Source organism: Rhipicephalus microplus, chromosome 2 (genome assembly GCF_043290135.1).
Source record: "Rhipicephalus microplus isolate Deutch F79 chromosome 2, USDA_Rmic, whole genome shotgun sequence".
NCBI lineage: Eukaryota > Metazoa > Arthropoda > Arachnida > Ixodida > Ixodidae > Rhipicephalus > Rhipicephalus microplus.
In genome coordinates, this window is record NC_134701.1 from 267,700,576 (window position 1) to 267,757,511 (window position 56,936).

The 56,936-nt window shown below is 45.7% G+C and overlaps 1 protein-coding gene across 2 annotated transcripts; it reads right to left on the reverse strand.

The window, feature by feature from the left end:
* Positions 1-1,066: 1,066 nt before the first annotated feature.
* LOC119170005 (PTB_TBC1D1_like and TBC domain-containing protein plx) lies at positions 1,067-54,284 on the reverse strand. 2 transcript variants are annotated; one of them, XM_037421016.2, is made up of 19 exons: positions 53,499-54,284; positions 50,831-51,097; positions 48,102-48,342; positions 46,617-46,993; positions 42,111-42,255; positions 39,898-39,989; positions 25,079-25,186; positions 22,799-22,894; positions 20,643-20,702; positions 17,922-18,073; positions 16,554-16,693; positions 12,193-12,330; positions 11,451-11,612; positions 10,494-10,649; positions 9,771-9,922; positions 8,852-8,944; positions 3,580-3,739; positions 3,126-3,463; positions 1,067-1,770 (listed from the first exon to the last, which is right to left on the reverse strand). In XM_037421016.2, the coding sequence occupies exons 1-19, from the start codon at positions 53,949-53,951 to the stop codon at positions 1,456-1,458; spliced, it is 3,645 nt and encodes a 1,214-aa protein (XP_037276913.2). In that variant the 5' UTR covers positions 53,952-54,284; the 3' UTR covers positions 1,067-1,455. The 2 variants fall into 2 exon arrangements, with proteins under 2 accessions (XP_037276913.2, XP_037276914.2); XM_037421017.2 differs by lacking the exon at positions 20,643-20,702.
* Positions 54,285-56,936: the final 2,652 nt, after the last annotated feature.

The following is a 56,936-nucleotide window of genomic DNA, read 5'->3' on the forward strand; positions in this document are numbered from 1 at the left end:
TTTAGTGCCCTGCAAAACCAACCAAACTAGAGCGAAGCATACTTCTCCCTTCATTCTTTCCTTAAAAGCAAAAACACATTCTAGACCTTATTACAAACACACTTAACATAAGCCTTCAATGAACTGCCACTTAGACTGATAAATTAGAACTTACACTAGTATATGCCTCCCCAATTGACTGCTGCACCAGTGTTGTACTAAAGCAATTCTGCAGATTAAACTTGGGCCCTGTAGTCACTCAACAACCAAACTACGTTATTTTGGCATGTCACATTTGTTGCCTCTACTGTGGTACAGCAACTGAATGTTTCTGATTTACATGCTCGTATCGACAGCACCTACACGGTCTTTGGCAGTCAACCAGACACAGCCACGGCTGTCCCGCTCCGCCAATAGCTTTCAAGAAGACATAGTGAGGTACAGCATACCTTACCCGGCTCAATCTGCACACAATGAAGTACAGTGGTTAAGCAGGCAGTTCCTAAGGGTGATCTGAAAATAAATGTACCTTAAGCTTGTATACCTCTAGGTATAACAGTGGTCAGCTTCCATGTCACTGATACCACTCACAAATTATATTGTGGCTTCCCTTTTGCGAAAAGCCAGCCGCAAGTAACTGTCCATTTAGCACAAACAGCTTGTACCACTTTTCTAAAATTCTCACAAAATTTCTGCTTGATAATAGTCAATGTACCGCCACAAGAAATATTGAGATATCTTACCATAACAATGATTGAGCCTTATTCGCTATCTTTCACAGCTTGTGGGAGCCTAGGAAAAAAATCAGGCTGTAATGCAGCAACTGTAACTGCACTATAACTTCGATAACAACGGTAAAAAGATTCTGTCATGTAAAAATATAAAATTTGATAACACAATCTAAGTTGTATTTCCAGTCATAATCAATATACACGACCATATGACTGCCTATCAGAAGTCAACATTACTGTGACCTAAAACACAACCAAAATATGCAGGCAAACAGCACATTATTTTGAACCCTTCTGCCTTAATGCCTGGTTTATGTTTACAAGTGAGATCGTGCAGTGGCCATTTTGCATACCAATCACTGAGAAGTTTTGCACTAATGATGACGACTACAAAAAACAACACAAATGGGCTAAAAATAAAAAAAGAAAGTATGCGATGCAAGCTTTTTCAATTCTTAGCCTGGTCGTGATAATTTAGTACAAGTTACTTCCCTACTCACCCAAACTATCATGCTAATAATGCTTTGCAACATTTCATGCATCAACGTTGCAGCTAAAGCTAATGCGAAACAACTGCAAGAGTAGTCTTTTGCACAGAGGAAGATGATGAAAAGCTTGCCTCTCCGGGTCCTTTGTCATATTTTAGATCGTAAAGCAACAAGCTACATACATTAGTACCCCACGAATGGTCGAACCTCTTCACATGCAGTTCGAACCATTGGTAGTCTCTGAATAACTGGGCCACTCAGAGGCCGTCACAGCCGTCAGCGCGCGGTGGACACCACTCTTCATCTTCTGGCAAAGGGCCCTGGTCACCCAGCCGTCGCACAAGCTGCGCGATGCCGTCGTGCGCTTCCCCCGACGCTCCAAAGCTGAGAGACCGCACGTTTCGCTCGTCCGCAGCCTCCAGTCGGTCTAGGCGGTGGCGCAGTGCTGCGTTGCTGTGATGCAACGCATCCCGCTCATCTTCCAGCTGTCGAATGCGCTTCTCCAAGTGTTGCACTGTGCCTTGGTACGAGCTCACTGAAGCCTCGAGGCGGCTCACATTGTTGTTCGCCACCTGCAAGTGAAGTGATGCACAGTGCAGTAACTATAAATATTTGCCTTAGGGAGGCAAGTTTTTTGTTTAACTTATAGGTAAACAGACTTGTTGGTTTGCATTGTGAGTGTAGTATGGGTGCTGCAAAACTTATGCTGTTCATAAATGAGGGAAATGTTCGGGCTTGTCTGTGGTTAATTTCCAAGGTGCACTAGCAAGAACAGGCAGAAAAATGAAGTATGGGAGCTAAGGATTTGCAGAATGTTGTGCATACGCTTGTGTCCTTCTAGTTTAGAGTGACCATCTGTTGGTAACTCCACCACAGTCCCAGTTAGGTAGTTTAACCTGGTAATGTCGTTGATATGTTGCATCACAGACCTCTATCATGTGGGGAGTCCTACACCGGGCGAACTAGGCCAATGCACTAACAAACGAGCAAGAGAACATTCAGTAGCAGAAAGAAATAAAATATGCAAGTACTTCCTGCCCAATACGGTGCCTGCATACGTGAGCCATAGCAATGACGATAAAGATACTTCAAGGCAGGGCATTGTACGCCGCCAGTAACATAATAAAATGAATCAGAGCCTGTGTTCAAACAACATTGTAGTAGTTTTAAAAGGCCCCTACAACACTTTTCTAAGTAATCATTTAACAGATATATTTGAAAAGTTTGTTGACCCACAAATCGACTGCTGCAAAAATTTTTAGGATCAGTCAAAAAATACTAGCAAGTTTCAGAGGTTTGCTGCATGCTTTCAGTTTTTTCTCTCTCTTTTCATATGAACGAGCAAGTTGCAAGCTATGCAAGGGTGTCGGGTGAGAGACGATGACACAGAGGCAAAAAGCTACATTACATCAGTTAATTTACGTTCGTTTGTTATGGCACATTATGACCACGAGCACCTTCTTCCCTTTTCTTTCTTTTTTTCTTAGAATGTGCCTTTTACTTTTAGTGTGATTGTGAGTGTGCACGTGGGCTTGTAGCAGCATCCCACAGCAGCCTCAGTAGCTATGCAGCTCATGATTCTCAAATCAGCACCCCCCCCCCCCCCCCTCCTTCCCACACGCCTCTGAAGAGCCATGCTTCTCACGCAGATAAATAATGGAGATAAGTTTTAAAAGCCTACTTCATCAAGAAAAAAGTAGATGTATTAGTAATATATTTATCTCTATTTACACCTGTAGCCTTGTTGGAATGCAACTAGAAATCCATTACCTGGAGTGTCTTGTAAAGTGTATAGGCCAATTTCTAAGGTATAATAAAACAGTCAACAGCGAAGCTCATCCAGTCTGCTTCGTTTTTGCATGTGTAAGTATAAACCTAACATTTAATGCTCATGTTTCAACAGCCGGCCAGACAAGAAGTAGCGTACCTGGAGCTGTTCTAGAAGCTCCATGTTCTGGCGTCGCAAAGTACGGTTCTCCTCGAGATCGGCCGATGAGACTCCAGGTCTCTTGGGTGTGTACACCATCTCCTCTTGCAAGAGGTGGTACTCGACCTGGTACGCCACCAGCTCCTGACCCAGGTCCAAGGAGAACATACCAGAAACTATGCCCTCCATCGTAGGAGCATCCAGTGCAGGCAGGGTATTCTTGAAGCACTCCATGATGGACTCAAAGCTGTTGCAGCTCAGCAGTGTGTCCGAAAAGTAAGACAACAGAGACAGGGCTGCCTTGAACACGGCCTCCATTCCCTGAAGAAAGATGGCATCTGCACGACCCCCAAAGAGCCGGTGTTTACGGGCACATTTCAGTGTCTCACCATCATTTCAGCCACAAGGCGCAAAGTAGTGAGCTCAAAGGCCAGCTAAATGCTGAAACACGTACCAAAAAGCCTGGAGACGAATCCCAGAGGGAATTGCGAAGCAAACAGGGTGAGGAACCAGGGTGCGGCATACAGAGCTGGGGCAATGTCAAAGTGGTCCAGGTGCTGGTACAGCTCTCGGTGTCGGCTGTACAGCAGACGGCACAGCTGATACAGTTGCACCTGCATATGCCACACGCACATGCAACTAGGTAACCCTCCATCCTATCACACTACAGAGCAATCCACAAGTAAACAAAATACTGCCACACTAATGGTAGCACGCAGGCAAACAGGCGAGCTAACTAACTCAAAATGTGCAAGCAGAACATTCAGCAAACGCCCACCCACGTAATAATAGAATAGCCCAGAGGCCTCATAATAAAATCATGTTGCGGTCTACAGCAGCCACTATATATTGGGTCCACGAGGCATTCAAGAGGGCAGTTACAGATTTGGAATGAAGAAGCAGTGCTAGAATAGAACAATGACGGGGAAAAAAAAGCACAGCATTCCTCTCGTCATCATCCTGTTCTAGCACTGCTTCTTCATTCAAAATCAGCGTGTACCAACCAGATAGCAATGAAATGAAATGAAAAAACTATATTTAAGTTTTCCGAGATGTGAACTAGTGCACAGTAAGCCACTCCCAGGTTGGGGCGGATAGGCCTTAACTTTATGCCATGTCGCAGGCTCATTGGACTGCCCATCATTGTGCTTCTAAATCCGCACTGTGCAAGGCAGCATCCCACTTGGACGTTGTAACATCTTCGTTACCACGTAACATGGGGCACCGAATTGATTTACATCAAGCATTCATACATTTCTATCAACCTGCTTAACATTGTATTTATCAGCACCCCCTGTTCTGGCACAGGAGGTGAATATAGGCACAATACTAAGTTTGCTTTCTAGCACATTCTATGTGTCATGAAAGTGGCACCCTTCATTTTTATATATGCATCACTGCAGCACACTGCATACGTTCAGCGGCTTAACACTTCCGCATTGAAATGAAGCAAAGTGAACTATTGAAAATGGTTACAGCTGAAGGCAAGTCTGTGCACCAGAGCAATGGTGGCTTCAATTAATGCGGTTTCACACTTGTGATCACAGCAAAAAGGTTGGCCAAATCGGGCGATAGAATGCACCAGCATCTGAACAGACACTTTCATACATTGTCTCTATGGAGTTTATTGCAAAAATGCCCAAGTTATCAAGAATGTCCTAAAACTTTGTAGTTTATGGTATTCTCATGAAGAGAGCACTGCAAACATCAAAGATGTTATCTCGTCAAAGTTGTGTTGAAAGTAGAGGCCACCATTTTGGCTGGACAAACACTACTATAACAATATGAGAAATGTATTATTACTGCACACTAAAGGGCAGTCACATGCATTAGTGTTCACTCAGCTTGCAACCTCAAACATTTTACATGGGTCAAGTGAATTGTCTGTGGCAACCAAAGTATGCCATGACATATCTGCGTTTTTGACTGTGCGTGCGTCAACCATGCCATGAAGGTGGTTAAAAATAGTTGTATAGCTGTACGATGTGGGAATCGAGGCTAGCCCACTGCCTTTGCGCGGGCTTTGCCGCCTCTTTCTGCGTTCTCATGTCCTGACATGACTCTCCTCTCCTCCGCGGTCTTCCGCACTGGGGGAGCGGGGAGTGATGTATTAACCACTCTCACCCGGTAGCGGATGTCGACTGTGGCGCCGCACGCAGGGTCTCCTGCGGAACGTTTGAGCGCGTGCGTCGGTAGTGAGGGGACCTCTCTGGGGACAACATGGGGGTAAGCAAGCTTTTCTTTTCCGTCCGTCGGCTCCCTTTGGGGTTCGTTCGGACGTTGACAACAGCGCCTTGCACCCGAGGCGAATGCTTACCTTAAGTCGCCCCCCCCCCCCCCTCCGAACGCTAGGCCGAAGAGTGGTGTGGTGTCCTAGTGCGTGGCCAGGCTGCGCCGACCCGTATCTCTCCGAAGCCAACGCAAGCGCCTTTGCCCTCACTGGAGCAACCGGGCATTTGTCCCGGTGCCTCCGTGAGTCACTTGTGCTCGTGGCACCCTGTTGTCACAGGTCCCGTTAATTAGGGAGGCGATCGCCGGGCTAATTCCAAGGGCCAAAGTATCGGCCCCCCGAACCGCACCACGAAAGCGTGGACAATTTAGAAGTGGCCCTTTTTGGCGTGCCTGCGGACGCCGGCTGTGGCCCAAAGAACAAGTCAGAGCCGAGAGTTGATAAACAAACAAAATTATATTCTCAATAATGGCAGATCGAAAACAATACACAAGTATGCACACTCCACAATAGTTGCATACAATATCTCACCAATCAAACAACGTACTACACAGTACAATCAGCCACACTCGAAACAACAGACACAGACAACAATACACACTACAATGCAGTCGCATGCATTGAACAACCAAGACACTTAAAGACTAAAGAGATAGAAAATCTATTTAGCCCAAAGTTCTTGGAACAAACGTCTGGATGATACTCTTCTGAGAGTCACTCACTCAAAGTCCAGCGTTGTTGTCGTTTCGTTGCCCCCAAAGTTTCTCTTCCAGGAAACCTCGCGTCTTCAATTGGCCACTCTCCAAGCTTCAACTTCTTCACCGGAAACACGTCGGCTTCACACACGCAGCTGTTGCCATGCGTCTTCGCTCGATAGCGGTAAACACACACTCTTGCCTGTAGCTCGAGTCGTCACCCCTCAGGTGGAAATCATCTTCGTCTCCTGCTTTGTCTTTACGGACAAAACCTTCGCCGACTACACGGCGGAATCCCTACGCCCTCTGGCGCTAACTTCCGTCTTCTCCTGATCTCTCATCTCGGCTGCTCAATTAAATACCCTCCGTGCGAGATTCCAGAAAGTTCTCATCATTTCGTCGGCGCGATGTGCAGCGAAGGCTGGGGGAAAGCGCGAGACTGTACGAGGGCCGTCCGCGTCGAATGACTCAACCCGGCATTACCACGCCCCTTTTCATCGAGAAATTTCGAGTGCTTGCTTGGCCGCCGATGTGGGGTGAGAAGGTTCGGCGGCAAAGCCACGCTTCCGAGGGGAGAGGGAGCGTGCCCGGGGAGCTTGTTTTCTTTTTTCTTTTTCTTTTATCGTTGACCTCGCGGCGTCACTCCGGCGTTTCTTTGCGAGAATTTGGCGGGGCGCCCTTTTTTGAGCGCTCGTTCTGTGACACCTGTGTAGTACTTCTCGCTCATGGCGTGGATAAGCCCGTTTGCTTTCCTGCTGCACCTTTGCAACAGGCTCTGTACTGCATTTTTGGTGTTGCCGCAGGCAATAAAGTGTTGCGACCTTGAGCGGTATCGTGTTCTCGCCACGGCGGCGGTTAACACGTGCCCTGCGACTCGCTAAGACCGAACTCACGCTAGTAGCCGCAATCCTTCGGGGTTGAACACTACAACCACAAGAATAACTCAGTATGGAAGTGATAACCCTGCCTCTTTAGCATCAATGGACTCGGCTAATTCTAACAGTTACACTAGATTCATTTTTTTACATTACCTTGTAAAGCTGCCACTCTTCTCTAATGACTGCATAGAGTAGATAAGCCATTAGTTACACCAATACTAAAAGAAGAAAAATAATGTACAGTCTGGCCAACAACAAGAAAACAGAACAAAGACCGTATTTACCTGCTTGATTTGCACACTTTATTTTTGCGATTTCAGAGCTCCGAAAAGGGGTTGCGCAAATTAAAAGGAGATTTCGCAATGCATCCAAAATAATGAGCAATAACATTTAGTTCTAACGTATGTGGCATACACATTTAAAAAAAGAAAAAATAAATTGGAGCCAAAACAAACTGTACTTGTTTATTTAACATAATAAGCGCGTAGTTTAACCACCCGGATCTGGTCATGTGTGACCTAGTCGGAATCACTGGCCGACAGGTCCAATTGGGAATCATCATCGCAGCCACCGTCACCGTCCTCCCAAATCGCGTCGTGCCGCCTTCGGTTCCATCGAGCGCACTTGAATGCCCCATTCTCTTGAAGCTATTCTTAACAATTCTGAGAGAAAAAAGGTCCTGTGACATGAATATACTGGAAGACCTAAGCTTTCGCACATAACTGAAAAGGTCTTCTCCAATGGCAAAAAGTAGTATTAGCATAAGTTCACTACTTTCTGCTTTCTGCCATACCAAACGTCACATATTGAAGAACTTCAAATTGAAGTGCTTGGCAGTGTCACGGTTCCCATTTTCTTCTACAAACTTTATAACAGTGAACCTGAATTTTTTCGTATATACAATTACAGTAGACTCTCACTAAACGGAACTTGAAGGGACCAGAAAAATGTGTTTCATTTTTTTTTTTTTTTTTGAGTTGCGTTTACTGAGCAGGGGTGAAGAATTCAGGTACCAAAGCAATTGTGCTAAAGGAAGCTGTTCTGTTTACGCAGCAGTTTCATTTAGCAGATTTACATTTACTGAGAGTGCACTGTATTGTAGCCCATTGCGAGGGAACTGTCAAACGCTAAAGACGGATGGCGAAACCTAAAGTTGAGAAATTAACCGAGCATGCATTACAGCACAGATGCAGAGAACAAGGGGAACAATTGGCACGACAGACCAATGGAGGTGTTTTCTAGACAGGCCTTCGCACGACTCCTATGCAGAAAATAGTTGGTGTCACGAACGGGCATTCTCACGGTGGAAGAGATGGGGAGGTAGAGGGAGGCAAATGCATGAGCAGTTCCGATGATTCATCAGCAGGTCTGGGTATTTCGGTACGGTATTCTAGGAAGAAGGAACTTCCCACCTGCAGACCATTTTATGTGTGACTGCGCTCGCCAGCTCAGCGAGAGGTGCACGCGTTCAATAATGCATCCTAAGGTCCAGTCTCTTCGTGTGGGTGCCAGTAAGCTAGCTTGGGTAGATTGGTGAGCTCAAGATATGTGAGTAAATAGATTTTTTATTTTTTTCATTTAGTAAAGCTCCCAAATATTAGGGTGTGCAAATTATGCAAGTAAATACGGTTTTATAGAGTGAATTCTACAAAACATTAAGTACTTTATTAGTTTGAATTTGTATAATACTAACTTCCCGATCTGTCGAATTTAGTACTTGTATATTCATGATTCCAAGGTTCAAAGTTCAGTTGCTTTTGTTTACATAGGGAATATTCTTTGCACTGTCGTATAACATTAGGATCAGTGATTCCTCAGGTATGACAAGATACCGTGAGACTGCAAGATTTACGCTGCAATGCACTTGTCGCACACACACACAGGAAGAAAAAAAAAATCCTCAGTCGTAAGATAAAAGGCTACCTGCAACGCGCCCATGTCTTGCTTGTATTGCCGTCGCAACCCCAAGTGAAAGAGCAGGTGCTTCATCATGCTAAAAGCTTGCTCCTCAGTCATCTGAAATGTAAAGCATTCCCATATTGAAGAGCTTGTATATCACGGGAGAAACTTCAGCATATAATGTTTGCGAGCAAATCAATCAGATAATTTTTGGGGGGCAAGTAACTATCCAGAGCAGTTAACCCTATTAACCCAACCAATCAAACACGTCCTGGTAATAAAAGCAAGCTGTGTGGCAGGCAATGCCAGCTAAAGATCTCATAAGGGTGACTCGTTGGGAGAGTGCTTTGTATGGGTATGCCACCAATAAAAAGGAATTGATATAACTGAAATGTGGGGTTTAACGTCCCAAAACCACCATATCATTATGAGAGACGCTGTAGTGAAGGGCTCCAGAAATTTCGACCACATGGGGTTCTTTAACGTGCACACAAATCTGAGCACATGGGCCTAGAGCATTTTCGCCTCCATCGAAAATGCAGCCGCCGCAGCCGGGATTCGATCCCGTGACATGTGGGTCAGCAGCTGAGTACCTTAGCCACTGAACCATCGTGGCGGGCAATGGAAAGGAAGTAGAAAATATGTGAAAATATCTTGAAGCACGAAACAGGGGTAGAAGTTTCTTTCTCTTTCTTCTTGCTTGAAGATTTTTTTTTCTATTTCCTTTCCATTGATGGCATTTCCTTTCATAGACAGTGACGTGAGCGTGTTTTGAAAATATTTTTTAGTAGAATTTCCACAGGTTCAAAGCTAGCATTTGGCACATTCATCAAAGCTACATGGCAAGGCAAAGTTAACTACTACAATCAACACATTTTGAGTAGAAGCAAGAGGCAAGCGGCTCGCATGAAGAAACAAAAAAGGCGAAATTCAAGTGACTCACATGCAGCAGAAGCACACCCGAAACAAAGCTGAGCCCCTGGCAGTACCCAACTTGTGGGTCAAGCAGTGAATATGCTTTGAGCAGGTTGTACAGTGAGAGCTGGCCGGCTCCTAGGCTGTCACGGTAGAATGGATGGCTGGGGAATGTCCGTCCTGCAAGGTGTGTGAACAATCGACTGCTTCACTGCCATTCTCGTCAGTTTCAGCATTTGCACATTATTATACCGGTGACACTCTCCTTCTTGCACATTATTATACAGTGATTTTCTGCTACCAGGCCCGCGCTTCGGGCACTGGGCCTCGCGTTCTCCGTGCAACAGGAACTCTCTCCAACTTTTTATTTTTTCTGCAATTTCACTCAGAAGAATTCGAAAGATATTCTAGAAATAGTCTAGAGCACTTTATAAATATTTCTATTCAATTCACACACTTCAACATTCAAATCCGTTTCACACCCAAAATTTTCCTATTCACATAGCTTTATTTGTAAGTTTATTAAAAGGATGTTCGAGGTGAATATAGTGCATTCACAGTGCTAAGGTACTTAAAGTGAACTGGTACAGCTTAGGTTCAAGGTTATCACATTTGCAGGATTCATCCTCCAACTCTCGACAGACGTACACATCGCACTTGAGGTGGAGCATGCATAGTACACATATAATCAATTGTAATAAAAGATACTGAAGTCCCTAGCGAAAGCATGCAAAATACGTGTGATTGGTACCAAGGTCGATGAGGATGGCATGCTGGTGAGTTGTCAGTTGGTTCAGCAGCTGCTCATAAGTTGTTGAGGAATCAATCTCATTGATAGGTGATGATCGCAGCTGGTACTGTTCTGCCAAAAGCAGCCATATCTCACCCCGTCGGTGTCTCGGTACACCTGCGAGGAAAGACGGGAAGGATGGAGCGCAACGACCCCACTCAACGTGCTGCGTCTTCCCAAATGCAGTACACCCGATGCCGAGCTGCGGAATATCACTGCAAAACTATCAGCTAGCATATGGACCCATGCACCCAAATGTGGTATAGTATTTCACGCAGGCACACCGCTGTATGCTGCGATAAGACACAGCTTCCCAATGGGCATACCAGGCAATAATCACTTTAGCAAAATGGGAAATTTTGCATGTCAGTAAAAGGTGAGCCTGTTTAGAGGTATACATAGAAACCCCACAAACTAGCATGACTTTGGCCTGTTATAAAGTTGTGTGCTGTAGCAGACTTGGGTGTCTAACAGTTATTAAAAAAAAGGTCACAGTTTCGGTGCAAGGGCAAAGCAATGAATGCAAAAGAAACAAATTGGAGTGTTATATGACGTAAGACTAGCAGCTTACTCTTTTGGACTCAATCTCGCACAACTCTACAAAAAAAACGGTTTAAGTGAAATGTGGATACTCCACGGATCGAAGAGGTACAACTGCTTTTCATTATGTCTGTTGTCTCAACGTGAAGTAAACAATGGGAGCAAAGCATGTATACGAACCGTCTACTCATGTCTGCGAAAACAGCATGTGCAATAACTCTCACTATCGTGCCCTTATTATCAAGGTTTGCAGTTGCTGCTTGAGCAATGCAAACACTTCGGACCTTATACAGAACATGACTGCGATGGGAAAAACCCTGTAAGAGTGCGCCTATAATTGTTATCGCAATAAAAAAAAAAAGAAACATTGGCATGCACCTGCTTGGACTAGTTCCCGAAGGGTGTCTGGGTTGATGCGGCCTCCCGGTGGCCGTGCCAGGAGCTCGTCCCAGCGTTCGGCCGTCTCAGCATCACAAGGCCCACCTCCGACCTCCTCGTAGTCAAGTCGCAAACGCTTGCTGCTCACTTCATCCTGGCTCGCTGTAAGTCAAAACATTTCTCAAAACACTGCAGTGAGCACATGCACATATCTTTTGCCGGCATCTACCAAGGTGCGCTTGAAAATTATCGTGAAGAATACGCAACCACAGAACAATAGGTGTGCAGGAAAAGCGTACACTATGGTGCATTCTTAAACAGAACCACCTGGATTGGATTTGAGCAACAGTAGTGTCATTTAGCAGTGACACTTAGAAAGCAAACACTGCTAAGAGTGGGAGTTAAAAATTTAACTACAGTGAACTTTGTTAAACATTTTCTGTTTAAAAGGAGCTCCATTTGCTGAGAGGTGAACAGGAATGCAGAACATAAGCACAAAAACAACCATATGAACTAGTGCCCAGAAATACAATGAGCACCTCGATATAGTACAGCTGTCGGCGATTGAATATTATCTCGCTGCTCATATCGATCTGGTTTTGACAAACATGTCACCACACATTCCAGAGCAATTGTTAATGCTTCCAGAAATTACAAAACTCATTACAAAGCCTTGTTAAATCGAACATTGTGCAGTTTTTCTCATCAGTAATTATTTGAGCAGACAAAAAAAATTGCGCACCTTGAAGCTGCCTGTTCTCCTTCTCCATGCGGATAAGCAGCACCTGCTCCTGTATGGCCTTGCGCCACAGAGAGCGAAGCTCCTCCCGCGTCCGGCGAACAATAATGCCAGGGGTGGATGGCGGCTCCCCTGAATATTCTGAACATTCAATACCCCCAAATTATGTATAGTCAAACCCGACTGCATATCAAAAACTATTTTCACACACGACAATGCTTTAATATAATTTCATAGAAAATTTTATGGCTACACTCAAACCTCATTATAACAAAGTTGCATACTACACAAAAGTAAGTTTGTTATATCTGAAATTCACTATAAACATACATTTCTGACACTTTATATATTACAGGACTGTTTTTCATTTACTTCGTTATAACAAATATTTCATTATATCCACGTCTGAGAAGACATCACACAAAAATAACTGGAACACAAGATATACCGAACATGGGGCAGTGTGATACGCCCTAAGATGTTGGCTTTCCCACCGAGAAAGTTCACTTTTCCTCACAAAAAAGAGAATTTCCCACGTGCATTTCAGAGACTGAGCAGTGTGATTATAAGGGTGTACACAGAGAAATCAGAAACCATCGCTAGCCACTGTACCACTGCATGTTTTCTCCCATAATTCCTTGTCGCAGTTATTGTACATGGTCGCCGTTCGCTCCTCTACTCCCCTTGTTAACCCAATGGCTGCCATAAAACGTAAGGACCTGCCTGTAGGCAAAGCTGGCACTGATCAAAACAGTTGAGCATAGAGGAAAGAAGTCTGGTGTCACCATGGCGTACAGCATCAAAAGAAGCAGTAGCGGGAAGCCAACAGGCACACCCAAACTTTGCACTAAAAATTCTGCTTTTCTTCATAGGCTTTTATGCAACTATATGGTATATTGAACCGATTTTCGTTTTTTAGCAAGTTAATCATGTTGAACTGCACTGCATAATTTTAAACGAGTAGAGATTCTTTACAAGCTACATATAGGTGTTGAAAAGGTGATCTGTGATTACGTCTAACACAAAAGTTACGAAGGATGCTGGCTTACTCTAATATAGAATCATATATAAACATGCTTTTTATACTGTCGCTGTGAAAAGAAAAGAGAACCAGAAAAAATAACAATAGCAAATGTAGTAAAACTAAAGAAATATCTGATTCAATTCGTATGATGTCCTACAATAAAATCTCGAGCAAGCACACCCGCATGGTCGCAGACTAAAATTCAAGATTGCTGAGGAAGAGCCTCAGTGTGTAATGAACATCTGTGAGGATAATGAAACGCTTTATTGAATATGCATGCATTTGCTGTTTTTACTGAACCAGGTGGAATCTTCGTGTGAAATTACATATGTTATCACAAGGGGGAAAAGATGGTATTCAAATGTTACGACTATCTGTAACAACTGAGAACACAACCCTGAGGCACCACAGTAAAAGTACTGAGAAATTGTGTACATATCTAAAGGCTCTCAGAACTTGTGTTCCTAGGAATTGCCGCTGCAGAGTTCCACAGTGAAGAGCACATACTACCACATAGTGTACTCACAGAAAATTAACTCAAATGCTACAATGTTAACTAGTGCTATCCACCTAGGCTGGCCAAACTAGCTTCTAATGCAAGGCTTTTATTACAGCGAAAGATGTCATGACATCACAACAAGGGTGGCGTGTGCTATAGTTGTCCGCTGCCATTGCCGACGACTATCACATAAAATAAGAAAAAAACTAGGTAAATGAAAAACGCCAAGGACACAATGCGATTCCAAACCAGGTTCCCTGTGTGCCAGCCCAGAATTCTGATACTGAGTTACGCAGGTACTTGAAACTCTGTTTAAAACTGACCTTAGGCAGGCTTCATGTCAGGAAAGGAGTCGCATTATTGTGTGTAATGAATTGCTTTAGAACAGCAAAGGGACAGCCAGACGTCACACAATGTGAATTGCATAACGAGTGGGCTGTTGAATGGTACAACCCCACTACAATAGCACTAGGCATTATTCTTCATCCTCATCAGCCACAGCATAAAAAAATTACATAAAATTTCTTACAAGTGTGTAGCGGGTAGTGCGCTTCTCGGAAGAATGAGGAAGGATGGCATAGTGAATGTCTCCCTACTACACAAAAATTATGATTTATAGCGTAGTGGGTATCCTGCAGGTCTGCTTAAAGCAGTTACCCAGAGAGTGTATTAAAAAGGCTCTGAAAGGTTGCTCTTCCAGCTTTCGCTGTGACTGTGCTGCATGTTCTGCGCAGGCCTGGCTTTTTTCTTTGTCCACCCTTTAGAAAAATAGACACTGAAAAGTTGCATGCTTTGCACTCGCTTTTCCAGAATTTAATTATTCACATTAAAAAAGCACTGACAGAAAAATTTTGTTTTTTTTTGTTGCAATGGGTAGCTTGCAACCCACTTATCACGGCTGGAAAGCTCATTTACACAAGTGCACGACGGTTGTAGACAAGCTTTTAGAGCGCCCGGTCTCGGTTTCAGTTTCAAAGAACTAGGCAGGAGCAGTTATGGGGGTAAGGTAAACACAGCTGGCCACGTGACACTGCAAAACCGTGACGACGACACTGTGACACTGCATGCGAGAGCGTGCGCCACACTGACAGCCAGCCCAGCCAGTGCACACGAAGCTGCAGGCATGGAGGAGGAAACCACAGGTAGCGCAAGCACATGCCGTGAGCCAGTAACGAGCCAACACAAACTCGTGACGTAGGTTTGTTTACATTGCCCCACCATAGATGTCAGCGTCGAAAGGGGCTCCGCATCTCGCTCAGTCACACAGCGTGCACTTCAAAATTGATTTTAAATATGTTCTAGGCTATATTTGCCCTTGATATCTCTTAGATGTTGTGTATGTCTCCACATAAATATGTCTCGCTCATTATATCGCCTTCGAAATTTTGTGTCCGCGGCCCTTTAAAGGGTTTACAGACAAAATTTAGGTTGCTGAGATTTACAGTAAAAGTGAAAGATTGGGTGCTGAAATCAATTGACACAACCTTCACTTCAGGCAGAAACTAGAGGAAAATAACAAAATCAATTTGTTTTTTACAAACTGCCGAATCTAGCTGCCCTGCTGTGAACCAGAGGAAATGACGTTTGGTGACGTTTTAAGAATTGAACACTAGCATACCAACAATGCCAACCGTCACCCACAAGAAAGTCAAGAAGAGAAAGGTGGACGAGAAATGCACAAACAGAGGGTGTGCACTAAAGCCGACGTTTCAAGAAGTGAACTTGCCTTTCTCAAGGCTGCAACAGTTGCAGCCTTGAAAAAGACAAGTGCACTTGCCAAAACATTGGCTACAGCACACATCCTCTGTTTGCGAATTTCTCTACTATCACCCACGTCTCTCAACCTGCTCAGTTCCCACTATGGTTCCAAGAACCACCGCGAACAGCACTGGCAGCAAATGTTACTCCCAACTGGTGTAAACTAGCAGCAAATGTCACTCCTGACTGGTGGTGGCCCATAATGATGGGACGCGCTTCAGTACCTTTGTGGAAGGGGAAGAACGAGATGTAAAGGGGAGGTGGAAAAAAGGAAAGAAGAAGACAGGAACTTGTGCACCCTACATGAGTCACGGTGAACGTGACATGCCGCTCCTACTGGAATGCAGCCGCCGCGTGCTGTCAATCCTCTAAAATTACAGCTAACTATTCAAAAATACATGAAATAAGCTCTGTTTATTGGAACAGTTGGGTCGTCTGAGTAAAATTTCGATGTCTTCATTAGTTTTTTCAATTTTTGTTCAGTATCACTGTACAAAAGCTGCACTTTACATAGGCTTATGTCTAATCTGCAGAATTTTTCTCCACACCAACTTTCTCTAGTAGTTTTCAAATGAGACATAATTCTTCCAAAAATGTTCATTGCATTTCTGTCTCTTAAACTGAGCATGCCAAACCTTTGCTGTAAAGAGCTGCTGCCATTCTGCCTTCTTACATACATAAAAAAAAGACACTTGTACGAAACTCCGCTGGTAGCGCATAATTGTAAATCTTCGCATCCTGCGCTCTCGAGCGAGCAGTGGGTGCACTCTAGCGACACGGAGCGTGTGGACACTCAGTGATAATAGCAACATCATCATCACTATTTTTGGCCTTTTTTAATCCACTGCAGGACGAAGGCCTCCCATAATGCTTTTCAGTTTAGCATGTCCTGTGTGAGCTGATTCAAGTTTATTCCTGTAAATTTCTTAATTTTGTCGTCATTCCATCTAACTCCTTGTCGATGTAAGCTTTTGAAAGTGCACATATCTCTACTGAGCCCAATGCCTTTTCATAGAATAGCAACAGCTATTGGACAGAATGACGACTGGCTAGCAGTGACTTCATTCAATAGCAAAAGCTTACCCCCGTTGTGGTTGCTGCCTCGAACGGGCGTGTTCACACGCTGAAAGATAGACTGCCTGCATGAGGTTTCTTCAGTAGCTGCCTCAGTCGTCTCCTCATCACTCGAAGAATGGCGCCGTGTGTGTCCCACCTTCATGAATCTGTAGAGAAACAAAAGTTGTTCGTATTGAAAACAGTACAACAGCACGAGAACAAAGAAGGAAAAAACGACGAGACAGGCACTGACCCGCAACTAAAAACTTTATCACAAAGAACTCACAGTTTTATACAAGTCCTTTGGTGCTCAAGTTTTTCACACACATATGGTGTTGACATACATGTGGCAGATTTATGCACATGTTTTGTTTCACCCTTGTTTATTTTAATGGCATTGTTGTGCACATGACATCTTCTTGTATAAAAGTATGAGTTCTTTCTAATTACCTTTTTAGTAGCGAGTCAGTGCCTGTGCTACTGCGTCTTCTTTCTTCGTCCTCATGTTGTGCTGTTTTTAAGATGAATACCAACCAACTTGCCCAAATTTCTATTCTCCTACAAAAAATCTAGCCAGCTACACTTCGCGAACACTGTCGAAACAGCGAAGCTTATGTCCATCCTTTATCAGGCTCGACCCTCACGTCTTACAGCTTCTCCATCAGGAGGATGAAAAATGTGCACTATCATCAAAGCGCCAACTCCTGAACACTGACATTGACACTATATTTTACACTCCACTGCGCTTCACCGTTGCCCCATCTTTGTACATTTCTCGAATGTTTACCCCTCGAGATCCTCCGCCTTCACCCTCACTTCTGGCCAGCATGCCCTCACCTCTCGCAGCATACTCACCCCTCCCCTAACTACAGAGTCTCACTCTCCCTACAATACGAGGTCACGTGATCAGTCTTATCACAACCCCAGACATGAAAACCTTGACGAACAGCATTGCTGTTAAAAAGTTGTGTTTCCATGCCTCAAACTGGCAAGAACAAGAACAATGACAAGAAGTAAGTTGACGATGACTGTTTGCTAGGCATTAACGTCCCCAAAAAAGTAAGCCTGTAAGAGACATTTTAGCGGAGAGCCCAGAAAATTTCAATCGCGTGCGGTTCTTCAGCATGCACCGAAATCGTGCAGCACATAGGCCTCTACCACTTTGCCTCCATCTAACTGCGTATGCCACAGCTGGGATCTATCTTTGGGTCAGCAGCCAAGCACTGCAACCAATTTTCCATCTTTGGAAAACAGTAGCTTGCCCGTAGATTTAAGTACAGACAAATACAGCTACCGAATTTTACGCTCACATCAGCAGGGTTGTAGTAACTCCTGAACTCTTTTTTTTTTCATGTCTTCGCAAGCATTTTAGAACTAGTAGTAAACATTGCTTACATGTTCACCAGTGGGCTTCGCTTGGGCGTCTCTGGTGTGCTGACAGTAGAGCTGCGTGGTCGCAGCTGCTGCGGTGACGAGCACCGCACTGGAGTGGTCGGGTCACAGCTGCCTTCTCGGGATCCCGTAGGCGATGCGTCGCTGAGGGTAAGCTGTGCAGTTCACCAAACAATACAGCATCCATGTGAGCGACACTTCTTTGACAGGACTGTGGTGGTCGTCTCTTCTCTCACATTTCATCAAAGCCGACTATGGCAAAAAAAGAAAAAAAAATGTGCAGGCTAACCAGAATCACAGCCAGTTTGCTACCACCGCCTGTGTTGTAATAACAAGAAACAATCAAGGAAGAGATGATGTGTGCGACTGTGCCCATTTTAATGTCTGGCATACCACACTGCACTTTTTCTTTTCTCACAGTCACATTTGCCAAAAGATGGCAAATGACCGTGCTTTCTTAGAATGCATGACAGGTTGGTTGCCATAAGTGAAAGGAACAGAATAAGTGCAGCATTGAGACAGTTAAATAGAAGAAACATCAATCAAGACAGTATAAGAGCAAAAAGTAAAACGAAAGCACACATGACAACGAACGTAGCATTACTTGGAGATATAAAGACAATACAGAAACATGGAGAAGACAACACTGTGATGGCCAAGAATCTCGCATTAAAGAATAAGAGGGATATCATGACATGAGTGGTCTCATGACAATGAATGAAATGTACGTTTACTAATATGGTCATGTTTCTTTTTTTTTCTGTCATTACTAATCATATCTGTAAACCATGTGACCGATGTCAGCAATGAAACCTGGTGCTCCAAGAAGTAAGGTCTGCTTAAAATCAGTGCAAACGTTTCCCACACCCTTTCCATGTGTGTTAATTAATTTATTGGTTCATTATTGTCACTCAACCACCATTACCGGAAGGGTGGGACAGAATGCACTGTAAATAGCTCATAAATGTTCATTTCTTTCAACCGCAATACAAGCTACAACACTAATGAGTGCACATCAGGGTATGCTGATATCTGTACGCAAAACTATCCTGAGGCAGTTACGTAAACAGCAGTAGCATCACATGAGACAGCGACATTGTACGGCCCTTCACTTCAAGATTGGTTAACATTTAGTACAGCACATTACAGCATGGTCATTACTCATTTGTATGCTGATTATGTCTAGTGTTACATTTAAAGAGAGATGCTACTGGAAAAAAAAGTTTCACTAGTCTGTAGCATAGGGCAAAAAAATTTTGCTGCTTACCAAAGTGGCTGACTGGGCTAATCGGTTGTGCATACTTGAGGTTAACAGTGCAAAAAAAAAAAAAAACGCACGGCAGACAGGAAAAAAGACGAGACTTCATATTATATATAATACAAAGATAAAGCAAGCACTATTATGAGATAAGCATTCCAATACCTCTTACATTACAATCTTTATTGTTCCTTAAAATGTGTTATAAACATGTTCTTTTTTGTTATTTATCTTCTACAGTAAATGTGGAGCAATATGAGCCATTAATGGCTCATAACCATAAAAGTTTAGTGGTAGAAAAATTGTGTACAAGAAGAGCCACATTTTAAAGATTGTCATGATATGAAACCGGAACTGTGCAACTTACTGTAAAACTGATTACATATCTGAAATCAGCATAAAAACATATGTAAACAACAAGAATTTCACTGCCCCAGGCTAGGGATCAAGGAAACTTGTAACATCTCCCCTTAACTCGCGCCAGATCAGGCAGAGGTCAGAGCTGAACTTCTCGTGCAAACACTGGCAGAAAGACTCGTGCAAACACCACAGAAAACTAAACTTTGAGCACACACAACATGATACGGCACACACAAGCCACGGCACAGGACAGCATAAGTTGCTGTGAAGAGAAAGAACTGAAGCACAATGCGCCTCACATTGTATGCATACAAAGTGGCCTGATTAGCCATTCTGGTGGCTTGGAGTAGACAAGAAACTGTGTATCGAAATAAGGTCAGTACGTCATCGCAGTTCTTTGCATTATTTACCTTATGTGAAAGTGCCGATTCCACCGGCAATGAACAGGAAAGCTGTGAACAAGTTAATATCGCGCATGCCCTGCCTACTTACGGGCCTCGCGGTGCCCTTCTCGTTTTGTCCTGCATGGGTGGAAGAAAAAGGGCAGGCTCCGTTGGCAATAAAAAAAAAAGTGTATGAGTAGCAGTGCTCAATTTGCAACTGGCCACCACGACACACGAGATTAACAAAAAGTGTCGTTTGCACCATTTATTAAGAGAAATAAAACACAAGCACTGAATATTATCAGTGGTATACTTATTTTTAACAATACACCTTAGACCACTTGTTACATGAAAACCCTTCAGGTGACACTGACCCTCAAGATGAAATTCTGATGTGCCTAAAAACTGATTAAATTATGAGGCCCACAATAGTGGGGGACTACGAATCAATTTTGACCGCCGGTGATTCTTCCATGTGCACCTAAATCTAAGTGCACCAGCATTTTTGAATTCATACCTATTGAAATTAGCTGCCATGGCCGGCAGTCAAACAAAGTCTTTGTGCATAGCTATGCGATGTAATAGTAGCTGCTACATCAGAGCGGGTATCCTGACACCGCAAAAAAAAATGGCTGTTGTAAAATCATGTTTGGTAACTTCCCATAATACATTAAAAAAATGTGAGCTACTGTAAAAAAAAAAGCAGGCTTTCGTTTCCCTTACTTTAAATGCTTCCTCAGATGGAAGCGTGGCCGATCTTCCACGCCCCTCTCTGCCTCTTCTCTGAAAATGTGCGAGCAAAACAAAACTGTAAGGAAACGCATGCAAACCTTCCACTAAACAGTGCAGCAAGTGACAAGACTTCTTCTCTCCCTGTGCAAAGGAAAGAAGGAGAAGAAAAAATGACCTCCACCAGCGTAGTAGACGTCCGATAGAGTTAGCACGATTTTCGGCAAGTCTGTCTGGTACGAAAAGTTGCAAGATTTTTTACAAAGATGACTACATAAAAATCTACAGCTACTGTATAGGTGTAGCGAAGGTTTGGCAATTCATCCATCGCAAAACTGATGAATCAATTTTATGACTTCACAAAAGATTAGTATCTTGAACAAAATTATGCGCTGAAAATGCAACTACTCACAATAATGTTTGCATGCATCTAGAGAAGAAATTACCACAATTTTTTTGCATTAATTTCAGGAACAACTTTGTTTTATCTAGTTTGGTGGCAAAGTAAATTTTATCAATATGGGTCAATGACAACATTGAACTGCATGGGTGCTTTCCAAAGAATGGAAATTTTTTCACCAAGTTCAGAAATTCGTGTAATCTCTCGTTTCATTACATCAAGTTTCAACTGTACTAAGTGCGGTCGGTGATGGTAACAACAATTTTAAGGCAGTAGAAGACGGGACATTACGCCAGTTATCCATGCTTGAATTTCAGTTTATTTGAAATGGCATTGCAGACTATAACTACGCAGCCTTCAGCTGCAAAATTTGGTTGAACAAGAGTAAAGTTTATTTTATAAACCAAACGTTAAATGGCTTGAGCAAACAGCGTACCAGTAAAGCTACATATTGAAAGACTAACTTTACAGGGCATCTAGAAAAATTGAAGAAACAAGAAATTAATGCGTCAAAATATTCCTCAAGCAGCGGAAGTGGCAATCCCCCACACCATTCAGGCAAAGCAGAGAGAGCGATAGCATTGTTAAAAGATTACCAATGAAACCAGTCACCTGATCTAGCACCAGAACAGACTTAGACCCACATATATAAACTAAATCCTCATTCTGATTATCATTAGTCCTCCAGCACGTATAGGAGTCAGTCTACAGAGCGTTCACCCAAGAGGAGATACAAGCCAAAGACAGATATAAACAGTAACACAAGTGAAAACATCTTTTGTGTCATCCAACACCTGTAACTCTGCTATTATGGCAGCATTTAGAAAACTGTTACGGCTACACGTTTGTAGTAGACTTGTACAAAAGTGCAACACTCCAACTAAATTTCCACCTCTGGTTGGTTGAGGGGCCCTTTATGATTTACAAAGTAGTAAACCTTACTCAGAAGGTATGGCACACATGCAAGGCACAGTGCATTGTATTGCTTCATTAAAGAAAAAAAAAAACTGGCTTTTCGCAAGGTCACTCTGCTAACATCTTGTGACAATTCCAGTGACAGACTTCATGAGCAAAATGTGTTAGCTTTCCCATTGCAAAGTCCTTGCCAAACCAATCATTACTACTTACAACGCGTGGCATACAATCGGTGATTTCGTGAATGGCAATCAATAAAAAGCAAATGCCCTAGCTCAACTGGGCAAAGACAGAGTGCTTCGCTCTTTATCTAGGGCTTTTCCAGTTTTGATTCTGTACAACTCGGGTTAAAGTAACATCAACAAGAAGTGCAGCTTTCTGCCTACGGCCTGAGAACTTCAAGCTTTACTGCCAGAAGCACTTGAGAAGCAACATGAGACTACCACTGGCAATTCCGCATGAGCTCAGTATCGCAACCGTTATTCAATAGCAACCGGGAGTTTCGAACAGGTAGCTTGCAAATCAGACCACGAAATAACACGTACACCAAGCAATTTTATAGGTGAACCGGAGCATACACCAGAAACAGAAATAGGGTTACTTGAGGCATAAATGTGTAAAGAAATGTAGACAGCAGCAACAACAACAAAAGGAATAGGAGACGCATGATTAGTATCCACCTTGAGCCAATAAAAGTATTCCTGATATACACAGGATTAAAACCACGGCATGCAAACCGCAAGGCGCAGCACATTACAAAGCTCATGCAATGCATGCGTCAAGCCAAAACAAGCCCATTTAATCTCTAAGAAGCACCCCTTAACATGCATCCCACCTTTAGAATGGTGTCAAACGAGTTTGTGATGGACTTTTTGGCCTTTTCCTTGAAGCTATCGAACACGAATGATGGAGTCTTTAGGTCCAGGAGTCCCTACAAAGCAAAGAGGGTCATACTTAACAACTTACACTTTCAGCTGTTCCATAAGCCAACAAATATGATTGCTTGCCATTTTAACTAAAGCAGGATTCAAATAGTGGTTTATGCAGTCTTCTACATAAATTATAATGTTTTGCTTACACATTCCTGCTCAATTTGTGTACAGCCATGTAACAAGTTTAACTCAATACAGAAATGATTTACTTGCATCTGATATTCATCATAACTCCTGTTCAATACATTTGTGGTCACAGTCTCAACACTGGACTGTATTATGCTGCTTCACTCTGCTCGTTTTAGGCCCCTGGCAAGTATTACACAGGTTCCAAAATAAATCTGAATGAGTTGCACGAACTCATTTGATTGCAAATGCCATTTTCCTCAAATGACCAAGAAACATTATTACATGAAAACAACACAGGCAAGATTAAATTACATGGCACGTAACTACGGGCATAACAAGCACTTACCAATCTATCCCACATAAAACAGGGTACACAATCTTTTTCAGTTCCTCCAGAAGCCACCATGAATATGCCCTGCTAAACTGAAATCTACATCTTTTTTTATAATATATGAAAGAATTCTTGAACAGGGAATGTTGCTAAAGCTAATATTTCAATAAGTACACTTGTCAAAATGTTACTTTCAACGTCCCTCCTTGTTCAAGAATTTTTTTTAATCTCTTCAAGCTTTCTTTTTTCCTGAACCTCATTCTCATTTTCATCTTCTTCGAATGTAACATAGCATGATCCCTAATCGCATAAGCACAAAAATGGACGATGTTCCCCGATTCAAAATCAGCAGTGCAATTCCTTTAGTCACATTAATGCTGTGGCCCGCACAAGCAAATGGTATTGATATGTGGGGTTTAACGTCCCAAAACCACCATATGATTATGAGAGATTCAAAAGCAGCACTGCAATTCCTTTAGTCACATTAATGTTGTGGCCCGCACAAGCAAATGGTATTGATATGTGGGGTTTAACGTCCCAAAACCACCATATGATTATGAGAGATTCAAAAGCAGCACTGCAATTCCTTTAGTCACATTAATGTTGTGGCCCGCACAAGCAAATGGTATTGATATTTGGGGTTTAACGTCCCAAAACCACCATATGATTATGAGAGACGCCGTAGTGGAGGGCTCCGAAAATTTCGACCACCTGGGGTTTTTAACGCGCACCTAAATCTGAGCAAACAGACCTAAAGCATTTTCGCCACCATCGACAATGCAGCCGCCACAGCCGGGATTCCATCACGCGACCTGCCGGGTCAGCAGCCGAGTACCTTAGCCACTAGACCACCGCGGCAAGGCAAGCAAATGGTATTGAGGTGCAAAAGAGGTGCACCATTTAATTGAGAAAAAAACATGAAAGAACTTTTCTATGGCTTCCAAGTCACTACGGAATTACTGGCAATGGATGAGCTGATCATGCTGTATGACCGTTCAGCACATAAAAAAAGCCAAATATTAATATTGCTTACCAGAACTGACACTGCACGAAAGCTTCGAGTGCTTCCTCGCCAATTCACCACACTACAGTGGATTTAGCCACACTTCAAGCAAGCCTTCGATTTCCTCTAGGACTTCGCCCAGGTGACGCTACCCTCTTGTGTAGGTTATGGTTGAGTGTCACATTTACCTCTGTGTACGCATTCTGCATAGGAATAGCTGACAACGCAGCATGTGGCCACTTTGGCAGTGATGAAACTAGTACTCAACATATACTGTGAGACTGCCCACAGTACCGTTCACGAAGGAAGTCAGTCGCTTTGCACCATGCTCGGTAGATTGGATAGGCTGTGCAAGCTCTACGGCACTTTCTGCGTTCAACCAGTTTTTCACAACAGTTCTGATTCGAACGTCCCGCATGTGCGTGCATTTGTGACTTTTGTTGTGTGTTTGTGTTTATTTTACCTCTTTCTCAGTCCTCTTTACAACCCCCATTTCCCCACCCCTGTGCAAGGTAGCAAACCAATTACTCGTACCAGGCTAACCCCCCTGTGTTTCCTTCTCATCTATTTCTCTCTCTATGGCATATCTAAGGGGACACAGAAGAGGGTAACAATAAATAGCACAGCACAGCCAATCGGTAATGGAATTGAATACAAGTATCATTTAAGACGAATCATGCCAAACGCTGCTATCTGAAGCTGAACCCCAAACACACTCACCTCAGACTTCTGTGTGTGGCCATGCTTATTCTGTTTCTGCTCGTACAGGTTCCGCAGCAGCATCATGTAAAGCTCATTCTTGTCTTGCACCGTCCTGCAGTCATTCAACTGCATGCAAACAAAGCACAAATTTTCAATTTGTTCAAGAAACCTGCTAAGCCAGACCTATAAAGTAAACTGCCGGGCAAAGCGGCACTTATGCATTGATCTTCTATCAAGTCTCAGTGTGCAACCACTGCCAAATGCTTCACGTTCGAGTGCAGCATACCCTTTCCCGCTACCTTTGAAATTTCCAAAGCTGAAACACTCACGGCAGCGCAGATGGTACTCTACGGCAATATAGCCAACTACAAACCCAGAATAATTGCAAGCCCAATTCTTTAGTACTATGGCACACCTGTCATTCATCTGTGCACGAGAGTTATGCATTGTTGTTTCCGTTCTGACCATGAGTACATTTCTACTGCTTGCTTAAGTAGTACACATATCAGGAATTAAAAGTTCGTTGTCTCTTACTAAAACCTTATGTTGGGCAGAGAGGTGAACTTGAAATCTTTTCTGAAATTTGGCGGAACATTCATGCTTTTAAGGGGGGACGCGGCACTTCGGGACCAAAAATCGAGTTTTCGCGGACCTTCTTTTCGCGTTCCCGACATCATTGCGCACCTATTTACAAAATTTCATAGCCGAATACCATCAACTTTTATCGTTATTCAACTTTAAAAAACCGAAAACGGGCGTCCTGCCCTTTAAATTGAGGGCGAATAGCGCAGGTTTCGGCTCTACGATACGCGGGAACTAGGCGCTCGATCAGCGCCATTTTGGTCTTGTTTGAAAGAACGCGTTTTCAGCTGTTTTTTTTATTCAGTAAGCAACATTGAGCGTTTCCCCGGCTCGAAAAACGGGGCCTCAAAGACGAAGAGCCGCGCTCACTGCCATTGGCTAAACGGCGCACGTGACTGAAATGGCGCTTTCCGGTTGACTGGAAGCTCGCGGCTTGCACCTGCATACGCGACCCGACGCCATTTTGAAAGGGTTACCGCTGTGACGCCACGAAATCGGCAGAGCACTCTGAAGCTTCTGATCGTATCGCCATGCCTGGAAACGCAAAAAAGTATCGGACCGTGCAGGCATTTGGTCGCAGGAAACGCAAAGGTCGTGGGAGAAAGTCTACGAAGTCATCAGAGCCCTTGGTTGACTCCTGCGCTACACAACTATGCTGTCTGATGGAGACTCTAGGACATTTTGCGCCATACAAGACACCAAGGTGTATACAGTCTTCCTTCTGCACATTGACGTGCAGAAGGAAGACTGTATTAATCATGTACAGAAACGGATGGGCACCGCATTGAGAAACCTGGTGCAGAAACAAAAGTGCGATGGGAAAAGAGGCCTTGGTGGGAAAGGCAGGCTCACAGGTGAGCTGATCACCAGGCTGAGCACATATTATGGCCGGGCTCTGAAATCGCATGAAGGTGACGTGGGCGAGATGCAAAAGGCTGTGATGGCCACATACCGCCACGTCACCTCCACTGATGAATGCTCGGACCACAGTCTGTGCCCAGCTGGTGAAACTTCATGGTGTCGGCACAATGCCGCAAAAGCAAAGGGTGAGCCCGACCCCAGGCATGCCTACAATCTACCGAAAGACGTGGCAGAGGCATTACTACCGGTTTATACCCGGCTTTCGGAAAGAGCCCTGCTTCAGAGGTGCGCACGCTGCAAAATGCAGAACTCCAACGAGAGCCTACATTCGGTAATCTGGAGTTTGGCCCCCAAGGAGCACCATGCGTCCCTGTTCGCTGTTGAAGCAGCTGTTGCAGAAGCAGTGCTGCGCTTCAACACGGGCAATTTGAATTCTGCAACAGCAATCTTAGGTGAAATGGACATGAATGCGACAAGTACTGGTGCCAGGAGAGCGAGAGAAAAAGACCACCGTCGCAGCATTGTCTCCAACAAGAAAAGAACAGCCTCATTGGAACTCCGGAAGCTAGTGAAGAGGAGGCATGAGCACAGAATGCATTCAGACTATGCTTCTGGTGCGTTTTGAGGTTGTCTTGTTGCATCTTCTGCAATAAAAATGTGTGCCCACGTTTTTTCTCGATTTCTCAAAACGACAATTTTGATGTGCTTCCCATTATGCCGGAGCAATATCTCTTGTTCTATCTGGGTTATCATTACGATTTCTTTTTTGTTTCGAAGATAAATGCAGGGGATGTGTCGTAAAGTAAGTTTTATTGTAATAATTTTTGGAGAAAATTCTCTAAATGGATCTTTTGTTTCAAGTGTAGATGGGGAAATTTTTCATGTCATATTCAACATCCCACAACTTTGCTTCGAAATAGCCCAGAACAATGATTTATACTTTATTGCACACTGTGAACATACCGAATTGGTTCTATAGGTTGCACATCAATATCCAAGTTACAGTTAATTAGCTAATTAGGCCTTAATTGAAAAAGTCGCAGTTCATTATATCTTTAAAACTAATTGTCACAGCAAAAAAAGAATTAGATTTTTGAAATCAGCAGTAAAATCTACATAGGCTCTCCAAATTTGACTGAAGTACTCGCAAAAATAAAAGAGTTTTTGGAAGGTGTAGCATCCCCCCTTAAGCAAGAACTACAGTGACACGAACACATTCAATCGAGTCCACTTATGACAATACCATTTATAACAATATGTTGGATATAACTATGAAAAACGCTATACTGCCTGCTTTTGAATACTTTCTATGGTAATATAAATCGCTTATTATGATGCTATAGTGCCACAGTATTGGATATACTGATTGAATCTGGCTAAGGCGTGCACTAGAAATAGCTTTCCACACCGACTAGCATGCCCTGCTACGTGCCTCACACCACGTCCACCCCCTCAGAGGGTTTTGTAGCACAAGCACGGAAGTGCTGAAGGAAAAGCTTAACAGCAAAAAATAGAAGGCAAGGACAGACAACACAAGCACTGAGTATACCAACTAATTTACTGCTCAACACACACACACACACACACGCACGCACGCACGCACCCACGCGCACACACACACACACACATATCTGTGTGTGTGTTTTTGAGCAGTAAATTAGTTGATGTACTCAGTGTATATATATATCTCATGTCACGGCTAAAGGCCGGGCAAGAAGACAAACGACGACGAAGTGATGAGCGTGGACAGCACCCACGATTCCTCTGAGAAAGAAGAAGTCGAAGTGGCTGCTCTTTTGTTCTGTTGATACAGACCTCGCTTTTCTGGTCGCACTGTCGTCCTGTACTCTGTTATTTTCACCTAGCGACATTGGTGGAGGTGCTGGACTTCTCCAACTGATGCTTGGGACACCTCCGCGCCCTAGCACATCGAGTCCACCACCGCAATCCGTTCCTGCAGTGGATACTCCTGTCCACCGCTACAGTCGCCGACAGCGAGGCCTTAGTCCCGAGGTGATCCCGCTCGAACTTCTCCAGCAACACACCGTACCGGGAGAAATGGCTACCGGAGGGCCTTCACAGCTTACTGTCGATCAGCCTTTAATTCCTGAGACCTTCCACGGTGAGGTTTATGAAGACGTCGAGGACTGGTTAGCCCAGTATGAGCGAGTCGCCAAAGCCAACCGCTGGCCAACTGAACAAAAGCTATCGCGCGTCTACTTTGCTTTGGCAGACAGCGCTCGTACGTGGTACGAGAACCGCGAGTCAACGCTGTCTTCGTGGGAAGAATTTCGGCAGCAAATTCTCGGGACATTCGCAAACACCGACCGCTGTGATTCTGCTTTGCAGCTCATCGAGGCACGCACGCAGAAACCAAATGAGAGCGTCGCCATGTTTGCGGAAGACATGACCCGCCTATTTCAGCGGGCCGACCCCGAGATGCGTGAAGGTAAAAAACTCCGACATTTGATGAGAGGCGTCAAGGAAGAGCTGTTTGCCGGTCTCCTACGCAAACCACCAACAAGCGTAGCCGAATTTGTCAAAGAGGCTACAACAATCGAGCGAGCACTGCAGCAACGGCGCCGATACCATGACCAACCAATCAAAACATCCCCCAGTCTCTCTCCTTTGAGTGCCGGCAGTGAGTGTTCTCTGGGTGAACTCATTCGTGAGGTCGTTCGGGAGGAGATCCGAAACCTCCTTGTGACTCCGCAAGAAAATACCATGGCTTGCGTTGCAGAAGTTGTGCGGCAAGAACTCCGCCAGGCATTTTCGTTGCCCGAATCGCCCTCAGACCAGCGGTCTGTGAGCTACGCATCAGCTGTCCGTCGACACACTCCAGTGTCCTACAACTCGTCACCACTGGCTTATCGTGACGTGAGCCAAGGGCTTTACAACGAGCCGTGGGCCCCAGCTCCCAATCCGCCGCAGCCGTATCCACAGTCCAACGTGCCTATGCAAACGGCGCCGCCAATGTACACTCCGCCGACATCTGCATCTTGGTCGCAAGGTATGCCCACCAGTCGACCATTCATCCGTAAGACGGACTTGTGGCGCACCGTCGACCGTCGACCACTTTGCTTTCATTGCGGAGAAGCCGGCCATATTTTCCGCCATTGCCCGTACCGTGACCGTAGACATCAAAACTTTCTACAAACCTCCCCTCGTGCCTATTTCGATAACCGCCGTGACAGCAGTGCCGGCCCGCAAGCACAGCATTCCGAAGTGCCGTATCGTCGACCCCGCTCTCCTTCACCTGCACCGAACTCGCCGCCGCAGCGCAGGTACTCCGAGGTGGTCCGGGGCAGATCTCCTAGCCCTCGTCGGGGAAACTATCAGCTGCGACCTTTGGGGGGAAGGTTGCCGCCCGTCGAGATGCTAACACACCCCCAACATCTTCTCTACGACGTGATATGACGAATGATACCACGGATCGTACGACGCACGATACCAAGGACGATACGACGTCACCGACATCAACGGAAATCGTAAGCGCCAATCTAGACATTTGTATACACGGACGCCCAATAACAGCACTGGTAGATACTGGTGCGGACTTCTCTATTATCAGCCGTAAACTCGCCGACTGCCTAAAGAAAGTAAGAACAATATGGACGGGACCAAACATTAGAACCGCAGGGGGTCAATTGGTGACGCCGACAGGCAAATGTACAGCTCGAATTAATATCGGCAGTTCAGATTTCGTCGCTACTTTCGTAATTTTACCGGAGTGCTGCAAAGACCTGATCTTGGGCATGGACTTCTTGCGGGAATACGGTGCCATTATCAACATTCCTGAGAGATCGGTTACGTTTTGGACGGCCCCAGATCAAGTTTCGGATGTGCCCTGTACAGACCAGCGACGTCAGCCTTTGCGTGTCTTCGAAGACGACGTGACCATCCCACCGCGGTCGAGTGCACTCGTGGCTGTGACATGTGACACGTCAAGCGATTCTGAAAACATCGCCGAGCAAATTCCAACACTGCTATTCAGCCATGGTTTATCTATCGCAAGAGGCGTCGTAAGCATAAAATGCGGACACACGCAAGTCCTCATTACGAACTTCAGCTCTGAACGTCGACATCTAACGAGGGGCATGACAGTCGCGTACGTGGAAGAGCTCGCCGATATGACAGACTACCTAACTCTTGAAAAAGATAATTCAACTGATCTCACCCCTGCACCTCTATCTGTTGATATTGGCCCAAGTTTGCTACCGGCGCAGAAGCAAAGTATCATGCAGCTTATTAACAAGTTTGAAGATTGTTTCTCTTCGATTTCCAGGGTCCGTCAAACGCCGCTGACAAAACACCGAATTATAACGGACGACATGACCAGACCCATCAGGCAAAACCCGTACCGGGTAGCTCCGCGAGAACGTGAAGCCATCGAAAAGCAGGTGCGACAGATGCTTGAAGACGACGTTATTCAGCCGCCGAAAAGCCCTTGGGCTTCGCCGGTTGTATTAGTGAAGAAAAAAGACGGCACCTTACGTTTCTGCGTGGATTACCGCAAGCTGAATCAGGTGACAAAAAAAGACGTCTACCCACTTCCACGTATCGACGATTCACTCGATCGACTACGGCACGCGCGTTATTTCTCGTCGATGGATCTAAGGAGTGGGTATTGGCAGATAGAAGTCGATGAAAGAGACCGGGAGAAAACAGCTTTCGTGACACCTGATGGCCTTTTTGAATTTAAGGTACTTCCATTTGGCTTGTGCTCAGCACCGGCAACGTTTCAGCGGCTAATGGACACCGTACTATCAGGCCTCAAGTGGCAGACGTGCTTAGTGTATTTAGATGACGTCATCGTATTTTCTGCCACATTCGACGAACACGTCAGGCGACTGCACTCAGTATTTCAAGCTATCCGTTCCGCCGGACTAACACTTAAGCCGGAAAAATGCCATTTCGGCTTCGAAGAGCTTCTGTTCCTGGGGCATCTTGTCAGCAGTGAAGGTGTGCGGCCTGACCCTGAAAAAATAGCTGCCGTTACGAATTTTCCAGCGCCAACTGACAAAAAGGCCGTCAGACGGTTTTTAGGACTGTGTGCTTACTACCGACGCTTCATTGAGAACTTCTCGCGCATTGCCTCGCCGTTGACTCGCCTTATCAGAGAAGACGTCGCATTCGTATGGAATAAAGAGCAGCCACTTCGACTTCTTCTTTCTCAGAGGAATCGTGGGTGCTGTCCACGCTCATCACTTCGTCGTCCTTTGTAAAGTTTGGATATGGACACCTATTCGGCGCCGTGGCCTCTCAGAAAAACTGTTAAGACGGTACTTCGGTCCCTATAAAGTTCTGCGACGTCTCAGTGACATTAATTATGAGGTTGTTCCTGATACTGCGCACTCTTCAAGGCGTCGAAGGTACGCTCCAGAAGTTGTGCACGTGGTACGCATGAAGCCTTATTTCGCCAAATGAACTCATGCGTTTCCAACGAGTACAAACCGCTTTGATTATAAAGCATCGGGACGATGCTTTCTTGAATGGGAGGCTAATGTCACGGCTAAAGGCCGGGCAAGAAGACAAAGGACGACGAAGTGATGAGCGTGGACAGCACCCACGATTCCTCTGAGAAAGAAGAAGTTGAAGTGGCTGCTCTTTTGTTCTGTTGATACAGACCTCGCTTTTCTGGTCGCACCGTCGTCCTGTACTCTGTTATTTTCACCTAGCGACAATATATATGTATGTGAGGAAGAAGATGGACACATGCGGAAGTGCATTGCCATCGCCTGGCTCACTCGCTCGGCTGTTCGCTCCCTGGCTACACTTTGCCTGCTGCTGCTGCTATCTTCCCGGTTGCTGTGTACCTCAATAAACCCCCATAACAAGTGGTGGAGCTGCTGAGTCGCGCCAACATGGAACTTCGCAGCCGGAAACACAAGCCAGCCTCTGCAATGCTGGATGAAGTACCAAATCAACCGCAGCAACAACCTGCTGTCCTGGTGCCCACATTGGTCTGCCCTGGCCCATCGCGTCAACGCGACCCACCAATCTTCAGCGTTACAGAAGAGGAGGATGTTGAAGACAGGCTCGCCGAATACGAACGGGTAAGCGTGATCAACCACTGGGATGGCGTTGCAAAGCTCAGCTACGGGTCATTTTATTTTAGTGGCGTCGCCAGCGTGTGGCATCGAAACCACCAACGCGACTTCCCGATGTGGGCTGCTTTCAAACCGCACGTGACTAAAGTATTTGGGTGCCCCGCTGTTCGCAAGCTTCGAGCCGAGCAACGGTTGTGTGGCCGCTTGCGGCAGAATGGTGAAAGATTCACCAGCTACATTGAAGACGTTGTCGACCTGTGTAACCGCGTTGATGTCGCAATGGCCGATGCCGATAAGATCAGGCATATCTTGAAAGGAATTGAAGAAGTCTTTCAGATGCTGCTGGCAAAGAACCCGTCCACAGTGTCTGAACTTGTCAGTCTTTGCCAAAGTTTTGATGAGCTGCGGAAACAACGCACAGCCACGCTCCGCTCTCATCCGCAGGTGACTTCAATGTCGGGATTGCCTGTTGCTCCTGACAACTCATTTCTGCTGCAACAGATCAAGGATTTCGTTCGTGAAGAGGTTGCTTGCCAGCTTTCGCTGATGCCGCTTGTTCACAACCATTCGTATTCCTTGTTGGCGCCCCCTCTCCAAAACATCATCAGGGACCAGGTCGCCGAAGAGGTATCACTTTCGCTCCATCAGGCTCCGACTGCTGCTCCCCTGACGTACGCCGCAGTCGCTTCCAGGCCTGTGATGCAAGGTTACAGCCCTCGTAGTCCGCCTATTCGCCCGCCAGTATCGCCGCCCGCCCGCCCGCCCAGTCGTACAGTACGCACGAGCTGACGACCCTTGGCGCACGCAAGACAACCGTCCCATTTGTTTTCATTGTGGCCTTGTTGGACATGTGGCCCGTTACTGTCGCTTTCGTGCACCACCTATCTCCAACAGTGTGCATCCACCATGTGTCACGTATGCGCCCCATGGTGGACGCATGGTTATTCGGACAACTACGAATCTGATCCTACCTCCCGGATCCCACCCTCCTCTCGCCGCTCGCCTTCTCCTCGCCACCGCTTGCTTTCCCCCATGCACCAACGATGGAGTCCTGTGCGCCAGGAAAACTAAGTAGCGCAGTTCAGGAGGCGAGAACTGCGGTTCCGGCGAAATGCATAAGGCCTCAAATTTCTCCCCGAAACGTTATTGAAGTCGCTATAGATGAAACATGGACGCTAGCCCTTGTTGACACCGGCGCTGCCCTTTCTGCGATTGATGCCCGCATTTGCCGCCACATCGGAAAAGTCATGACGCCTGTTTCTGGACTATTCCTTCGTACAGCCAACGCGCAGCACGTCGAGCCATCCGGTGCCTGCACAGCGTGTCGTCATACAGGATGTCCTTTATGTCATCGAATTCATTGTGCTGCTATCTTGTTCTCACATCGTAATATTAGGGTGGGATTTCCTTTCTACACATCGTGCGATCATCAATTGCACCCGCACTGAACTTGAGTTGTTTCCATTTTAGACAGATGTCATCAATGACAAGGACACATGTCGCAAAATCACAGTTTGTGACGAAACCATTGTGTGTGCCCAGTATACTGTTCTTGTTTCCATCTCTTGTGACTCTGAAGACAGCGGCTCAGGGCTTTTCGCACCGTCTGCACTTCTAGTTCGCCGCCGATCACTGCCATTGCCGTTTGCTGTTCTCGAGTTCCATTCAGGCGCCTCTGTGAAGTACATCACCAATCCATCGCCCGAGCCAATCACTTTGCGACGCCAGAAAACCCTCGGCAAGGCCGAGCCGCTGGCGTCATCTTCGATATTCGACACCATGGACGACCCCACTGATATGGCCACCCTCGAGACATCAACACCTCGGCCACTACCGCGATCTTTCACACCACCTATAGCCAGCGACCTTACGATGACACAACGAGACCAACTTCTTCGCTTGCTCGACGATTTATCTTCCTCTTTTGACTGCCAAGCAAGGGCACTCGGCCGCACAACGACTGTTTCGCATACTATCCGCACCGGAAGCCATGTGCCCATTCGACAGGGTCCTTACCGAGTATCGGCGAGTGAGAGGCGCCTTATCGATGACCAGGTGAATGACATGCTTAAACGCGGTGTCATTCAACTTTCCAATAGTCCTTGGGCATAACCTGTCGTCCTTGTTTGGAAGAAAGATGGCACAATACGATTTTGCATCGATTATCGCCGGCTTAACGAGATTACCCAAAAGGATGTGTACCCGTTGCCACGAATTGATGACACACTCGACTGTTTCTTCCTTGGATCTCCACACTGGCTACTGGCAAGTGCCCGTGGCTGAGACTGACCGCTCGAAAACCACGTTTATAACACCAGATGGATTATACAAATTCACTGTAATGCCATTCGGTCTCTGTAACGCGCCCGCCACCTTTGAACGCATGATGGACAGCATATTACGTGACTTGAAGTGGCACACTTTCCTCTGCTATTTGGATGATATTGTCGTCCTTGCGCCAGATTTCTCGACCCATCTATAACGGTTGCATCAAGTTTTGACCTGTGTCCAAAATGCCGGTCTTCAGCTTAATTTGAAAAAGTGCCTATTTGCCGCAAGAAAACTATACTAGGCCACATCGTCTCTAAAGAAGGCATTCTTCTCGATCCTGCTAAACTTCGAGCCGTATCCAAGTTTCCGAAGCCTGCTAACCTGAAAGCACTGCGCACCTTCATTGACTTATGCTCCTATTTTCAGTGCTTGGTTCGTAATTTTGCTACTGTCATCGCACCTCTCAATGCACTTCGCCAAGGCGACAACGAACTATCTACCTGGTGTTATGACCGTCGTCAGTAGGCGCCATGCTGTCGCTGAGAAGCGTAGCCGGGCAGCGCTCCCACGCCTGGAACCCCAGTTCTCTCGGAACCAGCGTCCAGAGCTGACGGGGGAGCGGCGCTCGACTGGCCGGCTGCCTATGGCCGCCAGGTATAGTCCCTGCTAGCCGGAGGATGAGACGTCGTGTCGCCACGACGCCGTAAGCCGTTCCAGAGTGGACAACAAAGACCGCATCTTCCTTGGAAGAAACCGCGGCCACCGCCACAAATTGCCCTGCTAATTGAGCGAACAGATCAGCGGACCATTTGATGTATGATGTCAGGAGCTTGGGACCCCTCAACCAGCGGTACACACACGACGAGGAAGAGCCCCGCTGGCGCCACCTTGCAGTACAGTGATCACGACTCAATATTGGATGTTCACGTGGGCCGTGCATGCTCGTACTCCTCGCCTGTTGTGTGTGTGTGATTGGTGTTCCACTCAAGAAGGAGGAGCCCGACAGGGCTTATAACGACGCCGCAGAGTGCGGGACGTCGCTCTGAATCATGTAACGGTTCAACCATCACGCTCGTGGTTTGTGAAGCTCTCAACCTCTCTATGCTGTAAATAAGTGTAAATAGTGCCATAAACCTGTTTGTTTTTCGTATCCCCCTCTTGTCAACATTCCTTTCCTCCACTCGAAGTTACACCACACTACCACAAGAGACCGGGTAGCCCCCGATCCGCCACAACAGGTGATCGGCGCTGGGATTCGGAGCGACTACTGGAGAACAGCGCCGAGAGCCACAACACTGGTCAGAAGCTTGTGACGATGCATTTACGACACTTCAACGCCTGCTTACGTCTCCACCAATTTTGCGTCACATCGCTTTGAGCGCACGCACAGAAATTCACAATGATGCAAGTGGTGTCGGACTTGGTGCTGTGCTCGCACAACGTGACGATGCCAACGCCGAATACGTGGTTGCATATGTCGGTCGTACACTCACAAAACCTGAGACCAATTACACCGTAACTGAAAAAGAGTGCCTGGCCATCATATGGGCTCTACAGAAGTTTTGCCCCTATCTTTACGGTCGTCCTTTTGACGTCGTAACAGACCACCACACTCTGTGTTGGTTGTCAAACCTCAAGAACTCGTCAGGTCGCCTTGCTCGGTGGGCCCTCCGACTCCAGGAATACGACATCCCTGTCATATATCGTTCTGGCCAACAACACTGATGCTGACGCCCTGTCACGCTTCCCACTCATTTCAGACGCCAGCGCATCTAGTCACAATCACAATATTTCGCCACTCGACATCTTGGACATGGCCCTGGAGTAACGAAATGACCCTTGGATCGCCACAATTCTAAACTTTTTGTCAAGCCCCCTGACCACCCCGGCTCCACGAGCGCTACGCCGCCAAGTGCAGCATTACGCTATCCGCGATCGTCTTTTATACCGCCGTAACTACCACAACAATGGCCGCACATGGTTATTGGTCGTGCCCCGCCATCTTCGTCGCGATCTCTGCTCCGCTTTCTACAATGACCCTCAGTGTGGCCACGGTGGCGTGTTCAAGACGTACATGCGCCTTCGCCTACGCTATTATTGGCGCAGAATGTACAGCTTCGTCTGCAAATACGTCCGCTCATGCCTCGCCTGCCAACGACTCAAACCAGTCTCGCACCTCTCCACAGCACCTCTCCAGCCGCTTCCCTGCCCAGCCCACCCATTTGATCGCGTCGGCATTGACTTTTACGGGCCTCTCCCATGCACTGGCACTGGAAACTGCTTGATTGTCGTCACCGTTGATCACTTGACAAGATACGCCGAAACCACTGCATTACCTGCCACAACAGCCAAGGACAATTCCTCATTTATTCTTTGCAGCTTTGTTCTCTGCCATGGCGACCCTCATGAACTGCTCAGTGATAGCGGCCGTATATTTCTCTCAGACGTGTTGCAATCACTCCTATCCGAATGCAGAATTATTCACCGCACCACTATCGCATATCACCCACAGACAAACGAATTGACGGAACGATTTAACCGAACTCTGGGTGACATGTTGTCGATGTACGTTGCGTCAGACCACTGCAATTGGGATCTTGTTCTTCCGTTTGTCACATTCGCCTAAAACACCGCCTCCCAAGCCACCACCGGATTTTCACCATTCTTCTTGCTATACGGCCGTGAACTCACTAGCACCATTGATACGATTCTGCCATATCATACAGACGTTGACAACTGCCAGCCTGGGTCTGCGGTGGCTCACCACACCGAAAAATGCCGACAACTGGCCCGTTCTTTCACCTACGACCAACAGTGTCACCAAAAACAGCGTCACGACTCTGACATCCCTCCTGACCCTTTCACTGTCGACTCTCTCGTGTGGCTTTGGGTCCCACCAGTTGCTGCTCCCGGCCTTTCGTCTAAGCTTCTTCCGAAGTATCACGGACCCTACCGCGTGGTTGCACAGACCTCTCCTGTTAATTATGTGGTTGAACCCGTTACGCCATCTTCCAACCTTCGTCCTCGGGGACGAGAAACAGTCCACATTAACCGTCTCAAGCCGTATTATGACCCTCTGACCTCTCTCTAGGTCGCCAGGATGGCTACCTCTCGATACCGGCGGTTATTGTGAGGAAGAAGATGGACACATGCGGAAGCTCATTGCCATCGCCTGGCTCGCTCGGCTGTTCGCTCCCTGGCTACACTTTGCCTGCTGCTGCTGCTGCTATCTTCCCGGTCACTGTGTACCTTAATAAATCCCCGTAACAATATATATATATATATATATATATATATATAGTAAAACATTCATCAACAGGAGAAGTAGCATTCTTTCTGAACTTCCCTCACACAGCTGTCACTCTGGCCTCGTCCGTGAGCGTGATCGCACCAACGCTGACTCCCACCACTATACTCAGCAACAACTTTTGTTGACAGCACTGTGGTGGCTACAGAACTAAAGTGCATGCCTGCTACTGCATCGAAAAAATAGTACTCTAGATTACTGATAATTTTCTCATTTGCCTTGCAGAATAAAATGCTGCTTTAATTATTACGAGACTGAAACAGCTGCGGGAAGTTGTAGGTAAAATATGGTTATTGTACACCTTGCAAGAATGCTTTCCTTTTCTTTCCATTTCTTAGACAGCACCACCTTTTCAGCCCACCAGTTTTCCAAAAAAACATGGTATCCTTAACATGCGACCATGTCCTTGACATGAGTATGCAGCCGCAAGCACCCTGTTTCGCTCAAGAAAAATATACTCGTAATAGGACACTGAAATAAACACTGAACAATCAAAATGTTTCTCTCATTAATAATTTTGATCTACATATGTTTGCCCTTGCCAAGTATAGCTCACTTACTTGCCGTTGTGCGTGCCATGCTTTCGCTGTTTTTCAACTCAACTGCCTCCATTTTAGCAGCCTACCCAGGTACTGTCATTCCAAAAGGCCCTATGATTTACACAGTCCCCCGGGATTTTGTTTTTACAAAGGACCTTCCACTCAGCTACGTGGAGCGCCTAGATGCTCACGAGAAAGATGCACTCCAGCTACGTGTGAAGCAATAAAAGCTGACCGACTATCCTTCGTATTCTAGAACGTCCCTTCACTGAACGCTTCACCTTAACTTGAGAAATCCGATGGAAGCGCCATCTCTAAGAACGGCAAGTCACGGCATTTCAGGGATAACCTGCTGCGATTTTTAAGTAGCGCAGCGTCATTTTCAGCCGAGCAGTGGCGCACTGCTCAACTCCGTCAAGTGAAGGGTGAAAGTCGAGTCGAGGAGCGTTTGTGAATACGGGGGTAAGACTTTCCTGCAAACAAGCACATACGGTTACACTACTTCTAAGTGCATGCAAATAAAATGTTTCGATCTCTCTTTTGTCCTTGTTCTCTCGACCCACTTGTAAAATTATTGGTAAGAGCAACAGAATTTCCTAGTCACGTAGATATCGTTATAAGTGGACTGCACTTATGCGCACGAAGAAAGCTAGCTTCATCTTCAAAAAGGCACTTTTAAACACTGACATGGGACAAAAGAAATACAGTACATGATGCAATGAGTCACATTCAACAAACCACTCGGTAATGTGTTTATTGTGTCATGTACTGTATTTTTTCGTCCCTTAACTGTGTTTACAAAGCGCACTTTTGAAAATGAATCAACAGCAACTTGCCCACCTTATAGCTCTTCTCAAAAGTCACCTGCTTGAAATACCCAAAAGAGGCTTGCTTGATGTCACGAAAATAAGCAATTGCAACTGGATGGGTATTTATGCCAATTCTCTCTCTGTGCGACAGCGACCACAATGGCAGAGCTTACATTCTAATGTTGCAACCGAGCATAGTGAATTCTCGTTGGAAGGGTACAAACAATGTGACAAGTGGCACTAGCTGACCCTTTATTAGCAATAGGCATCATTGAGCAATTAAGAGGGCCACCTCAGAACTAATGGCTACTGAATAATGAAGATGCGGCTGTGTAGGCTTGCCACCATAAAATGCGCTTCACGTAAAACAGGTTTTCCAGAAGCACATTGAACCTAAAGACATTCGTGTATTACTAACCTGGTATCTGGCGGCAATGATCTGCTTGTCCGAGTCAGACAAGTTATGGATGTACCTCTGGATGGTGGTACAACAATCTTCTGGGGAAAGTCCTAGTGAAAGGAGCAAGGACAAATAGTTTTATGTCTTGCCTGACCTCAAAAAGCAGCGACACAAAACTTCAAGCTCCAGATGCGGCTTTGATTCAATAGATTGAAATGCTAAAGTTTTTGCAGCGAAGTGTGAATTGTGTCCATTACATAGAAGTTATTTCGTTTCGAGGGCAAACAGCATGCGAAGGCTCAACGGAACATTCAGCACCCTGTGACATCAACAGTATTATGATGCGTGCAATAAGCCCCCAAACCACGCCCCAGACACTGGGTGTTGATGCACTAGTAACGATAACGTTGATTATCTCAGTGTTGTCATCACAATGCCAACTGGCAGCGGTTCTTCAATTGCCTGTGTAAGTTCATCTCAAATTTTGCGTCTTAACCGCACGACTTAGAATGATTTTTGGTCATGTACTCGTCAGCGTGTCATCATTTGGAGCGACAAATTCAATAGCATTATGTGCCAGCACGACGAGAAACAGTTGTTCATGAATTAGACCAGTGGCGTTTCAAGTACTGCAAGGAGGAAGTCTTTGTAATAGAGATCACCAACAGCGTGTTATAAAAGTTTCCAGGTATGAGTGCACAAGCAATTGATGTCTCTCAACATGTCTTCACATTGCATCGAATGTTGTCCTTACACCCACAGAATGTGCTGTTCTTGAGAGTTTTGAGAGCAGCATGGGCAAGACGCGCCAACACGAGACACCTAGCTGAGGACGACATGTGCAGGGCATCGACAGCGTGCATGTGTTTGGGTGGGCGGCAAAACCAGGTGAGCATGGAGTAATGAGAGAATATGCAGGCGTGAACGGAGGTATTTTACAATTAAAATGATCCCCCACTTGTGTTGAATAAATCGTTTGGTGTGATTCATCACCCTACTGCTTATGTTTGTGGACAAAATAGGAGCTCCTCTCCGGAACGTTTCTTCCGGTTCTGTGTTTTTAGAAGCCATCAAAGCCCAAGCTTGAACTGGCTTTGATGTCGGAATCATTGCTTTGTAGATGATCCAAGCTAAAATTATTTGAGACGTCGCCAATAGGAGCTATTCCCAATACCTCAGTATTTTCTTCACTTGTAGAAACTATGAACGTGGCTGCAACGATGGTAACGAAGACATGACTACTAGTGCTCGTCTGGCAGACAAAATGTCAGTCAAAACTCGCGCCAACATTTTGTGTGGTCACATCATCAATTGGGGCTGTCTCGGGGTGTGACGAGCCAGCGCTGAAAATTGGCAGGCACTGCACTTGTTTTGAATCACACTCAATGGTCATACTAATCAGTAGTATTACAGATATTGATTCAACCCTCCGTTGCGATATGTGTGCTGAATAGTTACTAGGGGGTCTATAATCACATATAGACAGAAAAAATGCGACATATGAAAAGTTGATGCCACTGCTGCTTTAATATTCAAAGAGCAGCCCAAATAGTAAAAGCGTACACAATGCCTCAGTGGACAGTACGAACGTCAAGATGATATGAACTGGAAGAAATTTAGCAGCAAATCAAACATCATCCCTCATTACAAGATATTAAAATGAAGTTAGCTGCAAAAGCAAACGATCACACAGGATTCACATTCGTTCTAGTGCTGTTGAATCACTCCTGATGAACTAATGCCTGATTGATAACTAGCAGTGCCCTCATAACTAATTATAACTTCGTACTGTAAACACACAACAAACAAGTCTTTTGAGAGCTTCCTTTTTTTCGTACCCTATCCTCCTCTTATTCGCGAGCTGCATAATCCTAGCAAATTTACCCTTCCTTTTGAATAAGCTGCAATGTGGCTCAGTGCCAGTTAATTTTACATGGATATACTAATTAACCTGTAATCATGCTGAAACACAGATACAAACTTTAATTATAAAGCCCAATGACAGCTAACTAAAGTTTCAAACAGCGGTCCTACAAGAAACTTTTAGGCGAGTCGTCAATATGTAGTGGACTTGTACAAAGAACAGGGGCAATGGTCAACCACAAGAATGAAAGTGAAAAATAAAAATAAAAACATAGCAGTACATTTGCATAAACAACGGCAAAATACACAAGTGCAGCTCATCTCGGCAACGAAATGAACAGGTACCTGCACAGAATTACCACACATACCTTCCAGATCAAGGCAAAGTTTGTGGAATCGATGCATTGGACAGGAATCGCACAATGATTGCACTGCGGAGCCACCTTCTTTTTGCACATGGCTCTGATGTGCACTGCGAAAGGCCTGCTTTAGCGTCTGCATTATCTCGTTTGCCTGCAACCAAAACCATTTTGGTTAAGTGGAGCAAACAGCAAATTGATGACTTCAAGTGAAAGTGCTTGAGAGCTGCAAACTTTACACACGACTGTGTCAGTTAAGAACAGTAGCCCACGCGCAGTGTAATTAAGTTAAATGTTAAGCAACTCCCAAATTAAGGGGAGACGCTACTAGAAAAATGCAAGTCTTTTTCAAAATTACATACTTTTTTTGTTTTCACTTGCTTTCACAAGTACGTCTTTTTTTATGTTATTTGCTGTGTTCATTGCTCTCTAAATAGAACATATTTCTAAATTAGAGAGTCAGTTGTGAGTAGCCCAGGTCCCATCCTCTTTCTGTGGATCCTGTCAAATCAGCTTCACTGAGCGTAACAAACCAACTAGCTCGAAAGTATGTTCTCTTGGTTCCTCTACTTTCATGACAAAAAGAAATAAAGATTGTAATTAAACTCGAAGTAAGTTAAAATCACTTTTAAAGAGCAGGGTTGGCTACTAAAAAGTGAAAAGAGCTCATTATCTAGAGTCCCTTGGAAAGTGTCCACTGGCTACTTGCGCTTTTCACTTGAGGAGTTCACCAAAGCCATATGCTAAAGATAACGATAGTACCCAAGCTTTCATGATAGAAGAAATCATTTTAGAAAGCATATCTTTGCCACATAGATGCTTTTTTTATTTCTGCACTTAAAACGCGTTTTTCTCAAAATGAAATCGTGGGCTCCTTTTTGAGATAAGACAGCATGTTTTGGTACTTGGTGATGGCCAGATTGGGATGGAGTCATCCTGATAGCACTTAGTTGAAACTTGACAGCACTTATATAATTATTATGAACGTAAAGTAAGCAATTACCGCATGGGTTGAGCATTTGAGCACTTCTCACGTTACAATTTTTCTTGATTATTAAAATGTCTTATAGGCACCTGCTTGTTAGTTATTTGCATTGTACAGTTACTGTCGTGCAATGTGAGCTATTCATGGTTCATAACCATAATCTTTTAGTAGCAGAAAAAAGTGTGTCCAAAAATAACTATATTTTACACATTGTCATCGTACAAAACAAGAACTAAGCAACATACTATATTAAATATTTGAAATCAGCATAAAATCCTTTGTAAACAGCAAAAATTTTATTGCCCTAGGCTATAACTAAGGAATTTTTTTTTCGAGTAGCATCTCATCGTAAGAGAAATATTGAGCCAGATCATGCAGGGAACTACTCTGGTGAGTATTGTAGGCACTGGCATAGCCAGGTGAGGCGAGGGATGGAGGAGAGATTCAAACGCCCTCCTCCGAAATGTTTCAATTTTGCATGTGTGTGTGTGTGTGTGTGTGTGTGTGTGTATACAAACATACACACACACAAATGCGTATACAAGCACACATAAAGTATGACTAACCCCCCCCCCCCCCGAAACGAATTTCTGGTTAGGCCACACATAGCAAGTATATCATTTCCTTTCACTGTTAATAACTTTCACTGTTATTTACCTGCATTGAAGTTATCTTTTTTGTTAACTTGTATATTCTCTCATCATGTGAATGATATACCCCTGTTTTCCACATGCAATATCCACAAAATTGTTACTATACACAGAACTATTACTTATGCTTGTAGATACTGCCTTTTTTAACACTGTACATGGCAGTATCTTAGTGATGAAGTTCGTTTTCTGAGGTGGGGGGGCGTGGGGGGCAAGCTTTCTGTCAGGCATTCTTGCCTTGTGGTGACCCCCTAGCTACCTGGACCTTTATTGGTGGCACAAGCACCGAGTGACGCTCCAGTTTATCTTATAAGCACTCCCGGATGAGCGCTTTCATTTCATTTTCTGCATATTCAGAAAAAGTCTTCTACAAAACAAAACTTGTATGTAATCAATGGTTCTGGTTAAAAGTCAAGAGTTATAATTAAATCACACTATATCGGAACATAGGTTTACTTATGATGAGGTCACATCAACCGTCAGAATAATTAATAAAAGTCAACAGCATCATTTCATTGGAACAGCAGACAATTTTCCTGTGAGCAGCTAACATTCAAATGGCCTGTACGTTCATGTTAGCAATTACGTTGCTATCACTGGTACTTAAAGAACCCCTGACAGAGTAAGTTTTTTAGCGACTTTTTACAGTGGTTTGTAGCTTTGCGTGTGGTTATGCCAAAATTGAATAGTAAATAGTCTAACACATTGTATAATTTATGCTAGTGTCGTTAATTCCAAACAATTTTGCGTCACTTTGAGGCGCCCGCCTAGACACCATAACAAACTAGCGCCCCACAAAGGAGCAGTGCCTGAAACTACGTGCGCTTAAGCTTTGGTGACGCCAAGTGTGCTGTTTTCAAATAGGAAGACCTGCGGGTGGTGAAGAATGAAACAATGTGGATGCTTTGAGCATTTCCCACTCAGAAAAAAGAAAAGCATTCCTGGCTTAAGCAGCCAAAGTCACCTTGAGATTAGCCCGACAACCTAGCGAGAGTGGGGACGACCATTAGTTCTTGCCGGCTGCCAACCGGGGCACTGTGCACACCCCGCGAATGTTCTCTGACACCAATAATACTTGCTTGACCTTTGCAACGTCCCAAACGGTCTCCCTATCTATGAGTGCTGAGTAACTCGGGGGACGAATTGCAACTCATGATTACGGAGTTAGACAAGGAGAGCAGAAAGGTGGGTCTTAAAATTAATCTGCAGAAAACGAAAGTAATGTACAACAACCTCGGCAAGGAGCAGCGCTTCGAGATAGATAGTGCACTTGAAGTTGTAAAAGACTATGTCTACTTAGGGCAGGTAATAACCGCAGAGCCTAACCACGAGATTGAAGTAACTAGAAGAATAAGAATGGGGTGGAGCACATTCGGCAAGCACTCTCAAATCATGACAGGTAGATTGCCACTATCCCTCAAGAGGAAGGTATATAACAGCTGTATCTTGCCGGTACTTAGCTACGGGGCAGACTTACAAAGAGGGTTCAGCTTAAATTGAGGACGACGCAGCGAGCAATGGAAAGAAAAATGGTAGGTGTAACCTTAAGAGACAAGAAGAGAGCAGAGTGGATTAGGGAACAAACGGGGGTTAAGGATATCATAGCTGAAATCAAGAAGAAGAAATGGACATGGGCAGGGCATGTAGCGCGTAGACAGGATAACCGCTGGTCATTAAGGGTAACTGACTGGATTCCCAGAGAAGGGAAGCGGGTTAGGGGGAGACAGAAGGTTAGGTGGGCAGATGAGATTAAGAAGTTTGCGGGTATAAATTGGCAGCAGCAAGCACAGGACCGGGTTAACTGGCGGAACATGGGAGAGGCCTTTGTCCTGCAGTGGACGTAGTCAGGCTGATGATGATGATCTACGTCAAACTACAGAAAATGTCGATTTCACCTGAATACTCGGACGAGCACGCACCCTTACTTTAAAACCAAATTTTAAAATATCTTATAGGCAACACTCGTCACTAATAATCAGTCTGAAGTGCCCGCACATGGAGGACTCTCAAACAACACAAGCATCTTGAGTTTTCTAATTTGGTGTCAGGGGTTTTTTAACTAGAAAACGATAGGCCCCTGACACTTTGTATGGGCCATGGTTAATGTCCGTCGCAAGTTGTCGCTACCATTGTCATTACAACTCTTCCATAACACCTCTTACTCGTTGCACCTCTCTGGTAATGCACAATTAGGCAAATGGTTGTCCATTTACGGAGAAGCTAAAACACTTTTACGTAAGATATAGTACTTGTTCACATCTTTGCTAAAACATAACGAGAAGAAGGAGGGCCTGTGCATTGACTAACAAAACAGGTTGCTATGGGAAACAACTATGACACCTCTCAGGCTTGCATTCTGGATTATGCATATATTCCATCTATATATACATAAAATCTCATCAAATGAAGTCAGTTCATGAAAGTGATAAGCATGTGAAATGGAAACTATCAAACATAAAAATTAATAAATTAAGTAATTAATTAACAAAAGGTAAGAACTCCTAAAGCCTGCTGCAAATGACTGGGTGAAAATAATGTGCTGAAATGCCCCTGTAGTAAGAAAAAATATAATGATAATAATTGTTGTGTAAGGCTTCCAAAAACCACGATATTGTTTTGAGAGATGACGTAGCAAAGGGCTCCATATAAATTTGAACAGCTGGTGTTTTTTGACGCGCACCTAATCTAGTGCACAGGCCTCTAGCATTTTGCCTCCAATAAAATGCAACCACTGAAGCTTGGATTCCATCCTACGACCATCAGGCCAGCAGTTGACCGTTAAAACCACTGGACCACTGCAGCGAATGTGTAAGCAAAAGTGGGCACCCTGATATAGTACTTAAGCCTCCTAATCATTCCATTAACATATGCCACACTTACCACTTGCACAGAGGAGCACTTGAAGATGTAAGCAATGTACTTGTCAGTCGAGGAGAGTGTGGAATCACGGCAGTTGAACCCAAAGTGGTCAGCATACTTGATGCCCTGGTAGCAGCGCGAGATGTCAGTGAAGGGTCGGCTCACTAGGATCTGCTTGCGATCGGTGCTGAGCAAACGCAGCTCCCTCTGCATCACCAGCAGAAGCATGGTGCGATTGCTGCGCCGGTCAGACTGCAGAAGTCGACGGAGATCCACAGCACCTCCACTGCTCACACGCGGCCGAAACGTTGGCAGTGACGTCTGCTTCGTAGGCCGTGGCTGGTCGCCGCTTACCGACCGCACCCGCGCTGACGAGCCCCGAGTCGCACTTGTTGCAACTAAAAAGCAAGAAAATAAGAATATAACACTAAGAATTCACTGAATGGCTTTCTACCGAAGAAAGCACATTTCGTAAGCTGTAAGCATATGAAGCTACCATGTAACTCATATAACTCAACTATTTCAAGTATACTTGGAAATGATTGTCTTCTGGACGGAAATACAAAACTGCTTGGAGCAACTTACTACAATACATTGCATTGGCTACGATGCAAAGTGGTAGCCAGTAGACCTTCATCATCAATATAAATTACCTCTCCTGTGAGGCAATTTGCCAAGCTAATAGCAGTAGTCTTTGTATATTTTATTGCCATAACAATTATATGAACTCTCTTAGTGGGCTTTTTCCCCATTGTGGTCATGTTCAGTATAAAGTCCACATTGATAACATCCCCCAGCACATTGTATGTTCTGCCCACAACCAAGCATGTGAGGGGGGGGGGGGGGGGCAACAATCGCGGCTGAAGCCGGCCCAATTCCATCACTCATACGGCGCATACAAAAACATCAGTCCACGTGCAAGGCCTTCCATCAAATGCTGATCAAGCAGAGAAGTGCCCCGCCAATTCGAAGGAGCGTGAAAGAACACAAGGGGGAGGGGGAGAATTGTGCCATCAGCATTTAAGGCCATAGTCGCAATCGCTTGTACGCATCAGCGGAGGACGACTTGTATACCCTTTAACGTGCTGCTGCTGTGCTCTTAATGCCAAGAGACGGCAAAATCCGTTTCTCTCTCTCGAAAAGTCATATTTTCTTACATCAGCGTTTCATAGTTATGTCATACTGGATCTAAGACAGTTAGCTGCCGGGCTTTATTCATGTAAAATTACAATTTGTTGGTATCACATTCATTGCTTCGCCCATCCAGTGAAGCTGCGACTTTTCACAAACATTAAAACTGAAGACATTGCTTTTCTGCTGAATCCTTGCACAAAAAACAAGCCGGCGCATATGCGACTGGCATTTGATTGGAACCATCACTAGTCCTGCCATTATATTATAGGCAAATGTACAATGTAAAGAAGCGCATCTGTGAGTTAGGAAAATGTTTCAGTATTTAATATGTAAATAACACTGCTGGCCACTGCTCACAAGGGCAGCACTCACCATTCTGCAGCTCTTGGCAGAGTGCCTGGCGAGAGTGGGTATCCAGGCTATGTGTGTGGGTGATTAGTGTGTGAGGTGGTGGTGCAAGCAAGGAGGCATTATTTCCACTCCCACTAATGTTGCCACCCCCACAGCTGCGCAGGTCCTCGAGCAGCGCTTCTCGAGCATCCGCTTGGTTACCCTCGGCGATGTTCTCCAGCGAGCTGCTCACACTCTCTGCACTTGCAGCGCTCGACACGACCTGAAACATTGTTCGAATTAGTGCACTATTCTTTTTTTTTTCTGTACTGATAAGGCCAAACAACTGCACACTGCACTTCCATGCAACAACCAAGCACCACGAACATTTGCAAGGATACATTGGTTGCGCTGACTAGGCTAGTTGGTTGGTATTTATACACAGAGCAGCACAATGAGACAGGGACGGAGAGAGAAGACACAAATATAGCGCTTACTTTAAACTAACCTGAAATTACAGAGGCAGACGAAATTGAAAAAAAAAAAAGAGGGAAAAAGTAACAGCATATCCACGGAGTGAATGATGATGAGTGGTGCGAAGCATCCGTTCATGCGTCCGACCAACCGATCTTCTGTCCGTCCATTTGTACTTCCATCCATGCTTCTGTCCGTCCGTCTGTCCGTCAACTATACAAAAACCACTAGTGCCATCTAGTGTTATTATTATTTCTTAGCGAACTTCAATGACCTTGAGCGTATCTCTCTCTCTCTCTCCGTCCGTCCGTCTGTCTGTCTGTCTAGCCGCTTACGTTTGGGTGTTCTTACGGTCACCCCCTTAACTTGGCGTGAACCAAAATTAGCATCGGAAGGTAACATAGCTTGACGAATATGGCGCACTGGTCAAGACATAAATAATGTCACAATCCTGGCGCGTGCGTCGTCAAACACTTCCCGCCAGATGGTGGCACATACCCACGGGCGGCTAGGCACCGCTGGTATACGGGTATGTGCCACAGGTGACTGACACAGTATCTACTAAGGATCGACGAGAACACACATGGGCAATTTTAACACGCGAGCGTTAAGAATTACCCGACATCGGTAGCGTCAACCCGACAAATGCAAAGAATAAATACCACGGTCCCAACTGGAATCGAATCCAAGCATTCTGCATGGCAATAAAACATTTTATTACAGAGCTACGCCGCCGCCTCCTCCTACTACTACTACTACTGCTACTGCTACTGCTACTACTACTACTACTACTACTACTAAAGTGGAGGGAACGACTCACAGCCTAAGGAGCTTTGCCCCTAAAATGTATGAGCACACCATGTTTGGCCTTTCCAAATAAAGAAACGAGGTTGCTAGGTTCCTCGTTGTGACGTTGACAAGACACATTCCGATTGCACTGATGACAGGTGCGAGTTCTGTACAGTATATTTGTTGCTAACTTGGCTTTACTATCAGTTCATCGCCTTTGTATGAATAGCACATGCCATCACAAAAAGCTTCTAGTTGAAAGGTAGCGCTTTGCTTAAGTATTCTCTCTCAGTCCTGTTAAGATTTCACTGTGTCACAATGGTAGCGGTCACCAAGAGCGGTGAGCAGCCGAACAGACGTCGGTGAAGCCTTCACCCAGAGGCGGAATAGGAAGGCAGTCATTTCGAAAACAGTAATGTTTACCAAAGCAGATTATTGTTGGTAAAAGCCGGCCAGCACGACGATGCCGGCTGGGGCGAGTCCCACTAACATGTGCCGGCACGGCCTTAACTATGGTTCTAGTCTATTGTCTGAGACCTGTTCCCGGTGCTTGGCAGGGCCAGAGAAGACTTCGCCAGAACTCTGGGCGACTAGCCGACCTCCTGTGAGAAGGGCTCCCACATGAGGACATTGCCTCTGACACAACAGTTCCTACTGAGGAGCACAGCTCTGTGTAATAAACCGCAAAAGAGTCCAACAAACTTCGCTCCTCACTTCTGACCCCTCAATCACTACAATGGGTAGTCCTGCAGTGACTGGCCCAAATTAAGGATCCAGTCACTGATTTGTCGTTTGGCTGAGCAACTCATCCCCATTAAACGATTCTGCATATAGTGGCATCCACTGAGGTACAAGTAACATTTTATGCACGTGATAAGAAATACACTTTAAAATTAATCATGTCATGACCCAAATTTCTGCATCTTTTCACTTTTCAGCACTTGCATGAAAACATGAGCTGATTTGAATAGCCATCACTTTTGTTTCAACGTAAAACAACAATAAAAAAATAGGCATGCATCACTTTTCAGCTGATCTGTTATATATGTTAGGTGGAAATAGTATTTTTCGGTTTTCCATGGCAAGAAACTTACAGTTTTTTACTTGGAACTATCTTAAAGCTATCTTTTCCTCCCATAATAATAAGCACAAGTGGGTATCAAATAAAGTAAGGGTTCTGTAACAAAATCATGACATGCTCAAGAGGAGCGATCAGTTGTGACAGCAAAAAGCATCGGTGTAAGGGCAGCAGTGGCACAAAAGATCAAAGAACTATCATGCGTAAGCAGGCATTATAGATTTGTAATAAGACCAAGTGGACGTAAGATTCAGAGAGTTGAAAGAATGTCGTCGAGGATGAATACAGATGGACACAAGAGTTGAATCAGGAGCTGTTCTTTGAAGAGAGAAAATAAAAATTGAAAGCGAGAACGATGCGTACAAATGTATTTCTTGTTGAGCACACATCTCACACATCATACACTTGCACTAATTAAAACCTGACTGACCATGGGTCCTTCACTGGTGGCAGGCTGCAGGCTGGCCTCTACAGCCTGTCGTGCCCGTGCTCTCTCGACAGCATCGTCGAGAAAGTTGTTTATGCTCTGCTTGGATGAACCCTTGATCTTGCCTACGTAGAGAACCTCAAACTGGTGAACTCCACTGGCACCTCCTAGGTCAGTGCAGCTGCCTGCTCTTGCAAGCGGGGCACCAGCACCGTGGTGCAGCGACAGTTCTTTGCTCACCTCCCGAACTGTCATGAACAGCTCCACCACCTGTGCGGCACATGCACAAGCATCAGACAAGGAGTGGTGGGTCGTTGCAACGGAAGAACCAACAACTGTTGAGTAGCCTCTACAACAATTTTCATATAAGCGATTTCTTCAAGGAACTGTACTGGTAAACGATAGGCTTATGCCTTTCAGTACAATTAATGATGCCAGCAGTCTGACATCATTCGAAAATAAGCTCTCGATTGGTTCGTGTATGAGGAATCTCAGTTGTTAAGTGCCTCCTACATCGCTTTGCCATGCTCCTGTTCTGCCTTATCTCACATGACTATCACGTGCCATTAACTTATTTAATTTTGTTTCGTGCGTTTCTGACTGTGCATGCGGTGATAACATGCAGCCGAAAAGCGTGAAATCCTCAAAAGATATATGAGAGGCCTGTAGCAGCGCTTTTTAACCACACCCTTCAATTTTCTTACTACAGTGCCTTCATCACTAGTTCAAATGCCCGTGCCCCGCCGCGGTGGTCTAGTGGCTAAGGTACTCGGCTGCTGACCCGCAGGGCGCGGGTTCGAATCCCGGCTGCAGCGGCTGCATTTCTGATGGAGGCGGAAATGTTGTAGGCCCGTGTGCTTAGATTTGGGTGCACGTTAAAGAGCCCCAGGTGGTCTAAATTTCCGGAGCCCTCCACTACGGCGTCTCTCATAATCATATAGTGGTTTTGGGACGTTAAACCCCACATATCAATCAATCTAGTTCAAATGCCCGTCACACTGCTGCTATTATCAATACTTGCAATCAGCTTGGGGTCATTTCACGCCAAACGACCCAGCCATTTTGGTGACCATCTCAAATATATTTGAAAAAATTGTGCATATTTAGTGGATTACTAAAATACTTTAGAGATAAAAAAAGTTTTGGCCACGTGGGGAACTTCTGAACTTTCCATAATGTTGTCTGGGTGTTGTTTGCGAAAAAAGTTATTTTAAAAGTACTGCTCCCATCTTTCTATACCAAATTTAGTCTACATATTAAGTGAAGGAGCTTGTGTAAGGTGTTTGAAGATAAGTAATATTAGCGCAATTTTTCCGCCACATACCCTTTTAAAAATTTAGCCAAATTGTGTTATGTTTGCATTCTTTCTATTCATACTGCCCTCGCACTCAATAAATCTTCACTCAATACAACTTGTACTCATCACAAGTGCATGGCCTCATGAGCTCAAAGACTACGCATGGCTTTAACTTGCCCCCATTCAAAATCCGAATAATATTTTCTTCTTTAGCATCATTTCCAAATCTGCATTTAGTTGTGGAATAAGAGATAGTGTAAGGCATGCGTGACCTTGGAGCTTGTGAAGTCACGCGTTCATGTGTTTCAAATTTTATTTAGCACAACTGCACTTTCCTCTGCATCTTACTTGGCCCACTTTGGTCAGACTTGGCCCTTGTGCCAATACACCACCATTCCACTAACATTTCAAGCCACCTTGGCATTATATACATTGTTTTATTTACATGGTAGCAAACTGCTCAAGCAATCAAAACAAACATGAGAACAGCTGTCCGTAACCGTTTTAAAAAGCTCTTTTGATGGGCATTTAAAAAACGTGTACACTAGGCCATTAAGAAAATCTTTCAAGCTTCACTGCTAGGCAATCACCCCAAAAAATTGGTGTCAGGAAATAACAGTGCCGATTACAAATAATTAATTTATGAAGTCCTGTCAATATTGGAGACGACTGTCATGATATCGATATCTTACACTGCCACAACTAGAACTTGACATAGATCAATTGCAACAAACTAGAAATTACGGCCAATTAAGCGAATGTCATACTTTCCCTTTTCGAGTGTACAACATTGTCATTAGTGGAGCTAACATTTTTGTCCACCTGTGCGCATTATTTCTCAATATCGCAGTCACGCAGCTGTGTCCCTGCACATTTTAGCAACAAGCACTAGGAGCCGTACTCAGAACTAGATATCGCTGTCACCAGGCGCCAGCACACGTGCACTTTCCAACGGTAATAACGGTGTTGTGCAAGAATAAACGCGAAAGCCAGAGGGCATCTCAATTAGTTCTTCCTCGTTCGCGTATCGTTTATCGCAATAATCGAAGGTTTTCCCCGATTGTGGCGCTCGCTGGTGATTCATGCCCCCCTGCCACTGCGACTATACGCGACCCAATCCGAGCAGTAGCGCACAATCAGTTTACCAGGCACTGAGCCGGCATAGGCCTGTTGAAATGAATGCGCGGTTATACAAACACAGCGTCTGTTATCTCCAGCAAATGCTCCGTGAGGCAAACTCGATAACAAAGAGAATTGTTTCGCGCACTCAGCCGTTACGCTCTCACTCATTTGCTACCACGCGCTGGGCAGCACACACACAGCTGATCGGCTTCAACGAAGGGGCGCAGAAAAAAGGGGGGAGTCACCACTGACCGTGTCCTTGTCGCTAGCCTGGAAGACGTGACAGTAGGGCAGCTCGTCGGGAGCGTTTCTCTGCAGGTACGTGAAGCAGGTGCGATCAGCGTTCGAATGGGAGAACTTGGATATCGACTGAAGCGGATGGTCGAACACGAGTCGCTCATCGTGGTAGGACCGCGCCTTGAGAGACGAGTCGCGTACTTCGAGAAGCACGTCCACGGGTTTTCGCAGACCTTCGCGCCGTAGATCTGCCACAATCCAGGGCAACATGGGGGCAGTGTAACGCCGGTCTAAACACATGGAGCCGAGGTATTTGACGCAAAAGTTGCGGGCCAGGGGCCCGACGAGAGTGGTAGGGCGCTCGCTGGCGTTCTCCTGCGCCGTCACAACCGGCGGGCCGTGCCTCTCCATGCCTGGGATGTTGAGCTTCTTGTAGAAGCGCTTGCGCAACAACGTCGAGTCCAGCATCAAGCAGCTCGGCGGAAAGGCTATCCGCCGCTAACCCTTCTCACAACACACGGACAGACATTGCGCACACACCGCGGAAGAGTCAAGTCGGAACCGCGGTTACCGATGTGGCGCGCCGCGCGTCGGAAGCCCCATCTGCGGATACTTCCCCACAATTCCCCCGTACACGAAGGCACGAGCAACAACACGGCGACACGCTGTCCACAAACTGATGACTCCTCCTGCGGCGCTGGGACAGCCCCGCAAGGGCGGCAACCGCACAGCTGTTTCGCGATCCAAAATAGACGTGCGATGGCTCTGCAACTCGCGCGGGTCAACAGCGTCCTGCCGAAATCACGGTACGGGGAACGACGTTCTTTTTTCTTTTGTGCATTGGAGTAAAAGTTCAACGCTTTAATCGACGTGCCGAGGTGTGTCGATTACTGAGAAGTCCGGTCAACGACATAAACGCGCGCGCAAAGCTGGCAGAATTCACGCAATGCTTGCGCTGTGGCGTAGCAGCAGGAACCTCGCCGCAACTCCGACCTTCCAATGCTTCCAGTAAGGACAACGGCAGCGCTGAATGCGCCTGCGCGAGTGGAGAACCCGAGCCCCACGTTCCTTGCTCGTGCTCTCGCAGAACACCTACCGTGCTGTTCACAGGTAGCAACCATGTAGTACCTAGATGCGTGCTTTATTCCCTAGTCGTTCCCTACGCTCTTCGCCGACGCGGGCCGTTTCATTTCATTTTAATCAACGCACCTCCGCTTGCTGCTGGTCTATAATGTCTACTACTGTCCTGTGATAGCTGACCTTCTATAAATTGTAAGCAAAGAAACCTTTTTAGACCACAGCGTGCCGTGCCTGGAAGAATTAAGCGACTCCCGAAAGCGCATGACTTGCAACAGTTTTTCGGCGCGCTTTTTTGATTTCATGGTGAGCGAGGTTCGTTCGAATCTCGAGTACTCAGCGGCCGAGCCACACTACCACAGGTACTGTGCCGTGCTTCCGACCGGGCTGCAGAAATTAGGTGCCTTTCCCCTCTTCTAACCACTACCACCACCACACCACTACCATCCGCTGCTGAAGAGGACAAAGACGAAGGAGTGACATGGCGTGGAATTTTAGACAAACAAGGATTAGATCGCCGCATTATGGCACTTCCCCACAAGAACCTCGATAGACATCAAGCTTGGTACTGGCGCCGCCTGCAGACAATACATCCTTAAGTCTGCATAAGCTTCGCATGATGTACCCGGCGAGATATCCCAACGCATGCCCGTATAGTGCGGAGATACTTCTACACTAACAAATATAACCTACAGCTGTCCAAGGCGACTTGTCACAGTCGACACAGGACAAACGCACCAAACACAAACGTGGTCGTGGGAGGCGCAACTCGCTGAGCCGGGACCCTGGCAAGCCAACTGGCGACCCTGGGTCAGGCTCACCATGCCACAATTGCCAATGGAGACTTAGAAGAAGGACCTTACCCACGATGATCCACTTTTTTTAAAAATAAATGCTCTCTCTCTCTCGCAGAGTCCGGGTGGCTTTATAAAAAAATCCATAGCAACGTCGGTGCCCGAAGGTACATAGAACAATCAAGAAATATATGTTTGTAGTTGGGAATTACAGAGACCCATAAAGCCTGTGGGGTACACTCGAGGTGGAACACTTATTTCTGAACAGATAAGATACCTTCGTCGTACAGTGCAGCAGGGAGTCCGCATTGCGAGAACGTTCCCGACAACTCGAATACATGGATATGCCCTCAACGAATCAGAAGAACAAGGCCTCTAAATTCTACGGAGAAACCGGGGCCCTAGCTTCAGTTCGAATCTGCAGAAAATCCCCATTAAGACCGCCCAACCAGTGGTTGGTTGGTTGCGAAACTTTATTGAGGTCCTGCAAGGCGCGCGTCAGCGCGCAACGGGCGACTCCCACGTCGCTCAGCCAGAATTTTTTAGGAGGTGGGAGTTCTACCATAGTTTATGTATGTGTGTGTATAGTGGCTAGAAATTTCTAGCCACTATAATATGTGTGCGTTTGTATGTGTGCGTGCAACATTGCTTGTGACGCGAGTTGGGACCAGTCAGTCATAATGCAGCGCAAAAAGCAAACAACAGACGAGCGAGGGGACGACTCAGCGCATTCTTCCAACTCGCGTGAGCTCGCTTGCTAGTCCATCCATCCGTCCGTCCTTATCCTGGCCACGGTATAAGATACTGGCTAGCTGAGCTAAAGCCACTGCTAATTTTTGTAGAGGCAGCAATTAACGCCCGTTCCTGCGTTGAGTGGTGCCGGCGTCGTAGTGACCAGCAGAGCGAACGAGGATGAAAGAGAGCGAACGAGGACGAAAGAGAGCGAACGCGGAGCGCAGTGCTGGATGATAGACGGCGATAGTGAGGAGAGCATGAGAAGGAGGAAGCGACAGTGTCGCACAAGAGGTTCCGCGACGCCAAAGCAGTGCGCGCCGTCGTGCGGTAGCCAATATCGGCGGTGTTGCGCAAAGCTAGGAAACACGGACAAGAGAGTGAACGAGGACGAGCGCAGTTCACTACCTTCTCCGTGTTCCCTTTCCGCAGCACGCTGTTAATAATGTAGAACCGACTCATCCAGCAACGTGCATTATGCATTGCACCAATAAGATATGCGGCGAGCGAGGACATCCACCGATACCATATATGAAAATTAAACACTGCATGTCCGAAGGCCTGTCTCGCTCGCTGGATTCCGTGCCGACCGGTTGTGTGCTCGCGATCTCCGACGACAGCGCAGCTCTGGCCGACTGGGCTCGCCCTACGTCATCTCCTGACGCCGACCTCTGACGACAGTGTAGCTCTGACCGACTGGACTTGCTCTGCGCCATCTCCTGACGCCGACAAGAGCTCTCGCAAGTCGTGCCCCGTCCTCGGGCTCCTGTGGCCGTGTTCCCATCTTTCCTATCTCTCCTATACCCTCGATACGTCGTCGCTCTCACGCTTACTTCATCTCTCTTTCTTT

Excerpts from the sequence above, each read along its gene's own strand:
- LOC119170005 (XM_037421016.2), bottom strand. The coding sequence starts at position 53,951 with ATGCTGGACTCGACGTTGTTGCGCAAGCGCTTCTACAAGAAGCTCAAC. Across the intron at positions 16,694-17,921 it reads CGAAGCCCACTGGTGAACAT|ATTCATGAAGGTGGGACACA; the intron begins GTAAGCAATGTT and ends GTTTCTCTACAG. Across the intron at positions 11,613-12,192 it reads GGAGAACAGGCAGCTTCAAG|CGAGCCAGGATGAAGTGAGC; the intron begins GTGCGCAATTTT and ends TTTGACTTACAG.